The 72,089-nt window shown below is 42.1% G+C and overlaps 1 pseudogene; it reads left to right on the top strand.

Moving 5' to 3' along the window:
- Window positions 1-21,636: 21,636 nt before the first annotated feature.
- On the top strand, window positions 21,637-63,002 carry LOC140727632 (NXPE family member 3-like; annotated as a pseudogene).
- Window positions 63,003-72,089: the final 9,087 nt, after the last annotated feature.

Here is a 72,089-nt window from a genome sequence, read left to right as displayed (position 1 = left end):
GTTCCACAGTGATAGGATAACCGGGAAAAATGACCTCACTGCAATACCTGTGAGCGGACAGCTGGGAACATAAACACGGTTAGTGGGATATTGAGTAGGGGCCGCCTCACTCTGTTGAGCAGCTTGCACCATGGCTTCAATGTCCCATTGCACTGCTCCCACGAGACAGTGAGCAGGGAGGATGACATCGGGTACCTCAGGGGTCTCAGAGGAGGGAAATCTTCGGGAGAGGCCACCAGGTTTTCCATTCTTGGAACCAGGGCGGAAGGCCAGGCTAAGATTGAATCTTCAGGAAAATAGGGACCAACGAGCTTGATGAAAGTTGAGACACTTGGCCGTACAGATATATTACAGATTCTTGTGATCGGTCCAGATTAAGAATGGCAGTTTTGCTCCCTCCAGCCAATGCCTCCGTTCCTCCAGAGGTAGCTTCACAGCCAGCAGCTCCAGTTTTCCGACATCGTAATTCCGCTCCGTGGAGGTGAGGCAGTGAGAGAAGAAGGCGCAGGGGTGCACTTTCTCATCCTTGGCTGAGCGCTGAGAGAGAACGGCTCCTACGCCAACGTCAGACACATCCACCTCCACAATGAACTGCTGGTCGGTGTCGGGTTGAACCAGGATGGGGGCAGAGGAGAGACATTCCTTCAGGTCAGTGAATGCTTTTTCAGCAGCAGGGGACCAGGAGAATCTGACAGCCGATGAGGTAAGAGCAGTGAGTGGTGCAGCCAGTGTACTGTAATTTCTGATGAAGCGGCGATAGAAGTCAGTGAAGCCCAAGAAGCATTGCAGCTCCCAATGAGTTGAGCGTTGTGGCCATTTGACCACCACCTTGACCTTTTGTAGGTCCATCTGAATGGAACAGCCTGAAATCACATACCCCAGGAAGGGGACTACATTGCGATAAACTCACGTTTCTCTGCCTTCACAAAGAGCTGGTTCTCCAGAAGGCACTGGAGAACTCTGCAGACATGACCTGCATGTTCAGCCAGGGACTTAGAAAAAAAAATCAAAATGTTGTCAAGATACACGAAAACAAATTGGTTTAGCATGTCCCTGAGAATGTCATTTACCAGGGCTTGGAAGACAATGGGGGCATGACATGACCAGATTCTCATAATGGCCTGAGATGGTGTTGAAGGCCATCTTCCACTCGCCCCTTTCGCAGATGCCGTCAAGATGGTAGGCATTACGGAGATCAAGCTCGGTGAAAACTGAGGCTCCTTGTAGTATGGTAGTTCAAATGCCGAGGTCATGAGTGGAAGAGGGTAACAAGTCTTAACAGTGACTTCATTCAGTCCCCCATAATCAATGCATAGAAACATAGAAAATAGGTGCAGGAGTAGGCCATTCGGCCCTTTGGGCCTGCACCGCCATTCAGTATGATCATGGCTGATCATCCAACTCAGAACCCTGTACCTGCTTTCTCTCCATACCCCCGATCCCTTTAACCACAAGGGCCATTTCTAACTTCCTCTTAAATATAGCCAATGAACTGGCCTCAACTGTTTCCTGTGGCAGAGAATTCCACAGATTCACCACTCTCTGTGTGAAGAAGTTTTTCCTCATCTCGGTCCTAAAAGTTTATCCTTAAACTGTGACCCCTCATTCTGGACTTCCCCAACATCGGAAACAATCTTCCTGCATCTAGCCTGTCCAATACCTTTAGAATTTTATACATTTCAATAAGATCTCCCCTCAATCTTCTAAATGCCAGTGAGTATAATCCTAGTCGATCCAGTCTTTCTTCATATGAAAGTCCTGCCATCCCAGGAATCAATCTGGTGAACCTTCTCTGTACTCCCTCTATGGCAAGAATGTCTTTCCTCAGATTAGGGGACCAAAACTGCACACAATATTCTAGGTGCGGTCTCACCAAGGCCTTGTACAACTGCAGTAGAACCTCCCTGCTCCTGTACTCAAATCCTCTTGCTATGAATGCCAACATACCATTTGCCTTTTTCACCGCCTGCTGTACCTGCATGCCCACCTCCAATGACTGGTGTACAATGACACCCAGGTCTTGTTGCATCTCCCCTTTTCCTAATCGGCAAACATTCAGATAATAATCTGTTTTCCTGTTCTTGCAACCAAAGCGGATAACCTCACATTTATCCACATTAAATTGCATCTGCCATGAATTTGCCCACTCACCAGACCTATCCAAGTCACCCTGCATCCTCTTAGCATCCTCCTCACAGCTAACACCACGCCCAGCTTCGTGCATGGATGCAAGGAACCGTCCTTCTTTTCAACAAAGAAAAAAGTGGCACCCCCAGCGGAGGAAGATGGCCAGATGATGCCTGCAGCCAAAGACTCTTGAATATACTTATTCATGGCTTCTGTTTCAGGTACGGACAGGGAGTACAGGCAGCCCCTTGGGGGAGATGTGCCAGGCAAGAGGTCAATGGCACAATCATATGGACGATGAGGCAGTAGGGAAGTGGCCCGGGACTTCCTGAACACAGCCTTGGGGTTCATGTATTCAGGAAGGATGGCACTAAGGTCCGGAAATTCCTCAGGGGGATCTGGGCTTGGATCCAAGGGGATCTGAGCATGGCAGAGCACTGGGAGTGACAGAATGGGCTCCAGCTTACAATCTTGCAACTGAGCCAGTCAACATGGGGTGGTGTCTGACTAACCAGGGATGGCCCAGGACAATGGAAGCTTGAGGAGAGACAATAACTTAAAGGGTTAACTGTTCATGATGGTTGCCAGATAAGCTGAGACTCACCAGGGCCATGACATGGGTGATGATAGCAAGTCTCTGACCGTTCAAGGCATTGGCCATTAATGGTAACTGGAGAGCAGACGTGGGTAATCGCCACTGGGCAGCCAAGCCAGAATCGATAAAAAACCCCTCTGCACCAGAATTGACCAAGACGGAGACTGCTTGCTGTTGGACACCCCACTCCAGAGAAGCAGGTATGAGAGTGATTGGTGTCAAAGAGGGCAGGACAGGGGTCACGCTCACCAGTACTCCTCATCTTACTGGTGAGCGCTTGGCTCTTACTGGGCGGGTGACGATGAAGTGGTCTGGTTGACCACAGTACAGACAGGAGCAGATGCTGATTCTCCTTTGTCTTTCAGCCGGTGTCAGGCAGGTACAGTCAACCTTCATAGCCTCGGGCTCTGGAACAGGAATTGTAGATGGAGGCAAACAGTAGGGCAATGTAGGCTGATGAGGAGCTTGGATCTCACCCAGTGCCCTCAGGGTCCCTCTGGAACCCCTCCCTCTGCGGCGCTGCTGAAGGCAAACATCAATATGGATGGCTAAATCCACCAGGGCTTCAAAGGTGGCAGGAAGGCCCTGGGTGACCAGCTCATCTTTGATGTCTTTGGAGAAGCCATTCAGGAAGGTGTCGTACTGTATCTCTGAGTTCCAGCCGCTGGAGGTGGCTAGGGTCCGGAACTCTATGGTGTAATCTGACACAGATCTGCGCCCCTGGTGCACGTGCAGCATTTCACAGGCAGCCTCTCTCTCATGTTTAGACTGATCAAACACTTCTCATCTCCTCAAAAAATAATTGAAAACTACTGCAGAAAGGGGAGCCTGCCTCCCAGACGGCTGTTCCCCATTCTCTTGCCCGACTGGATGGTTGGGTGATGACGTAGGTTACCTTGGCTTCATCAGTCAGAAATGTTGTTGGTTGTAATTCCAAAAGGAGGGTGCACTGGGAAAGAAAAGAGTGGCAGGTTCCAGGCTCACCTGAGTACTTTTCTGGAGGAGGGGCTCTTGGACGAGAGGAGTAAGCGAGAATGCGGAGAGCGGGGCAGAAGATGCAGTTGCAGAAAGTTGGTGGGTGCTCTGAGACAGCTGGCGCGACTGTGACAGGGCCACAGGATTGGCTACATTGGCAGGAAGTGACTCCACTGCCCTGAATACAGAGTCCAGCTGGTTCTGGTGTCTCCCCAGCATCACTCCATGTTGTTCCAGGGCAGCTCTCAGACAACCGGGGTCTCCTGGATCCATTCTGGCCAGATTGTACTGTCAGGGCGCTGGAGCAGTGTGGTGAACTACATACACATGTCTGGACACGCCCCCTGATGACTGCTCCTGTGGCTCCTCCCACAGACCCCTGTATAAAGGTGATGGAGGTCTGAGCCCGGCCTCTCAGTCTCCAGGATGTAGTATGGTGGTCACTCACTGCTCGTACCTTCTTCCAGTCAATAAAAGCCGTTATCTCGCTTTTACGTCTCAGAGTGAGTTATTGATGGTGCATCAATTTTATTGACTGGAAGTTTTAAAACATGGAAACCGTTTTACGTCCGGAAAGATTGGATTTGGACCCCCAAAACCCTGAAGCGGCTCTTGCCTTTGAACTCTGGCTTGCATGTTTCCAATCATACTTGGAGGAGGTTCGTGCAACTGACCCCGCTGTTATGCACAAAAACCCCAAAAGTTTATTCATTTATCAGGGACCTGTCGACCTACGAAGGGGCACTGGACGCCCTCAAAAGACAGTACCTGTGGCCGGTGAATGCCGTCTACACAAGACATCGTTTAGCTACGCGCCGACAGCGGCCTGCGGAGTCGTGCGCCCAGTTTCTCTGAGCTCTGCAGACACTCGTGCGGACTTGTGACTGCAAAACACTCACAGCGGAACAGCATGCGGAACTCTTGGTACGAGACGCCTTTGTGACAGGAATTAGGTCAGTGTACGTGCGCCAGCGGCTGCTAGAAAATGCCAATCTTACCTTACGCTCGGCGATCGAGACGGCCGACACGCTGGAGGCTGCTCTGCAAAACGCTGACGCTGTCCAGCCGCGCGATTCCCCGCCGGTTCCGTGGACACCTCAGACCCCGCTGCCGCCGGTTCACGTGAGCGAATTCGCCAACGCCGCTGCCAGTCGCGGTTCCACAAACACCCCAAACCCGACCACGGCGGCGGCCAGGCAAAAGCTTGAGCTGTGTTACTTCTGTGGACTCAAAATGCACCCCCGAAAATGCTGCCAGGCTCGAGAAGCGACCTGTTCCAGCTGCGGGAAAAAGGGACATTTCGCCAGGGTAAGTCTAAACCGCGAGCGGGGTCGAGCAGCGCGGCGTGTGAGAGGTGGGGGCCGCCATCTTGCATGCCCGGATGTTGGCGGCCATCTTTGTCGGAGTCACCGAGCCCCGCCCACGACCCTCCAGTGTTTACCGGGCACCAAGACGGCAGTTCAACTCTGGCCACCGTAACCCTCGACCAAAGTGCCCCACACCAGCTTGCAAGGTCAATGATGGACATCCTGGTGGAGGGCCACAGGACTAGCTGCCTGTTTGACATGGGCAGCACTGAGAGTTTTATTGACCCGGACACGGTGCAACGCTGTGGACTCGTGACATGGCCGGTAAGCCAGAGGATCACCTTGGCTTCTGGGTCGCATTCCACAGACATCTGGGTGGGTTGTGTAGCGACATTGGTGGTGCAGGGCACAGAATATCGGAACTTTGCGCTACTGGTCATGCCTCTACTGTGCGCACCTGTGCTATTGGGGCTCGACTTCCAGAGCCACCTAAAAAGTGTGACTATGCAATATGATGGGCCCCTCCCACCACTCACTGTCAGGAATCCTCAATTTGGTGGGACTTCGCCATATACCCCGTTACTTCACACACACACACACCGAACCACACGTCCCGCCCAGCACCATGCCGACAGCTGCGCTACCGACACCACTTGCAGCCTCTCCACCCTCAAGATCCCTCCCCCATCGCTGTTCGCCAACCTGACCCCCGACTGTAAACCGGTGGCAACTAAAAGCAGGAGGTACAGCGCGGGAGACAGGGCCTTCATTCAGTCAGAGGTGCAGCGGCTGCTCAGGGAGGGGATCATTGAGCCGAGCACAAGCCCTTGGAGGGCCCAGGTGGTTGTTGTTCAGACTGGGCAGAAAAATAGGATGGTCGTGGACTATAGTCAAACCATCAATAGGTTCACGCAGCTTGATGTGTACCCCCTACCCCGCATCGCGGATATGGTCAACCAGTTAGCTCAGTACAAGTGTACTCGACAATAGATCTGAAATCCGCTTATCACCAGCTCCCCATCCGCCCAGAGGACCGCCCCTACACCGCCTTCGAGGCGGGCGGCAGGCTCTATCACTTCCTGCGCGTCCCATTTGGTGTCACAAATGGTGTCTCGGTCTTCCAGAGGGAAATGGACTGGATGGTGGACCAGTACCAACTGAAGGCCACATTTCCCTATCTGGATAATATCACAATCTGTGGTCGCGACTGGTCGGATCACGACGCCAACCTCCAACGATTTTTCCAAGTGGCCGAAGCTCTGAACCTTACTTATAACAGGGACAAGTGTGTGTTCGGAACCACCCGACTCGCTATCCTTGGGTTTGTCGTGGAGAACGGGGTCATTGGCCCTGATCCCGACCGTATGCGCCCCCTGTTAGAACTCCGTCTTCCCACCTCTCTCAAAGCCCTCAGACAGTGCCTGGGTTTTTTTTTCCTATTACACCCAATGGGTCCCCCATTACACAGACAAGGCCCGCCCCCTGGTCAAGTCTACCACATTTCCCCTCTCTGCTGAGGCCTGCGCAGCCCTTCAGCTGCATTAAAAGGGACATTGCCAAAGCAACGATGCATGCAGTGGACAAGACCATTCCCTTCCAAGTAGAGATTGACGCCTCCAATTTCGCGCTTGCCGCTACCCTTAATCAGGAAGGCAGGCCAGTAGCATTCTTTTCTCGTACTCTTCAAGGCTCTGAAATTCAGCACTCCGCGGTGGAGAAAGAAGCCCAGGCCATAGTGGAAGCTATTAGGCCCTGGAGGCACTATCTCGCCGGCAAAAGGTTCACCTTGCTGACCGACCAGCGCTCGGTTGCATTCATATTCAGCAACCAACAGCGGGGCAAAATCAAAAATGATAAAATTTTGTGGTGGTGAATAGAACTCTCCACCTACAACTATGATATCCTGTACCGGCCTGGCAGACTCAATGAGCCCCCTGATGCCCTATCCCGGGGAACGTGTGCTAGTGCACAGTTCGACCAGCTATACGCCCTTCATGCACAACTTTGCCATCTGGGGGTCACCCGATTTTACCATTTCGTGAAAGCCCGGAACTTGCCGTACTCCCTGGAGGACATCAGGACGATGACCAGGGACTGCCAAATCTGCGCTGAGCGCAAACCGCACTTCTACCGTCCTGAAACGGCACAACTTGTCAAGGCCACCTGCCCTTTTGAGCGACTGAGTGTTGACTTTAAGGGCCCCCTTCCCTCCACTGACCGCAATGTCTATTTTCTCAATATTATCGACGAGTACTCGCAGTTCCCCTTTGCCATTCCCTGCCCCGACACCACTACCACGTCCGTCATAAAAGCCCTGCGCCAGCTCTTCACTCTGTTCGGATATCCCTGCTATATCCACAGTGATAGAGGGTCCTCCTTTATGAGTGACAAGCTGCGCCGGTACCTGCTGGCTAGGGGCATTGCTACTAGTCGGACTACGAGTTATAATCCCCGGGGAATGGACAGGTGGAGAGGGAGAATGGCACCGTGTGGAAGGCCACACTTTTAGCCCTTAAGTCAAAGGGGCTTGCAGGTCTCTCGATGGCAGGAGGTCCTCCCTGAGGCACTCCACTCCATCCGCTCCCTGTTATGTACGTCCACCAATGCCACCCCTCACGAACGCCTATTCTCTTTTCCCAGGAAGTCTGTCACTGGGACCACCCTACCAGTTTGGCTGACGTCCCCAGGGCCAGTGCTGCTCCGGAAACATGTGAGGAGCAATAAATACTCCCCGCTAGTCGAGAGTGTTCACCTTCTACATACGAACCCCCAGTGTGCCTACGTGGTCTTACCTGATGGGCGGGAGGACACGGTCTCTGTCCACGACGTGACGCCCGCAGGAGCAGCAGACCACTACCCCGAACACTCCACGGTAACTATGAACCCTGTTCCCGAGGTGACACCGTGCTCACTAAGCCCTACACTGACCCCTCACGACACTCATATACCGGGAGTCTCGTACGAGTATATTCCAGGCGCCTCGCACACGCGTGAGGGATCACTGACGCCTAGTGGGCTGACACCTCCAGTTAGGCCGGAACCAGCACAACCTCCGTCTCCGGTGCAAGCACCACCGGCACCTGTGCAATCACCACCACCAGCACCTGTGCAATCACCACCACCGGCACCTGTGCAATCACCACCACCAGCACCTGTGCAATCACCACCACCGGCACCTGTGCAATCACCACCACCAGCACCTGTGCAATCACCACCTCCGGCACATGTGCAATCACCACCACCGGCACCTGTGCAATCACCACCACCAGCACCTGTGCAATCACAGCCAGCACCTGTGCAATCACCACCACCGGCAGCTGTGCAATCACCACCACCGGCTCCTGTGCAATCACAGCCAGCACCTGTACAATCACCACCACCAGCACCTGTGCAATCACAGCCGGTGCTACGTAGATCGCAGCGACAGATTCAACCACCCGATAGACTTAACCTGTAAATATACTTGTAAGGAACTTCGCCCCATGGGGACTCTTTTTAAAACAAAGGGGGGGGTGAATGTGGTGAACTACATATACCTGTCTGGACACGCCCCCTGATGACTGCTCCTGTGGCTCCTCCCACAGACCCCTGTATAAAGGTGATGGAGGTCTGAGCCCGGCCTCTCAGTCTCCAGGATGTAGTATGGTGGTCACTCACTGCTCGTTCCTTCTTCCAGTCAATAAAAGCCGATACCTCGCTTTTACGTCTCAGAGTGAGTTATTGATGGTGCATCAAGCAGGGATCCAATCGCAGACCCAGTACTGTGCACACTGTGATATTAATTAAGTAACAAATCCCGAGGTATAAACAAAGTCAGTGTCAAAGTCAAGCAAAGATCAAAACATCCAGAGAAATCCAAAAACCAGAATCGGGAAACAGGCAGAGTTGATATTCATAAAGGGAGAATACAGATACAAATGCTGGGAAGGCTCAGGAAAATTCACTGGCACAATCTGGTGACAAACAGGTGAAAACACAGGACTGAAATACACTGAGCAATAAACAGAGAGGCAGATGATAGGTGGAGCACAATGAGACACAGGTGGCAGCAATACAGGTAATAATGGGAAACAGACGAGAGATGGAGTACTCAGTAATACAGGGGCCAGAGTAGAGCAGGAGCACGTGGCAATATAAAACCACAGACTTATAACCGGGGGAAACACACAATAAGACAGATTTCAACTGGAGGTACTGACACTTTGGCTAGATGCTCTCTCATGCCTCTGTAATTCCTTTCACTCCTTTGTAAAACTGATACATCTGACTAGCTTCTCCCTCTCAAATTACAGAGTGAATCCTATCATATTATGATCACTGTCTTCTAGGGGTTCTTTTACCTTAAGCTCAATAATCAAATCTGTTTCATTACCCAACAACAAATCCAGAATTGCATTTAACATAAGAACATAAGAAATTGGAGCAGGAGTAGGCCATCTTGCCTGTCGAGCCTGCTCTGCCATTTAATAAGATCATGGCTGATCTGCCCATGGACTCATCTCCACTTTCCTTTTCCACATAACCCTTAATTCTCCTACAATGCAAAAATCTATCCAAACCTGTCTGAAATATAGTGACTGAGGTAGCCTCCACTGCTTCAGTGGGCAGAGAATTCCACAGATTCACCACTCTCGGGGAAAAGCAGTTCCTCCTCATCTCTGTCCTAAATCTACTCCCCCTAACCATGAGGTTATGTCCCCTAGTTCTAGTCTCACCTACCAGTGGAAACAACTTTCCAGTCTCCATCTCATCTAGCCCTTTCATAATTTTGTGTGTTTGTATATAATTCTTCTGAATTCCAGCATGTACAGTCAATCTCTCCTGGTAGTCTAATCCCCTCATCTCTGGATTCAACCTGACAAACCTCCTCTGTACCACCTCCAAAGCCAGTATATCCTTCCTCAAGTAAGGAGACCAGAACTACATGCAGTACTAGTGGGCTCAACCACAAGCTTCTCTAAAAAGCCGTAACACAAATATTCTACAAATTCCCTCTCTTCGGATCCAGCACCAATCTGATTTTCCCAATCTCCTATAAGTGGAGAGGACAGGATCAGCATATGTAGAAACCTTGTGGGTAGAGTTAGAAAACTGCAGGAGTAAAAAGACCTTGATGGGAGGTGTATACAGGCCTCCGAAGGGTAGCCAAAATGTGAGATACAATTTACAATGAGAGATAGAAAATGCATGTAAAAAGGGCAATGTTACGATAGTCATGGGGGATTTCCACTTATAGGAGATTGGGAAAATCACATTGGTGCTAGATCCCTAGAGAGGGAATTTGAAGAATATTGTACCTTTATTTCCAAAGCAGTATACTTACTATTGAGGGGAAAACTGATCTTGGTGAGCTTCGCCTATCATAATATCTCCATTGTCTCATAAATACACTTTGTCATGAATAGAGAAATCAGTTGTGCATCTTCCCATGCTTCACCACAATGCAAATGAAAAGCAAGTAAAAAGAAAGAGTAATCCAGCTAGATTAATTGTTATTTCTCTGCTGAGAGCTGAAACTTTGCTGATATTAGGCACTAATGTGTCAGTAGAATCATTCTGTTGGATAGCTCCATTCCTTCTTATTTTAGTATATAATAGTGATATTTCAGACTGTTAGTCCTTGACAGGGGAAAACATTGTTAGTGTAACTAGTCATGAAAACAAACAGATGGGAGATAAAACCATTCCAATCCTCCTGAAATTAAATTAAAGTGGTTATCTGATAGTGCAGTAATTTGCAAGCTAACACCATACATCCCACCTGATACCAAGGACAGGATCTATCAGTCCTTCTCATACTGTGCACGACTTTCACACTATAATCTTGATTTGTTAAGCAAAACTATAAAACTCTAGAATAAAGCCTCTTCCACCATTCAATCATGGCTGATATATTATTCCTTCAAGATCATTCTCCTGCCTTCTTCTTATAACCTTTGAGAGCCTTACTAATCAAGAACCTATTAACCTCTGCTCTAAGTACACCCAATGACTTGGCCACCACAGCCATCTGTGTTAATGAATTCCACAGAGTGACCACACTCTGGCTAAAGAAATTCCCCCTATCTGTCTTCCAAAGGGAATTCCTTCTATTGCGAGGCTGTGCTCTCGGGTTCCAGACTGTCATATTAATGGAGTGCCACGGTAGCATAGCAGTTAGGGTGATGCAAGTACCGCTCAGAGCATTGGAGTTCAAAGTTCAATATCAACATCGTCTGTAAGGAGTCTGTACAAATCCGCACCCCCCACCCCCCCACGGGATACATGGTTTTTCTCCAGATGTTCCAGTTTCCTCCCACAGTCCAAAGATGGTAGCAAGTTAATCGGTTAATTGATCATTGTAAATTGTCCTATGATTAGGCTAGGATTAAATCAGGGACTGCTGGGTGACACGGCTGGGAAGGCCGGAAGGGTCTATTCTGTGCTGTATCTCAGTAAATAAATAAACAGACAAATAGACTTTTCTAGGCCTTTCAATATGCATTAGGTTTCAATGAGATGCCCCACCACCCCCAGTCTTCTAAATTCCAATGAATTCAGGCCGAGAGCTAGAAAATGTTCCTCATATATTGTGATGGGGGTTATTGGGGGATAAGCATTCATTATCCATAAAATGCTGAACAAAAAAGGATAATTTAAGCCCTGGCCAAAGTAGGTATCTACAAGTACCCTCACTGCAGGAAGGTTATGTTGTATCAACCTACTCTTCAATAACTAGTTTAAATCCCTGCCTAATCTCTACAACAAGGTCTAGCTGCCAATACCCACTATTTCAGGCACAATGGAATGGTGAAGCAGACTCGATGGGCTCTATGACCTAATTTTGCTCCTATGTCTCATGGTCCTGTGGTGTTAGATGATATACAGACTCATTTCAAAGTCAAAGTTGAGTTAATTGTCATAAGCACACATACATGGATACAATGAAAAACTTACTTGCAGCAACATCACAGGCATGTAGCATCAGATAGCAGCATTCACAAGAAAAAATATAAATTAGACATAACTTATGCATATTTTTACAAGAAAGAACACCATTAGAGCAAAAAAAAAGTGAAACGCACTTTACTGCAAAGTGATTGAAGTGCTCACAGTATTGCTAAACTGTAGTGATTAGAGATGAATGGTTACACAAGTTTAGCTGTGTGATATTGTTTCTCTCAAACTTTTGCCTACTGATTATATATACATTTATACCTTACTCTTCATTTCCTTACTTCTTACTTTTCACCATGCCAAGACAAACTTCCTGGTACTTGGGTTCTCACTCAAAGTCAGGAAAACCAAACAGCAGATTATTGACTGCAAGAGGAAGAATCTAGATGTCCATGAGCTGGTCCCTTTTAGGGTATCAGAGGTGGAGAGGGTCAGTAACTTTAAATTCCTTGGTGTTACCATTTCTGAGAATTTGTCCTGGAACCAGCATATACACGCCATTACAAAGAAGGCACAGCAGCGCTTCTACTTTCTTAGAAGTTTGCATTGATTTAGCATGTTATCTAAAACCTTGACAAACCTCTACAGTGCAGAGTATCCTTACTGATTGTATCATAACCCGATATGGAATTATCAATGCCCAAGAACGGAAAAGCCTACAAAAAGTGATTGATACAGCCCAGTCCATCACAGGAAAGTGCCCCCCTCCCCATTGTCCACATTTCTATGAGGAACACTGCACAAGAAAGCAGCATCCATCATCAAGGATCCACAGCACCCCAACCATGCTTTCTTCTCGCTGCTGCTATCAAGAAGGAGGAACAGGGGCCTAAGGTCACACAAAACCAAGCTCAGTAACAGCAATTACCATCAACCATCAGACTCCTAAACCAGCATGGATAACTTCACTTTCCTCAGTACTAAACTGGTTCCACAAACTACGGACTTGCTTTGAATGTCTCTACAACTCAAATTCTCAGTATTACTTATTAATGTATTTATTTATTCCTTTTTGTATTTGCACTATTGTCTTCTTTTGCACATTAGTATTTAGTCAATCTTTGATTTTGTGTAGTTTTTATTGTTTCTATTGTATTTTGTTCTGCTGAGAATGCCCACAAGAAAATTAATCTTGGGTTAGTACATGGTGACACATATGTACTTTGATAATAGATTTACTTTAAACTTTGATCTTTGAAGGTTTGATACTCTCTTTCTTGCAGAGTTTGTCTAGAACACGTTGAATGGATTTTCTACTGTAGGTGTCAATGCAGAAGTAGCTTCCACGTTACTTACTTGGGCCTAGCAATCAGCTTGGGCTTCCCTGTTAATTAATTCCTGCTCAAGCAAGCAGCACAGAAGCTCAGAATTAATCTGCCTTGTTCTGATCATCAGCAACATAACAGCAAAGAGATCCAAAAAAGATGGTGCTTTTTATTGAAGAATTAACATTGATAATTTTGTATAAAATAAAGGAGAATGGAAATGAAATAATTGCATGACTACAGGAAAGGAAGTTCTGATAGTGGCACTTTTTAAATATGGACAGGAACAGATAAGGGCTTAGAGGATTGGTGTAATTCCAGTGCAAAGAAGACGTAAGCAATGCTGTGTTTCATTCTGATGAATAACATGGGTCAAGAGGGAAAGTTTTCAACGGTCCTCTCGGTGGTTATCATGAAATAATGTTCATAAATCTTCTAAGGGGTCCTGATGCGGGGTCTCGGACTTCACTGTTTTCCATAGATGCTGCCTGGCCTGCTGAGTTCCACCAGCATTTTGTGTGTGCTAACTGAAAGAGAGTAAGTTTTGTTTGGAACTGGAACTGAACAAGGTGGATATAGATGCTTTTGGGTTACTATTGCAATGCAGCATAGGAAGAGACAAACCAGTGAATAAACAACTGGAGCCATTCAATGTGGCCGTGACTTGGCAACTGAAAGGTCCAATTATACAGGATGAAAAGGAGAGATGTCCAAAGCTCCTTGAGCATCATTTGTAGGTTCATGATATGTGCACACAGAAACTCAAGCAATGCGCAGTATATAGGGAAATATGAAGAGACACAGAATTGCTGGAAATGTAGGTTCCCAACAAATATCAGGAACACGAGAAAATCTGCAGATGCTGGAAATTGAAGCAACACGCACACAAAATGCTGGAGGAGCTCAGCAGGCCAGGCAGTGTCTATGGAAAAGAGTACAGTCAACGGTTTGGGTCGAGACCTGTCATCAGGAAATCAATATTCCATGTGATGATCATGATTGTCTCTCCATATCTGAAGTATCAGATGGGAAAGAGGAGGCTTAGAGGATGGTATAGATAGATCGGCCAGTTGAGTGGAGTAACAACAACCTTCTACTTAAAGTCAGCTAGATAGGATAATGATTTTGCATTAGGATAATGATTTTATATTACTTCATTCATCACACTGGAACCACATATCTCCGTTGTTGACTCGAATTGATCATTTCTCTTTTGTCACTACCTACCGCTCTCTGCATTTTATTTGAACAACTAATTCTGCTACAACCTGTAAGTACTTTGGTGTAGTGCATGGTTGGAAGACATTCTGAGTAAATAGACTATTAAATTGTCTCTGTTACTTAATAACTATACAGTAATTTGTATTTGGCTCACTGATAACTTTCTTTTACTGGAATGTTGTCTGGATTAGAGGCTATGAGCTACTAGGAGAAGATGTGGACAGTCAGAATCTTTTTTTTTCCGAAGTAGAAATGTGAAATATTAGAAAATATGCACTTAAGGTGGCGGGGGGGAAATGGTTTGAAGGAGAAATGCAGGTCAACCCTTTGCTTTACAGAGAATGGTGAGTGTCTGGGAAAGGCTGCCAAGAGCGACAATAGACAATAGGTGCAGGAGTAGGCCATTTGGCCCTTTGAGCCAGCACTGACATTCAATGTGATCATGGTTGATCATCCACAATCAGTACCCCGTTCCTGCCTTCTCCCCATATCCTTTGACTCCACTATCTTTAAGAGCTCCATCTAACTCTTTCTTGAAAGCATCCAGAGAATTGGCCTCCACTGCCTTCTGAGGCAGAGCATTCCATAGATCCACAACTCTCTGGGTGAAAAAGTTTTTCCTCAACTCTGTTCTAAATGGCCTACCCCTTATTCTTAAACTGTGGCCTTTGGTTCTGGACTCCCCCAACATCCGGAACGTGTTTCCTGCCTCTAGCATATCCAATCCCTTAATAATCTTATATGTTTCAATCAGGTCCCCTCTCATCCTTCTAAATTCCAGTGTATACAAGCCCAGTCGCTCCAATCTTTCAACATATGACAGTCCCACCATCCTGGGAATTAACCTCGTGAACCTACGCTGCACTCCCTCAATAGCAAGAGTGTCCTTCCTCAAATTTGGAGACCAAAACTGAACACAATGCTCCAGGTGTGGAGGTGAAAGTAGATACAATAATGGTATTCAAGAGGATTTGAGATAGACACATGAACATTTAAATAATGGAGGAAAGTGGATATGCTTAGGCAGAAGAGACGTAGTTTAATTTTGCTTCATAGATGATGCAGATATTGTGGGCTGAATGGCCTGTTCCTTTACTGTACTGTTCTATGTTCTATTTTAAAACTAAGAAAAACTGATTGTAGACTTCAGGGAAAGGAAGTCAGGCGAACACGCACCATTCTTCTTTGAGGGGTCACAGTTTTCAAGTTCCTGAGTATCAACACCTCAAAGAATCTATCCTGGGCTCAACCTACTGTTGCAATCTATTTTGCTAATGGCTCCAAGGTTGAGTTGAGTGATTGGCCATACCCCATGTCCCAGTGATCAACTACAGGAAGGCCAGAGCTGTTTGCATATGCAGGGAATTCAAAGTGAGTATCAGCCCTGTGCTGTGTACTGTGCAGTACCCCTGCCACAAACAGAAGACATTTTTGCCTCTTTGGCAGATGGGGAGAGGTTTTCAAACATTGACTTGTCACAAGCCTATCTGAAAATGGAGATTGAAGAGTCAAGCAGGAAGTTCCTCACAATTAACGCTCACAAGGAACTGTTCCAGTATAATTGTCTTGTCTTTGGTGTCACATCAACTCCAGAAATTTGGCAAAGAGCAATGGATCAAGTGCTTCAAGATATCCCAGGAACATCATTGTGACTGGCAAGAATAATGAAGAGCACCTTCAGAACCTTGCTAAAGAACTTAACAAGCTGAGTGAGCATGGTCTGTGTGCAAAGAGAGAGAAATGTGAGTTTTTCAAGAATGAAATCTCAATATTGTGGACATATCATTGACAAGCATGAGAAGAGTCACAAGAGAAGATTGAAGCAGTGCTACAGACACCAAAACCAGAAAATAAGTCACAACTCAGGTCATACTTGGGTCTTGTAAACTACTACCACCGGTTTCTCCCAAACATTGCTACAGTGCTGCACCCATTGAATGCACTGTAAAGACAGGAGCAAAGTGGGAATGGTCAGAAAGATGTGAAAGAGCATTCAAGGAAACAAAGATACAAATAACATCAGATGAACTGCTTGCCCATTATGACCCATCTCTGCCCATTAGACTGGCGTGTGATGTGTCCCCTTATGACACTGGTGCTGTTTTGTCACACACTATGATGGATGGATCTGAACATGTGATTACAATTGCTTCAAGATCACTAATGAACGCAGAACACAACTATACACAGATCGTCTGAGAGGCCCTTAGTCTAGTATGGGGAATAAAGAAGTTCCACCACTCCCTCTACAGACAAAAGTTTACACTAGTGACAGATCACCAGCCCCTTGAGTCCATTTTCAATCCCAGGAAGGGAATCCCAGTGATGTCTGCTACCCAGTTACAACATTGGGCACTATCCCCTGGGGCTCCCTCTTATGACATAGAGCTCAAGGGTCCCAGACAACACAGAAACACTGACAGCTTGTCACGTCTTTCACTGTTGGAAACTAAAGAAGAAAAGTCTTCATTCTGTGACCCAGGAGAGATGTTTCACGCAGCACTAGTGGACCAGTTGCTGATATCTAATTTGAGATACAAAGAAAAACAAGGAATAACTCGACATTGTTAAAAGTCTATGACATCACCATGATGCAAGGATGGCCAACTCCTGGTAATCCTGCATTTCCAGAGCTGTCAGTGAGATGAGACCAACTGTCTATGTGTCAAAGAACCCTGACATGTGGATCTCATATTGTGGTTCCCTCTAAACTGAATACCAGAGTGTTAGAGAATTTGCATGAAGGATACCTGAATACAGTCAAGATGTGAAGCTCACCCGGAGCTACGTGTGGTGGCCAGAAATAGATAAATAGATTAAAGACTTGACCAGAAGCTCATCAGGATGCCACAAAGTTCAAAGTTCAAAGGCATTATTACACTTATGGGAGTGGCTGTCTTCACCATGACAAGAGTACATATTGACTTTGCTGGACACCATTTGTCCATGTTTCCAATGGATGCTCATTCAAAGTGGCCTGAAGTCATACCAATGAAGTCAACAACACCAGAAAAAACTGTTTCTGTTCTGAGGACTATCCTCTCCAGAGATGGCTTACCACAACAAATAGTGGGTGACAAAAGACCACAATATACATCAGGACAGTTCAGACTATTCATGAAGGAAAAATGGCATCAAACATTACAAGTCAGCTCCTCACCACCGAGCAATGAATGGGTTAGCTGAAAGGTTTGCCCAAACATTCAAGAAGTCCATTAAAGCAATGGACATGGAGGACATTTCTCTACAGCACAAAGGTGGACAACCAACAGATTGCCATCATTAAGGACTTCTGCAAATACTATTTCCCTTATCTTATTTGCCAGAGTTGTTGTTAGAACAAATGGATTAATTTTCTTCATGTGTCCTTGCGCCTTCTCATTAAACCTAATTATGACAACACCTCCTCTCTGAACTTGTTCATCTTCCTCACTTTCAGAACTCTCTCCACTGTCATTTCTTATTCTTTTATTCCCTTTGTCTCGATTTTCATTCATCCCCTCACTATCTCCTCAATCCCTTTATTTCTCCCTTCAGAATAATCCATTTCTCCTCAGCTGCCTACCTCTGATCCCAAATCCCTATCCCGCTTCTTCCCCTCAACAAATTCCCAGCCACAGCCGGACCGAGAGCTTTCGCAGCCCGAGGCTGAATCTTGAAGCTATTTATGAAGCCAGCCCAAACAAGAATCAGGTGCCTCTACAGAAACTGGGGAAACCCTGAAAACCTGGAATAAGGAGCGTAGACCGATCCGTGAACCGGAATGCGGAATTCACGGACCGGACCATGACAATAGCCGTACCCTTGACGGGAGCAGGTGCAGTTGTTGTTTTATGCACACAGTACAATCTTTGAATGTAAACTGACATCTCGGGCGGAAACGTCGGCTGTTTAAAAGTTTGAAAATACATTTACTATCAAAGTATGTATAAAGAAGACAACCCCGAGGTTTCTCCTCCCACGGAACAAAAAAAACACCATGGAACCCGTTCAAGAAAACATCAAACACCCAACTCGCGAAATAAAACACATTGTGCAATCGGCAAAAGTGAGTGAAGAACACATAAAATATTAAACATGAAACCCGGAGTCTAGTAGTATTCAGAGCCATCGGTCCACTGCTGATGGCAGAGCTGTTCTTCAAAGTGCCCCAGATCACATTAATCTTCCTGATCAAATCACTCAAAAACAGCAAAAAGAAACTAGAATCCAGGAATGTTTGCAGCATTAATCTCAAAGTTGCCCAAAACAAGTCCACAGCCTCGCTGTTCAATCCTTGCGACGTGGATCCCAAGGCTCGTGCACTTTCCTCTGACAGCAGCTAGTGAGCGGGAGAGGAAGGCCGTGAAACCCTAGCAGACAGTACCGACCACCCGTCCATCCTCTGCTCTCGTCCTCGTTGACTTCAGCCTTGCTCAATGTCTCAGTTGGAGCGAAGCAATGGAGTTAGTTGAATGTGGGCTCACGCCAGGCTGAGTAGCAGAATCATAACCCTCGACCCACAGGTTCATAATGAGTTAGCTATTACCATGAATCCAACCTTCCAGTAACATACTATAACTCTGCAATATGTGGGGAATAGTGATGAGAAGGAGAAGGTAATTCAAATAAATAAATACGCCCAGGGTAAATATGATTAGGGTAAACACAACACAAAAGTTTGAATGTCTCTTTAAGGGAAAATGAGACTATCATTTGTATGAGCACTGAAAATTCACCGTTCACCAGGAAGCAATAGCTTAACTCACAGCAATATAAACTTAAATTAGAATTGTATGGACAGAATAATTTAACTGTAACAAACAAGATAAAGAAAGGGGTCCATTACACACATATAGTGTGCACATAATTATTGGAGCTCATGGTTGTGTAATTAATCAAATTTGCTTCACTTTATTTGCTCACGGTACCGATCAATTCTGGCCGAAAACACAGTCCAAGTGAAACGTCAATTAATATCCAGACCATTGTCTGCACGATGATTTTCCAGCAGCAGTATCTATCCTTCCAGAAGGTTCTGTGAGCATTTCAGTATGTTCTTCACTCATGTTTGTCGTCCCTCTCCCTCTTCTTCGAGCTCCTTCCAGAAAATGGCTACCCCAGATCCTTCTAGAATGTTCTGGGCATCCTTTTAGCCAAACGCTAACATGACAAATCTTGTCAGCTAAGACAACAAGCCTAATTTGTCAATCAACTGAATTACTCAATTAGAAAAAAAACATACAGCACAATACAGGCCCTTCAGCCCACAAAGCTGATGTGATTTAATTAAAGAAACACATTGCATTTTGATAAAATCTGCAGAAAATAAAGTACCCAACAGTATATTTCTATTAATAAAACAAAGCATGGTCTTAAACCAGGGATATACACGTATTTGAAAGCAGTAAAAAAAAGTCGTTTGATGAACTGGCTGCAGAACGTCGCCATTGGTCGCGTTCTTCACTGGCACCATCTTGAAGGAATAATTTTGGTACTTTATTGTCGCCAAACAATTGATACTAGAGCATACAATCATCACAGCGATGTCTGATTCTGTGCTTCGTGATCCCTGGAGTACAAATCAATAGAAAATATAATAAAAATTTAAATTATAAAATCATAAATTAAAAAAAGGGAAAGTAAGGTAGTGCAAAAAAAACGAGAGACATGTCCGGATATTTGGAAGGTATGGCCCAGATCCGTTCAGCAGTCTTATCACAGTTGGAAGGAAGCTGTTCCCAAATCTGGCTGTACAAGTATTCAAGCTCCTGAACCTTCTCCCGGAGGGAAGAGGGACAAAAAGTGTGTTGGCTGGGTGGGTTGTGTCCTTGATTATCCTGGCAGCACTGTTCCGACAGCATGCGGTGTAAAGTGAGTCCAAGGATGGAAGATTGGTTTGTGTGATGTGCTGGGCTATGTTCATGATCTTCTGCAGCTTCTTCCGGTCTTGGACAGGACAACTTCCATACCAGATTGTGATGCACCCTCGAAGAATGCTTTCTAAGGTGCATCTATGAAAATTAATGAGGGTTTTAGGGGACAGGCCAAATTTCTTCAGCTTTCTCAGGAAGTAAAGGTGCAGGTGGGCCTTCTTGGCAGTGAACTCTGCTTGGCTAGACCAAATCAGGTCATTTGTGATATTAACCCCGATGAACTTAAAGCTTTTGACCTGTTCCACCTGCGCACAACCATTGTAGATGGGTTGTGCGATCCGCTACTCCTTCTGAAGTCAACAACCAATTCCTTCGTCTTGCTGATGTTGAGGGATAGGTTATTGTCTTCGCACTATGCCACCAGGTTCTTAATTTCCTCTGTATTCAAACTCATCATTACCCAAGATACGGCCTACAATTGTGGTGTCATCAGCAAAATCATATATTAAGTTCGATGGAGGTTTGGCTACACAATCATGGGTGTACAGTGAGTACAGCAGGGGGCTGAGTACACAGCCTTGTGGGGCACCGGTGCTCAGAGTGATTGTAGAGGAGAGCTTGTCCCCTATTTTTACAGCCTGGGTCCTGTCTGTGAGGAAGTTGAAGATCCAGCTGCAGATCTGGGTGCTAAGACCCAGGTTCCGGAGTTCAGGAATCAGTTTATTTGGAATGATGGTATTAAAGGCAGAGCTGTAGTCAATGAAAAGGAGCCTTACATATGCGTCTTTATCCTCCAGGTGTTCCAAGGAGGAATGTAGTGCCAGAGAGATGGCATCTGCAGTTGTCCTGTTGCTCCCATAGGCGAATTGCAAAGCAGCAGGTTGACCGGTAGGCTATGGTTGATAAAGGAGTTTATTCCTTCCATAGATGCTGCCCGACTTGCCCAGTTCCTCCAGCATTTTGTGCGTGTTTCTGGCATTTCCAGTATCTCAAGTGTTTTAAATTTATTCGCTGTTTTTCCGACTGCCTTTTGTGGAGTCCAGAATTTGCTCACAGTCGTTCAAGGCACAATGTCACTAGACGCTGCCCATTGACAACAAATAACAAAAGCCGTTTCACCGAATAATTTTACAATCCCATGAAGGGTTACTGTTGCTTTAAAATTCGGCTATTATCATATTATTGCAACACGGTACGAAGTCTGAGACCATTATAAACTGCCAGAGTATTTCAGATATGACAAATTATGTACTAAATTATAAACTAAATTACTGGAGTCAATTTGTTCTTTGTGAACTCAGTGAATTTCATCATCTGTAGATTATCTGGAGATGTTCTCGGGATTGTCACTGAACTCGCCTGTTTGGTGACAATAGACTCGTTACAGGGAGTGGTCGATAATGTTGCAAACTTTGGCCGTTGAAGAGCCGAGGAGATTATTACTATTTTCCTGATGGTTCGATCGTTGCCAACTTTACGAGAGGAGCGAAGTGTAATCCGGCGACGGCACCCTATTTTATAGTCCGAGGGAAATAATTACAAATCGCAGGTAATTCAACATCGATTCTTATTCCTTTATTCTAACATTTTTGTAATGTATCCGAAAGAAAAGTCCTAATGAAAGCTGCCGGTTTAATCTCTCAGCAGCAAACTGATGTAGGAGAGGATAATAAAAATATATTTCAGATACTTTTGAATCTCCGGGTAGATCATAGTTTGTTTTTTTTTTGCATGACGCCAAATGTCGAATGAAAATTGAAGATCCGTTGGGAATCTTTCTTGGGTCTCTTGTGCTCGGGGACTGTACCTTTACATTTTGTAACACACGAATAAACTGCAAAGCTCGACAGAAGCAACAGCTCCCGCGGAAACATGAAGTACATGTTCTGTGGCCATAGTTTCTACGGAAACTTATAGTTACAGCACAATACTACATACAAGACATTTTGTTAAAAAGTCATTCAAATTGTAATTTATACAGCGCTTCTTTTAGTGTTTATGTATCCAGGGAGAAATAGAGGAAAAAGTGGGGACTATCCTTTTTTTTCGCGTCAAGTCTGATTTGAATTGCTGTCTTTCGACACTGCCAGCTAGTCCTCGGAATATATTAACGAACGAAAATGTTTCGCAATTCTTCGCAGCTCAGGGTATCGAGGGAATAGCACATCTATTTTGCAACAAAAACATGCCGGATCTGCGGAGAGAAATGGCAGTCGACGATTCGGGTGTCCATTTTCCTCCACAGATGCTACCCCACCCTCAAATTTACTTGGTTCATCTGTGACACATCTCTCTTCTTTCCTGATCTTTTGTTCTCCTTCTCCAGAGACAGACTATCTATGGACATCCTTTACAAATTCACGGACTCTCACAGTTATCTTGACTATACCTCTTCCCTCCCTGTCACCTGAAAAATTGCTGATCCCTTTTCTCAGTAACTCTGCCTCCTGTTCTAGAATATCAAGGAGTTGTCGCTTATCAGAAAATGGGGCTTCCCTTCCATCACTCCATTATCAACGCTGCCCTCACCCATATCTCTTTGATATCACCTGTGTCTGACTCCATCCATTCCACAACTTGTCATAACAAGGATAGGGTTTCCCTTGTCCTCACATACAGTAACACCCCACATGCCTCCATATCCAGCACATCATTCTCTGCAAATTCTACAATATCTAATAGGATCCTACTACCAGGCACAACTCTGTCTCCTACCCCATTACCCCCTCCCCTACTTCCCACAGAAAACACTGTCTGTATGAATTCCTTGTCTACTTGTTGCTCTCCATTGACCTCCATCCCGGCACTTATCCCTGCAACCATGACAAAAACTACACTTGCCCCTACACCTCTTCCCTGACTACCATTTAGAGCCCATCTAGGTGAGGCAACTCTTCACCTTTGAATTTGTTGTGGTCACTTATTGTATCGGGTGTAACCTCCTCTACACCGGCGAGACCTAACACAGATTGGGAGACTGCTTCAACAAGCACATTTGTTCTGTCCTGCCCAAATCCCAGTGACCACCCATTTGAATTTGACACTGCTATTTCCATTCCAGCATGTTGGCCTACGAACTCCTGCCATGATGTGGCCAAACGAAGCTGCAGGAGCTACAACTCAAACTCCAGGGTAAACAACAACATCGATTTCTCAAACTTCACCATGATTCCCCGGTTTTTATTCCCCTCTTTTATTTCCCTTATTCTGGTAGCCCTTTCACCTCATCTGTTTTCCCTAATCCTCATGAACTGCCGAAGACTTCCCTCCAGTTGTCCACCCCCCTCCCTTACTCCACTGTCCTCTCCTATCAAGCTTCTTCCTCAACCCTCTGCATCTTCCACCTATCACTGCCCAGCTTTTCACTTAATTCCCCTCACTGGTCTCACCCATCGCCTACCAGATTGTACTCCTCCCCTTCCCACTAACTTCCTAATCTGGATTCTCTCCGCTTCCTCTCCAGTCCTGATGGCCGATCTCAGCCCATTCCTCTCCATACTGTAGCTGGTGCCTGACTTGCTGTGTTGCTTCCGCATTTTATGTGTGCCAGTGTCTCTTCATGTTTTTCTGTTACGAAGCCACACCTCCTCCTAACCCCCTTCTTTTCCCAATTTCTATGCAGGTCCACAGTAGCAAACTAGTCTCTACCACCACAGTCACCCCACTGAAAAATAATTAGCTCACTTTATCATCCCATTCCCACAGTTCCAGCAAGGAAGAAAGCCTATCCCTCTACCCACTTATGAATTGTGAGATATTTGAAGATATAAACATATTCATCGTTAAAAACAAATCCCCACCATCATGTCCCACTGCTGTACCATTGCCTTTTGAAGACTCTCCTTTACTTTACTGTCACCAAAGAATTGATACTAGAGCATACAATCATCACAGCGATATTTGATTCTGTGCTTTGCACTCCCTGGAGTACAAATCAAAGTAAATATAATAAAAAATGTAATTATAAATCATAATTAGAAAATAGAAAAGGGAAAGTAAGGTAGTCAAGTCAGGTCCGGATATTTGGAAAGTACGGCCCAGATCCGGGTCAGGATCCTTTCAGCAGTCTTATCACAGTTGGAAAGAAGCTGTTCCCAAATCTGGCCGTATGAATCTTCAAGCTCTTGAACCTTCTCCCGGAGGGAAGAGGGACAAAAAGTGTGTTGGCTGAGTGGGTCAAGTGCGGTGTAAAGTGAGTCCAAGGATGGAAGATTGGTTTGTGTGATGTGCTGGGCTATGTTCACGATCTTCTACAGCTTCTTCCGGTCTTGGACAGAACAACTTCCATACCAGGTTGTGATGCACCCTAGAAGAATGCTTTCCACGGTGCATCTATAAAAATTAGTGAGGGTTTTAGGGGACAGGCCAAATTTTTCAGCTGCCAAATTTTTTCAGCTATATTCTTTCCTCATATATTGTGTTTGCTTTTATCCATACTACCTTGGTTGATGGAAAATTAGCAGAATTACCATGGACATTCCTTTAGATGGTAACCAGATTCCAGTCCTCCAGAAGAACCTTATTTGGATCTATGGAAAATATGGTCAAAGTTTTCTCTTTGAATGGAGTGGAATGGAAGAAAGCGGCATCCATCATCAGGTTCCTCCACCATCAAGACTATGCACTTTTCTTATTATTACCATCGAGCAGGAGGTACAGGACCCTCGGGTCCCACACCACCAGGTTCAGAAACAGTTATTGGCCTACAACCATCAGGCTCCTGAACCACTGTGGATAACTTCATTCACCTCAATGCTGAACTGATTTGACCACCTACAGACTCACTTTCAAGGACACTATACATCATGTTCTCAGTATTATAGTTTTGTATTTGCACAATTTGTCTTCTTTTGCCCATTGGTTGTTGTCAGTCTTTGTTTATGTATAGTTTTCCATAAATTCTAATGTATTTCTTTGTTTTCCTTTAAATGCCTGCAAGAAAATGAATCACAAGGTAGTATATGGGGGCATGCATGTACTTTGATAATAAATTTACTTTGACATCAAAGCTGTCAGGATAAAATTGTTTGTCTTAAATTTATTTGAATCATTTAAATTTCAGATTTGCTGAAAAGAAGTTTTAAACAGACCAATGGGCAAGGGAGCACATCAACCTTCCAATATGAATGACCAATGTAAAATCAAAGTGCCTCTTTATTTCAATTCCAAGCAGCTCCTTTACATGTTTCTGGTATCGCTGACACTGCTTGTGGTAATTATAAACTTACAGCTCATCAAGGTGTGTAAAATGGTATTCTGAAAAATCGATCAAGTAAACTGAGCATGAAGAAACAATATTTAAAAGCTTTTCTTTTTAACACCAGATCCAAGAGGAAAGGATCAGATTGTTCATAGTTCTGTTGTAGCCATTTTGACCAGGAGCTGTGTTTCTCCCTGTTCACCTTGGTGGTTTATGAGAGCAGGGAGAGGGCCCAGATGCACTTTTGGAGATGTATGAGAATGTCATGTCCTTTTACTGCATTCCTTTTTAATTACATTTCAAATGTAGGCATGACACCACCACTTCAATGTCGCATTGGGATCTGGGTAGTGAGGATACGTCTTCCTGCTGAGTGTTAAAGTATTAGTGGGAAGCAGGCATTTTGATTCATGGTCCCCATGTCCTTTGGTTTAGCAACTAAGAGCAAGTGAGCTAATTTTATTGTACTAAGATTATCCAGTTTTAAATCTCTTAAATAACACAATTTCATTCTGATATCCTCCTCTATTACATGACTTCAATGTTGAAGAACAGAGGTAGTGGTAGCATTTCAGCACATAGATTCAGTCTGCCAGTTTGCCTTCTGTTGTCTACATTTCTGCTATTATTACTCACAGGGATTAAGTATTTGGTGTTCTTAGATATTTCAGACTGGGAATAAGTTGCTCAAATTATTGTTCAGGAAACACTTTGAATAGTTAAGTTTACAAATGATGTAGGAAAACTAATTTTGATGAACAGCTCAGTAGATACCCTGTGGTTTCTGATACTTTGACTAAATTATTTCCCACTGTGTAACCTTGACTATACTTTCAGGTCACTTGACCAGTAACGTGGTGTCATGATAAAGTCCCACCCTGTTGTTTTTTACTTTTGCCATACAACAGAAGTTATTGGGCAGTGATCAGGTATAGAAGCACTGTGTAGATTGTTTTCTTTTCTCTCATCAACTCTGGAATTCTGTAATACCTTTACCCAGACAGGAACTCACTCTGGGGCACCTTCAGTCTGATATGTTTTCAGAAGTACCACGTTACTTGAGATGGGTGTTTCTTATGGATGCTGCAATCCTCAAAGGAAGGCACAACTTCAGTAACCCTGTTCTTCTCTGGTCTCAATGTAACTTCATCGAGAAGACAGTGGGATTCATAGCTCTGGATAGTCTCTCTGAATTCCCTTGTGGTTGGCAGATAAATCTTCTAGGAACATCTCAGATGCCAACATAAGATATTCAATACTGAATTATTTTTCTTTCCACAGTCAGATATACATTCACTTTCTCAATCAGACTCCCAATGGAGCAGGTATCCACCTCTAAAGAATTATTCCACAATACAGCAAGACATGGAAGTGCTGAAGCCTGATTGGACACACAAGCTGTTGCAGTACGGCTACCAGAGTCACAGCTTTACCCCTGAGGAAAGATCAGAAGGTGCAGCTGTATTGAAAATGATTGAGTGGCCAAAGCCCTCGAACTCCAGTGTACCTTTCCGGAAAAGCAGCAACCCATCACTTACACATTTTGTTATTTTGAATTCTGGAAAGACTTTCTATGTTGGAGATCAGCTACAGGTGATAGTGCGTATGTACGATTTTGAAGGAAATCCGAAGCAATACGGGGGTGACTATCTCCAAGCCCGGATCCATACTCCAGAGTTGAAAGCCGATTCAGCAGGAATGGTTATAGATCACCAAAATGGAACTTATCACATCAATTTTACTTTATTCTGGCCAGGAAAAGTCCACGTGTCTGTTTCACTGGTTCATCCTAGTGAAGGAATCCAGGTACTTTGGAGACTTCGTGAAGAACAGCCATTTAGAGTGTTTTTGTAAAGTACCTTCAAATATGGGGCTATTTCAGAGACTACAATATGCAATGCATTTTCACCTCAGACTAAACCACTTTGTAACTTTACTGACCTCAGGACTGGAGAGCCTTGGTTCTGTTACAAACCAAAAAAGCTTCTCTGCTCTTCTCGTGTCAACTATGACAGAGCAGGATATGTAAAACTGAATTTGAAGGGGGAAGATATTAAATTTTTCCAAAGGTATGCTATTTATTTCCTTTCAATTATAACTTAGTTTCTTGATTTAGCAAAACTGTAGCAAGATTGCTATGCTGACAATTTTTCTTTTTGGTCATGTATAATCTGGATCAGTGGATAAATGTGCTGAAAATGGCAAATGTAATTTAATGCAGACAAGTACAAGTTGTTGCACTTTGGTAGGACCATCTAGGGTAAGTCTTGCACAGAGAAGGGTAGAGCACTGAGGTGTACAGTAGAACAAAGGGATCTGGGAATACAGGTCAATAGTTCTTTGGAAGTGCTGTCATAGGTTGATGAGGCTGTAAGGTAAACTTTTGGTACATTGGTCTTCATAAATCGTAGTATTGAGTACAAAGTATTGATGCTATGTTAAAGTTGTATAAGATGTTGGTGAGGCCTAATTTGGAGTACATTTGCAGTTTTGGTCACCTACCTATAGGAAAGATGTAAATAAGATTGAAAGAGTACAGAGAAAATTTACAAGATGGTGCCGAGTTTAGAGGATCTGAGTTATATGGAAAGATTGAATAGCTTAGCACTTTATTTCTTGGAACGTTTGGAAATTTGATGGGGATATATAAAATTATAAGGGGTATAGTTAGGATAAATGCTAGCAGGCTTTTTTCACTGAAGTTGGGTGGGATAATAACTAGAGATCATGGGTTAAGAGTGAAAGGTAAAAATTTAAGGGGACCTTCTCTCAGAAGGTCATGAGAATGTGGAACAAGTTGTCAGTGCAAGTATTGCATGCAAGCTCGATTTCAACGTTTAAGAGAAGCTTGGATAGATACATGGAAGGTAGAGGTATGGAGGACTGTGGTCCCAGTGCAGGTCAATGGACGTAGACAGTTTAAATGGCTCAGCATAGGCCAGATGGGCCAAAGGGCCTGTTTCTGTGCTGTACTTTTCTATGACTGACTAATTGATTCTCAAAGATCTAACCTAGATGAAAGCCTGCATCTCCAAGTCACCACCCAGCTAACAGGAGTCACCTGCTACACATTTCCAACTCATCACCTGCAGCCTATTTAAACCCAACTCTCATCCACAGTCCTTATTCACCCATCGAATCAGCCAGTCACAACCAGCTGCTTCTAGTCACTGTAACCTTGTTGCCTTGTTGTGTTAAGTATGGGTTCTCTCTTGTTTTGTGGCCCCTCATAGCTTGTTATTTTGCAGGAAAAGTTATCGCCCACTGCTAGGTCATCTCTGCTGCTTTGCATTTGGGTCAAGACTCCTGTATGTTTCCTGACAGATGAGTGAACCAGTGATTGACCTGCAGAGCTTGCTATCCTAAAGAAAGTAGTCTGTCGACAGGCACACACAATCCTGAAGCAGCAGGAAGCTATTAACTCTATAAGTCTCCATTTCAGTACAGCAATCCCACGACACTCAACCTCCTCCCTGATTCCGGTGCCTGAACGCTTCAACTGATCCCCAGTGCCAAGCTGCGACTTCCTGTACCAGCTGGCCTTGCATTTCAAGCTCCGGCCATCTCTGTATGTTACAGACTGAGCCAAGACTGCCCTTGTGTTTCTCTCATGATTAGGTGAGCTCTGGCCTGCACTGCTGTGAATTGGGACAATAAATCGTAATATGCTGCACACACTTTAGGTGTGCTGAATTCAATCTTATACATGGTCACAGCCTGTCCTGAGGCTTTGTAAATATTCTCATTTTCTCCAACAAATTGACCTTCAACATCGCAAATTTGTTTAATTTCTCTTAGTCTTGGCTTCAAGGACACTGCTTCCAGCTGGACTCATGTTGTTTTCCAAGTGTGCAAACCAGACAAAAAACAACATCAAATTCAATTCAGCTTTTCAACAATGGAAGCAATTCAATTCTTCATCTATTCAACTGAACCAAGTGATCGAACTCTTCATACAAACACCACTACACAGCTTACAACTTTATTTAGTCCAACTGGACAGGCAACACTGGCCATTTGAAACAGTGTTTCAAATCCAAACACACAGCATATATCAACAAAAGGTCATTACTTGCCATGAGCTGTTCCAGGCTGCAGTGATCCTAACTTCTTGGATACATTTGAATGCTGATGCTTATTTGGTATAACTGTTGAAAACTATTTTTCTGTTAGAAATGAATCAGAAAACCTAAACCAAAACTAAAACAAAAATAATTGCCACTACTTCTGACCACTAGGGATTTGTTATACTTGCATGACCTGCTCCCAGTTACAATAGTGAAATCCTTCATTCAATCCTTAATTCGCAATTAGCAAACATAATTTTAAAAAGATGAGACTTAAGCATACCCGAGTGTAAGTTAAGCATAATTAAGCATTATTCAGCATTATTCAGCATTATCACAACGATATTGGGTGATCAGCAAAAGATATAGATCCACCAGTCCCAAGCTACAAACTGCCGCAAAACAGGCAAGGATACTGAACTTATTCACCCCACTCACATGACCAGTTACCATAATAAACATAGTAAATGTGCAACACAGAATTCAATGCAGTTAGGGGATTGATACATGGCTCCTACAATGGGCACATCTTTGCCTTCTGCCGTAAAGTGCCTGACCCACTTGAGTGCTCAGTCATTATTTTGATAAAGCCTCCAGTGATGTCACCTTTGAGGAATTCATTGGTAAATGCAGGACAAAATACACCCTGTAACACAGCCAAAGACCTTTAGAAAGTGCTTGACCAGTAAGTCTTGAAAATATCTAGTCAGGAAAGGGTGGAGAGCATAAACATGGATTGCACATGGAAGTGGCTGGTAGCCTCACTCGGAAGTGTTTATTAGTGTAATCTACCTAGGTCAAATTAACATTCTGCACCTAAAGTGTACCACAACCACAGTCCTTAGATCATGGGTGATAGAGTTTCCGTTGCCACTAGGCAATTAAACTTTTATGATTTTAAATAGGGTGTACTAGACTTCTGAAATTCTTGAAAAGATGCAGGGTAATAAGTTTTGTATGCTCTGACTGTAAGGGCCAGTGTTTAATATCTCAGCTCAGAACAATCATGCATGAGCTTACTTCCTTCCCTAACTTCTACAGTCACTCAGATTTTTTGAACCTCACAAGGAACATGCACACACCAAATGTGACAGAGCAAAATACAAATAATCATTGTCTGAATGGATTGTACTGGTTTAAGATGGCAGAACTCTAGAGCAGGCAATGTTATTTCAGATTGTTTCTTGTCAGCTGTATAGACTTATTTACAATCAGGCGAAAAGACAAATCAAAACTTGCAAAATGCTAGAAGAACTCAGCAGGTCAGGCAGCATCTATGGAAGTAAATAAGCAGTCGAAATTTCGAGCAGAGAGTTCAAAGTTCAATTCAGAGCAAAAGCTGGCTACTCGCCCTTTGAGCCTGCTGTATATTTGAAAAAGATCACCGAAAGCCGTTGATGAGAAAATCAAGATTTGAATAGCTCAGACTCAGCAGAAAGCAGCTGATTGGGCAATCGAGGTCAGGTGACCAAGCAGTTTGAAAAGCTCAAACAAATAAATAGAGGGTTACCTCAAGTGGGGCGGCCTGTGGAATGCAGCCAGTGAGTGAGTGGGCCAGTGAAGGAGTGGAGATTTGAGGCTTTGACTCGAGAGGCTTTGACGAGAAGAGGCGGAGGACAAGCTTGTTCCCAGTTGGTCTTTACAATGCCTCCTGAGACGGTGATGTGCCTGTACTGTGAGATGTGGAAGTCCTGGGGGAACTCCCCTCTCCCGCAGAGTCATATCTGCCAGAAGTGCTTGCGGCTGGGCAATCTGGAAGACCGTGTGAGGAATCTGGAGCAGCAGCTGGATGACCTTCGACTCATAAGGGAGAATGAGGCAGTCATAGATGAGAGCTACAGGGAGGTAGTCACACCTAGGCTGCTGGAAGCAGGTCATTGGGTGACAGTCCGAGGGGGGATAGCAAAGGTGACTAGACAGCTCGTGTAGAGCACCCCTGTAGACATTCCCCTGAATAATAAGTCTACCGTCCTGGATACTGTTGGTGGGGACAACCGACCAGGTGTGAGCCACGGTGGCAGGGCTCTGGCACTGAGTCTGACCCTGTGGTGCAGAAGGATGGGACGGAGAAGGGGAGAGCTGTCGTCATTGGATACTCTATAGTCAGTGGAGCAGACAGGAGATATTGTGGATGTGAGAAGGACACCCGCATGGTTTGTTGCCTCCCGGGTGCCAGGGTCCGGGATGTCTCTGACGGGGTGCATGACATCCTGGTACGAGAGGGAAAGCTACCAGAAGTCGTGATACATGTTGGTACAAACAACATAGTCAGGAAGAGGGATGAGGTCCTGAAGTGTGAGTTTCGGGAATTAGGCAGAAGTCTGAAGAACAGGACTTCAAGGGTGGTGTTCTCAGGATTGCTGCCAGTACTACGTGATAGTGATGGTAAGAATTGGAGGAGATGGCAGTTGATTGCGTGGCTGAGGAGTTGGTGCAGGGGGCAGGGTTTTAGATTTTTGGATCATTGGGATCTCTTCTAAGGAAGGTGGGACCTGTATAGATTTGATGGGTTGCACCTGAACTCGAGGGGGAGCATTTTCCTTGCTGGTAGGTTTGCTAGCATGGTTCAGGAGGGTTTAAACTAATTTGCAAGGGGATGGGACGTGGAGCGATAGAGCAGTGAAAGAAGTGCATGGAGTAAAGCCAGATCTAACATATAGAGAGGCTTTGAGGAAAGAGCAGCAGAATAAAGGGTATAAAGGTAGTAAGGTAGAAGGGCTAAAGTGCGTGTACTTCAATGCAAGAAGCATCAGGAACAAACGTGATGAACTGAGAGCTTGGATACATTCATGGAATTATGATGTAGTGGCCAGTACAGAGACTTGACTGGCACCAGGGCAGGAATGGATTCTCAATATTCCTGGATTTCAGTGCTTTAAAAGGGATAGAGAGGGGAGAAAAGGGGGAGGAGGGGTGGCATTACTGGTCAGGGATACTATTACAGCTGCAGAAAGGGTGGGTCATGTAGCAGGATCCTCTCGAGTCAGAATGGGTGGAAGTCAGGAATAGGAAGGGAGCAGTTACTCTACTGGGGGTATTCTATAGGCCCCCTGGTAACAGCAGAGATACCAAGGAGCAGATTGGGAGACAGATTTTGGAAAGGTGCAAAAATAACAGGGTTGTTATCATGGGTGACTTTAACTTCCTTAATATTGATTGGCACTTGATTAGTTCCAAGGGTTTAGATGGGTCAGAGTTCGTTAGGTGTGTCCAGGGTGGATTCCTGTCACAGTACGTTGACAGGCCGACTCGGGGGAATGCCAAACTAGATTTAGTATTAGGTAACGAACCAGGTCAGGTCACAGATCTGTCAGTGGGTGAGCATCTGGGGGACAGTGATCACCACTCCCTGACCTTTAGCATTATCATGGAAAAGGATAGAATCAGAGAGGACTGGAAAATTTTTAATTTGGGAAGGGCAAATTATGAGGCTATAAGGCTAGAACTTGCGGGTGTGAACTGGGATGATGTTTTTGCAAGGAAATGTATTATGGACATGTGGTCGAGGTTTAAGGATCTCTTGCAGGATGTTAGGGATAAATTAGTCCCAGTGAGGAAGATAAAGAATGGTAGGGTGAAGGAACCATGGGTGACAAGTGAAGTGGAAAATCTAGTCAGGTGGAAGAAGGCAGCATACATTAGGATTAGGAAGCAAGGATCAGATGGGTCTATTGAGGAATATAGGGTAGAAAGAAAGGAGCTTAAGAAGGGGGCATGAGAAGGCCTTGTCTGGTAGGGTAAAGGAAAACCCCAAGGCATTCTTCAATTATGTGAAGAACAAAAGGATGACAGGAGTGAAGGTAGGACCGATTAGAGATAAAATTGGGAAGATGTGGCTGGAGGCTGTGGAAGTGAGCGAGGTCCTCAATGAATACTTCTCTTCTGTATTCACCACTGAGAGGGAACTTGATGATGGTGAGGACATTATGAGTGAGGTTGATGTTCTGGAGCATGTTGATATTAAGGGAGAGGAGGTGTTGGAGTTGTTAAAATACATTAGGACGGATAAGTTCCCGGGGCCTGACTGAATATTCCCCAGACTGCTCCACGAGGCAAGGGAAGAGATTGCTAAATCTCTGGCTAGGATCTTTATGTCCTCGTTGTCCACGGGAATGGTACCGGAGGATTGGAGAGAGGAGAATGTTGTCCCCTTGTTCAAAAAAGTTAGTAGGGATAGTCCAGGTAATGATAGACCAGTGAGCCTCATGTCTGTGGTGGGAAAGCTGTGGGAAAAGATTCTTAGAGATAGGATCTATGGGCATTTAGAGAATTATGGTCTGATCAGGGACAGTTAGCCTGGCTTTGTGAAGGGCAGATCATGCCTAACAAGCCTGATAGAGTTCTTTGAGGAGGTGACCAGGCATATAGATGAGGGTAGTGCAGTGGATGTGATCTACATGGAGTTTAGTAAGGCATTTGACAAGGTTCCACACGGTAGGCTTATTCAGAAAGTCAGAAGGCATGGGATCCAGGGAAGTTTGGCCAGGTGGATTCAGCATTGGCTTGCCTGCAGAAGGCAGAGGGTCGTGGTGGAGTGAGTATGTTCAGATTGGAGGGTTGTGACCAGTGGTGTCCCACAAGGATCTGTTCTGGGACCTCTACTTCTTGTGATTTTTATTAACGACCTGGATGAGGGAGTAGAAGGGTGGGTTGGCCAGTTTGCAGTCGACATAAAGGTTGGTGGTGTTGTACATAGTGTAGAGGATTATCATAGATTGCAGAGAGACATTGGTAGGATGCAGAAGTGGGCTGAGAAGTGGCAGATGGAGTTCAACCCGGAGAAGTGTGAGGTGGTACACTTTGGAAGGACGAACTCCAAGGCAGAGTACAAAGTAAATGGTAGGATACTTGGTAGTGTGGAGGAGCAGAAGGATCTGGGGGTACATGTCCACAGATCCCTGAAAGTTGCCTCACAGGTAGATAGGGTAGTTAAGAAAGCTTATGGGGTGTTAGCTTTCATAAGTCGAGGGATAGAGTTTAAGAGAAGCGATGTAATGATGCAGCTCTATAAAACTCTAGTTAGGCCACACTTGGAGTACTGTGTCCAGTTCTGGTTGCCTCACTATAGGAAGGATGTGGAAGCATTGAAAAGGGTACAGAGGAGATTTACCAGGATGCTGCCTGGTTTAGAGAGTATGGATTATGATCAGAGATTAAGGGAGCTAGGGCTTTACTCTTTGGAGAGAAGGAGGATGAGAGGAGACATGATAGAGCTGTACAAGATATTAAGAGGAATAGACAGAGTGGACATTGTTTTGGAACCTTTAGCTATTGCCATTCGTGAATCACCTAATATTTTGGGTATTACCCGTGGGGAAGGGACATATAAGTTATCATTATATGCTGATGATTTGTTACTATACATATCTGACCCTGAGAGATCTATTCCTGCTATTTTGTCCTTGCTTGCTCAGTTTAGTAGCTTTTCTGGTTACAAACTGAATTTTAATAAGAGTGAATTATTTCCATTAAATATGCAAGTTCCAATTTATAAACACTTGCCATTTAAAGTTGTCACAGATCATTTGACTTATTTAGGTATTAAAATTACCAAGAAACATAAGGATTTATTTAAAGTTAATTTTTTTCCTTTAATTGACCAAATTAAGCAACTTGTTCCCAGGTGGTCCCCATTATCTTTGTCATTGGTTGGTCGAATTAATGCTATTAAGATGATAGTGTTACCCAAAATTTTATATTTATTCCAAGCATTACCAATTTTTATTCCTAAATCTTTTTTTGATATTATTGTTATTGACTCTAAAATATCTTCGTATCTGTGGCAGAATAAAAATCCTAGACTAAGCAAAAAATATTTACAGAAGCCTAAGATGGAGGGTGGTTTGGCTTTGCCAAACCAGAGATTTTACTATTGGGCAGTCAATATTCGATATTTAATATTTTGGACACAAGAATCGATTATAGCATCTTGCCCACAATGGGTAAATTTGGAATGTAAATCTGTACAAGACTTTTCGTTGTTTTCAAATTTAGGATCTTCACTTCCTTTTTCTTTATCTAAATTGAATAAACAAATAACTAATCCCATAGTTAAACATACGTTGCAAATATGGTTTCAATTTCGTAAATTTTTGGCTTGAATAAGTTTATCTTATCAAGCCCTATTATATCTAACTTTTTTTTTCGGCCCTCTTTTATGGATCAAGCCTTTGTATTATGGAAAACAAAAGGTATAACATGTTTTCGTGATCTATTTTTAGATAATAGTTTTATGTCCTTTGAACAGCTATCTAATAAATATAATTTACCTAAAACTCAATTTTTTAGATATATGCAAGTTAGAAATTTCTTGAATAATATGTTACAGTCTTTTCCGAAATTATGTCCAATGGACATTACGGAAAAATTTTTAGCTCTGAATCCTTGCCAGAAGGGTTTAGTAGCCACCATTTATAATATGATCATGAAAATACAGCCAGAAGTATTAGAAAAAATTAAGAAGGAATGGGAAAAAGAACCTCATTGTCTTATACCCAGTGAGCAGTGGGAGAAAATTTTACAATTAGTCAATTCCTCTTCTATTTGTGAGATGGTACAATATTCTATATTGTATTATATAATAACACAATATTCTATTTGTGAGATGGAGAAGTGTGAGGTGGTACACTTTGGTAGGACAAACTCCAAGGCAGATTACAAAGTAAATGGCAGGATACTTGGTAGTGTGGAGGAGCAGAAGGATCTGCGGGTACATGTCCACAGATCCCTGAAAGTTGCCTCACAGGTAGATAGGGTAGTTAAGAAAGCTTATGGGGTGTTAGCTTTCATAAGTCGAGGGATAGAGTTTAAGAGATGCGATGTAATGATGCAGCTCCATAAAACTCTAGTTAGGCCACACTTGAGTCTCAAGATGGCGCTCATGGAGTAAACCGCATCTAGGCTTTGCTCCAAACCTTTTACGTTTTTTTTAACCTACAAACACCCCTTAAACTTATTTTAAAGGGGTCTAAACATATAGATTTTTTTTAAAAAACTATCTGAATTACTCTCAACTCGCTGAAATGTCTAAAGCAAAAGAACCGAAACAGACGAGAGAACCGTTAACTTTAGAAGTTGTTGTGAAGTTTATAGACGCTAGATTTGATGAATTGGAGAAAAAATTACTTGGAAGATTCTCAGAGTATGACAATCGTTTGAGATCACTCGAAGATAAGTTCCTGACCCTTTCACGGGAATCAAATGAACAACATGCAAGCATTTTGGTTCTTGAAGAAGCTGCTCGTAAGAAGGATCGTATAATTGAAAAAATGCAAGAAGAGCAAACTTCGACGATCCAACAGATAGATCGCTATAAAGCTAAAATTACTGATTTGGAAAATCGTTCTCGAAGACAAAATCTTCGGTTAATTGGAATCCCGGAAAAATTTGAAAGCGGTGATCTGACCGTTTTCTTCTCCAAATTTCTAGTGGATGTCCTGGGCGAAGAAGTCCTGGATAACCCCCCATTAATCGATCGGGCACACAGAGTATCCAGATATCGGGCAGATTCAAGTCTGAAACCACGGCACATAATTCTCAGGATCCATTATCCTCACATCAAAGAACGACTGATTCGTGCGGCTCGTAAAAAAGGTATGATAACTTATCAAAATTTTAATTTTCGCATTCTGGAGGACTATAGCCCCGAAGTACTACGGGCTAGGCTGGCTTTCAGATCGGTTATGTCGGATTTTCACCAGAAAGGCTACAAGCAAGCGTTGCTGTTTCCAGCACACCTGAGAGTCACCCTTCAAGATGGATCTTTTCGGCTGTTTAAATCGCCAGCGGATGCTCAAGGTTTCCTGGAACAATGACATTTGATCGGGCTGATCAATGTAATCTAGCCTATAGATTTGGATCTGCTATAGATTGACGTTTGGGTTCTTTTTTGATACGGTTCATATGTATTTCTTATATATGATTAAAGCTCTCTTTTTTCTACCGGGTTTATTCCGATTTCATATTTTTATATATTACTAACCGATTAATGTTGAAGATGACCTATTAGGGTTATTTTTTTTTCTTCTTTTTTTTAATCGATATACGCTCTTTTTTTACATTTTTAACATTTGAATATTAAGATTTGGAAGAATAAAATGGCGTTTCTTCTTCCCGACAGACTCCAGTGTCTGTAGCGTCATAACTGTTTTGATCTGTTCGAAAGTGTTAAACCTTCATTTATTGTTTTAATTTTTAACCCTTTTGATAATATACATTTATAACACTAATTTTATATTTTAATTTTTCCTATATCAACCCTTTTTTTTATAATGTGGGTTGTTTGTATTTTTTTTAACTTTGTTACGTCTGAGTTGCCGTCTTGAGACAAGGGGGTAATTTTAGTATTAGATCGCTCGCTTGCCTCTGTTTGGCTTTTTTCCTGGGGTTTTGAGGGTGGTGGGAGGGAGATTTTTCTTTTTTTTCTTTTTTCTGCTTGCTTTTTGCTTAGTTTTACTTCATGGGCTTATATGAAACTACTAAAATGGCTGCGGTGCTGTGACTTCCGGCTTCCCTTTGAACTTATTTCCCCCTTCCGAGTTCATGAGTTCACTTTTCTTTTAAACCTATATGTTAACTGTAATATGTATTGTCAATATGGATAAGACTATTAACTTTGTTTCTTGGAATACTAATGGTTTAAATCATCCGATTAAACGGAAAAAAGTATTCAAAGTATTCCATAGAATGAATGCGAATGTTATTTTTGTACAAGAGACTCATGTTAGGAAGGTGGATAGTCAGAGGTTGTTTAGGTTTTGGAAGGGCCAACAGTATCACTCAAATTCGCAAGCCAAAGTGAGAGGTGTTTCTATTTTTATAGACTCATCAACTGCTTTTATACATTATGAAACAATTTCAGACCCGCAAGGTAGATTTTTGCTTATTACTGGGTTGCTTTTTAATCAAAAAGTTGTTTTAGTTAATGTTTATGCTCCAAATACTGACTGTCCTGAATTTTTTAAATGTTTATTTACATCCTTTCCTAATCTGAATCAATACAGATTGATAATGGGCGGGGATTTTAATTGTTGTTTAAACCCTTTGATGGATAGATCCAAACCCATTCAAACTTTTCCGAACAAATCGGCTTCTCTTATTAATTCTTTTATGATTGATTCAGCTATCTGTGAAATCTGGCGTTTTCTACACCCTAATGATAAAGAGTTCTCATACTTTTCCCATGTGCATCATAATTACTCAAGGATTGACTACTTTTTCATTGATCAGCACTTCCTTACAGATGTCATGGATTGCAAATACGACTCTATTGTTATATCTGATCATGCACCTTTGAAGTTATCTATTAAGGTGACGGATTCACATATTAGTACTAAAAGTTGGAGGTTTAATTCTGTTTTACTGCAGGACTCTGACTTTATTAACTTTATTAAACAGCAAATTGATTTGTTTTTCTCAATAAATTCCACAGCAGACATCTCTAGTGGAACTCTCTGGGATACTTTTAAGGCATATATTCGTGGACAGATTATTTCATATTCTGCCGGAGTTAGGAAACGAACTAATTCTAAAATATCAACATTAGTTGATAAAATTAAGGCAATTGATAAGATTTATGCATTGACCCCTAGTAAAGAACTTTATAAAGAAAGGGTGGAACTTCAAATGGAGCATAGTTTATTATTAACCTCTTCGATTGAAAGTCAGTTAATTAAATCGAAAGCTCAATTTTATACATATGGAGATAAGTCTGGTAAATTACTAGCTAACCAATTGAAAATTGTTTCGGATAAGCGACAAATTACTAAGATTCGTAAACAAGATGGTACTCTGACGATTGATCACAAAGAGATAAATACAGCCTTTCAAGATTTTTATAATTCTTTATATCAATCAGAATGTACTAAAGACTCTTCTATAATGAGTGAATTTTTAAGGAAATTGAATATTCCAAAAGTAACTGCTGAGGATAGTGTATTTTTGGATACACCTATTACGGAGTCTGAAATAGAAAAGGCCATTTTCTTAATGAACTCGGGTAAAGCTTCGGGCCCAGATGGTTTTTCTGCAGAATTTTTTAAATCCTTTTCTTCTATACTTTCTCCTTGGCTTTGTAAAATTTTTAAAGATGCATTAAGTATAGGTAAACTACCACAATCTTTTTATGAAGCTTCTATTTCTTTAATTCTTAAAAAAGATAAAGATCCCACTGAATGTGCATCTTATCGGCCTATATCTTTGCTGAATATGGATTTTAAGATTTTTAGTAAAATCTTGGCTATTAGATTAGAAAATATATTGCCTCGGATTATTTCTGAGGATCAGACTGGATTTATTAAAAATCGTTATTCATCTTTTAATATTAGAAAATTAATTAATATTGCTTATACTTCTTCATCTAAAATCCCAGAATGTGTCATCTCCTTAGATGCCGAAAAAGCATTTGATAGAGTCGAATGGTCATATTTATTTAATACTTTGCAACATTTTAATTTTAGTTCAAAATTTATATCATGGATTAAATTAATATATCAGAAACCTTTAGCTTCTGTTTTCACTAATAATCAAAGATCCCCTTTTTTTCAGCTATTTCGGGGTACAAGGCAAGGTTGTCCTTTAAGCCCTTTATTATTTGACATTGCTTTGGAACCCTTGGCTATAGCTATTCGTGAATCACCCAATATTTTAGGTATTACCCGTGGGGAGACGATGTATAAGGTATCATTATATGCAGATGATTTGTTATTATATATATCTGATCCTGAAAGATCTATTCCTGCTATTTCTTCTTTGCTTGCTCAATTTAGTAACTTCTCTGGGTATAAATTGAATTTTAATAAGAGTGAACTTTTTCCATTAAATATGCATACTCCAATTTATAATCGGGTACCATATAGAATTGTTACAGACTATTTTACTTATTTAGGTATTAAAATTACTAAAAAACATAAAGATTTATTTAAAACTAATTTTTTGCCTTTAATAGATCAAATTAAGCAACTTGCTAATAGGTGGTCTCCACTATCTATGTCTTTGGTAGGTAGAATTAATGCCATTAAGATGATGATACTACCTAAATTTTTATACCTATTTCAAGCATTACCAATTTTTATTCCTAAATCTTTTTTTGATACAGTTGATTCTAAAATATCGTCGTATTTGTGGCAGAACAAAAATCCTAGGTTAGCTAAAAAATATTTACAGAAGCCTAAGAAGGAGGGCGGTTTGGCTCTACCAAACTTAAGATTTTACTATTGGGCAGTTAATATACGGTATTTGATATTTTGGACACAAGAATCGACTACAGTTGCTGGCCCACAATGGGTAAATTTGGAATGTAAATCTGTGCAAGATTTCTCATTGATTTCAATCTTAGGATCTTCACTTCCCTTTTCGTTATTTAAAATGAATAAACAGATAACTAATCCTATAGTCAAGTATACATTACGAATCTGGTTTCAATTTCGTAAATTTTTTGGTTTGAATAAGTTTATACTGTCAAGTCCTATAACAGCTAATTACTTTTTTCGACCATCTTCCATAGATCAAGCCTTTTATTTATGGAAAACAAAAGGTATAACATGTTTTCGTGATCTGATTTTGGATGATAACATTATGTCCTTCGAACAATTATCTAATAAATATAATTTATCTAAAACCCATTTTTTTAGATATCTACAAGTTAGAAATTTTTTATATAATGAACTAAAGTCTTTTTCGAAAGAATGTCCATTGGACATTACAGAAAGAATTTTAGCTCTTAATCCTTGTCAAAAGGGTCTTGTTGCTATCATTTATAATATGATTATGAATCTACAACCAGATATATCTGAAAAAATTAAGAAGGAATGGCAGGAAGAACTGCATTGCCCCATTTCTACTGAGCAATGGGAAAAAATTTTATTATTGGTAAACTCATCCTCTATATGTGCTAAACATACTCTAATACAATTTAAGGTCGTACACAGAGCTCATATGTCTAAAGATAAACTTGCTCGATTTTACTCGTATGTTAATCCAACCTGTGATAGATGTCATTCTGATATAGCTTCGTTGACTCATATGTTTTGGTCCTGTCCTTGCTTACAAAACTATTGGAAAGATATTTTTAATATTATTTCAAGAGTTTTAAATATTAATCTCCAACCACATCCTTTTACTGCAATTTTTGGCCTACCAATGATAGATAATAAGTGTTTATCCGCTTCATTCCAACGAATGATTGCATTTATTACACTAATGGCTAGAAGATCCATTTTACTGAATTGGAAAGAAGCCAATCCTCCAACAGTATTTCAGTGGTTTTCCCAAACTATTTCCTGTTTAAGTTTAGAAAAAATTAGAAGTGTGGTTTTCGATTCTTCAGTTAAATTTGAGGAAACTTGGAGACCATTTATTCAGCATTTTCATATGAATTAAACGGTCTGATCCTGAACCTTATTGTCACTATCCTGAATTGTGTGGATGGAGGTTGGGAGTCATAGGCACTACTGTATATATATAACATTATGCGATTGCCCATGTTGGTTAGTTTTTTTCTATTTAGTTGTTTTTTTTTGTTTTTTTTTTGGGGGGGGGTTTCTCTTAATCATTTATATTATTATATGAGTTTGAGAGATTCTATGTATGGATCAATATATATTTGAATGTTTATCAATCTACTATGTACTCTCAAATGTCTTGTAACAATATTTTTCTTCTGTTTTTTTTTAAAAACTAATAAAAAGATTTGAAAAGAAAAGAAAGGCCACACTTGGAGTACTGTGTCCAGTTCTGGTCGCCTCACTATAGGAAGGAGGATGTGGAAGCGTTGGAAAGGGTACAGAGGAGATTTACCAGGATGCTGCCTGGTTTAGAGAGTATGGATTATGATCAGAGATTAAGGGAGCTAGGGCTTTACTCTTTGGAGAGAAGGAGGATGAGAGGAGACATGATAGAGGTGTACAAGATATTAAGAGGAATAGACAGAGTGGACAGCCAGCGCCTCTTCCCCAAGGCACCACTGCTCAGTACAAGAGGACATGGCTTTAAGGTAAGGGGAGGGAAGTTCAAGGGGGATATTAGAGGAAGGTTTTTCACTCAGAGAGTGGTTGGTGCGTGGAATGCACCGTCTGAGTCAGTGGTGGAGGCAGATACACTAGTGAAATTTAAGAGACTACTAGACAGGTATATGGAGGAATTTAAAGTGGGGTTTATATGCGAGGCAGGGTTTGAGGGTCAGCACAAGACTGTGGGCCGAAGGGCCTGTAATGTGCTGTACTATTCTATGTTCTATATAATTGTAATCTCAGCACCAAATTCCTGTTCACTCCCTGTACTTGTACAAAAACTCCCAGATCGCACTGTACCTCAGAGTCCTGTAATCTCTCAGCGTTTTGTTTATTTTTCTGCCAAAATGGACAACTTCATATTTTCTCAATTGTACCACATTGCTACATCTCTTTGTAGTCTTTGTGTGTCTTTTCACAGGTTACATTCCTGCCAAATTTAGCAATCATTATTTCAGACCCTTCATCAGCATCCAAAATGTAGAAAATTGATGACCAGTATCTTGCCAACTAGGAAAATATCTATTTATGTTAAATCTTGGTTTCCTGTGAGCCAGCTAATCTTCTATCTGTTGTAATATGTTCACTCTGGACTTTTGAGCTTTTCTTTATCTTTGACTACGAAGGAGGTAATCGATAAATTTACTTTCTAACTTGATTGACTATCAGCAATTCATCCAGCTGGAAGTCTGAAGGGCAGCATCTGTTGCTGATTATTGTCGTCTTCAATTGTATGTAATGTTGTTCATAGAGGGAGTGAGCATGATTATACTGCATTTGTGAATTGCATACAGTAAATAGTAAGTGCAAACAGTAACAGAGAACACAAGGGAACAACCTTAGAAAATGATTAAGTGAAATTGCAGGAACAAAATTGATAAAACATCATGCAGGTAATTGTACATTAGAAATAAGTATTGAAAGAGGTTAAAGTTACGGAATGTGGTACAATTATAGAAATCCACAGGAAAAGCCAGACCCTTGCTTATACAGTGGATTTAGTTATATAGTTAATTCGCTGAAGTTTCTACTGCAGTTGTACAAGACCTTGGTGAGACCGCACCTAGAATATTGTGTGCAGTTTTGGTCCCCTAATCTGAGGAAAGACATTCTTGCCATAGAGGGAGTACAGAGAAGGTTCACCAGATTGACTCCTGGGATGGCAGGACTTTCATATGAAGAAAGACTTGATCGACCAGGCTTATATTCACTGGAATTTAGAAGATTGAGGGGGGATCTTATTGAAACGTATAAAATTCTAAAGGGATTGGACAGGCTAGATGCAGGAAGATTGTTTCTGATGTTGGGGAAGTCCAGAATGAGAGGTCACAGTTTAAGGATAAAGGGGAAGCCTTTTAGGACCGAGATGAGGAAAAACTTCTTCACACAGAGAGAGGTGAATCTGTGGAATTCTCTAACACGGGAAACAGTTGAGGCCGGTTCATTGGCTATATTTAAGAGGAAGTTAGATATGGTCCTTGTGGCTAAAGGGATCAGGGGGTATGGAGAGAAAGCAGGTACAGGGTTCTGAGTTGGATGATCAGCCATGATCAAACTGAATGGTGGTGCAGACTCGAAGGGCCGAATGGCCTACTCCTGCACCTATTTTCTATGTTTTCTATGTTTCTATGTTTCATGGAAATATTTGAAAAGTTATAACTGAGTAGCAATTATACATTTAAAAAATATATAGAACAAGTTAGAAAGCTACCAACACTATTACATAATGAAACTGTATACTGTATCAGTTCCAAACAATTATTGACAGAGGAATTCTTCCAGTGTATGCTGCTGTGTTCTTTTGATTGACTGTAAATGAACAAAATCAGCACAGATACCTAGTGTGGATAGTGGATTGCCTTTCTGCATCTTGGCAAGGATCTTAATTTTTTTTTAAAAAGCAGAAGTATCAAAAATCACTGCTTTTAGAATTGGTATACATCAGCACAAATGCATAACATAACACAAGCATTCGCAACTGATGCTATTTAAAAACTGTTCACACTAAGCATGGTGTAACAGTGAACAAGTGCACACAACTGACACTAGTTGGAACCTGTTCAGCAACAATTTCCTGTCCCAGTTAAGTGGCAAAGTGTCCCAAATAAACAAAGGGAATCCCAGCTATCTTCTTGGTTAATTTTTGTTCTTTAAGAGCTGTCCCAAATAAGGGGCTGCCCCATTTAACTGTCGGCCCATTAACTGGACTTAGAATCTAAAAGTGGCAGGTCACATTGAGAAAAATGGTCAATGGACAAAGATAATCCTAGGCATAAAAATAAAAGAAGTTCAACTAATATTTTCATAAATTATGATTTTGGCCTCAACTGAAGAACCAAGTCCGGAGACTTCCGGTAGCTGTAATGGAGTAGGATGCACTAGCTACGTGCTCCGAAATTATTTGCTTACTTTGCTGTTTAAACCTATCTCGGTGAGAGCACCATGAGTAGAAAGCAGTCAGAAAAAGAGACTACTTTAGAGACTTTGACTGAAATGATTCAACAAATGTCAGAGAAACTCGAAAAATTGGATAAACTGGATGACTTGGAATCCAAGTTTGATTTGGAATCCAAGAATTCCTTCGACCTGGTTAAATCTGAACTGAAATCGCTTAATTGGAAAATTGGAAGTATACAGCAGACTGTGAATGACCACGAAATTCGTATTAAGCTACAGGAAGAATCTCTGCCAGTGTTGCAGAAGGATATCGAAGGTTTCAAGAGAATTTCTAAGGAACAACTTAAAAAATACGATGCGTTACTGAAGAAACTTACAGACTTGGAGACCAGGACCCGAAGGTGCAATATCAGAATTCTTGGATTTCCTGAAAAACTGGAGGATAATCAACCTATCGATTTTTGTACTCAAATGCTGAAAGATTTATTCCCTGATATATTATCGGAACTACCAAAATTTGAGCGCGTTCACCGAGATACCCCCCCCCCCCAATTGAGACCCTGCCAAACCTCGCTCTATTATCATTCGCTTATATGACTATCAGATTAAAGAACAGATCCTTCGTGAATCAAGGAAGAAACGTATATTACAATTTCGTGATCAACAGTTTCAGATCGTTCAAGATTATCCACCGGAAGTTCTAGGAGCTGGACAGGCTTTTAAAGAGGTCATGTCTGATCTTTTTAAGCTTGGCTGTCGCCTTTCTCTCAGAGATCCATGTAAATTCAAGGTTACTACTTCTGATAATAAGGTCTCTTGGTTTACGAAGCCAAGAAACTTTTACAAAGTCTCCATCCTTAAATTCAACTTTGAGTTGTTTTATGTTAAATGTTTTAATTTCAGGTGTTCAATCAAGTATTTGGCGTTTTGTTGATAACAAGGTTTCTTGGTTTTACGAAGTCTTAATCATTTGTTTGACTAAGTAACTGGCGCCTTGTTATCTTTCAAACTATGCAAAATATGCAGGCAGACAGCATCCATTTTCTCTTTAGCTGCTTTTCGCAGCTCTTTTTAAACAATACGTTCTCTCAGTGTTATGTTGGAAGCTATCTAAACCGCTTCCCTTTTTAATTATCTTCTATTTGTTTCTTTGCTTTTTTTTGCACCCGCGAGTATATGTTGTTTTACTTATTGATTTTCCATATTTGATTTTCTTTATCTGTCTTTGCTTTTTTACCGAGACTAATACTTATATTTCCCCATGGTTTTTTTTAAATCGTAATTAGCAAACTTATTTACTTTGATTTTTTTTTTGTATATATATATTTACAATCGTTTATTCAGCGCAGCTATACATATATATTTTCTGGAGCCACCGGAGTTTTGGGTTGGGAACGTTAGAACTATTCTTCAACCTCTCTTGGCTGATTTCTCTCTTTGTGGGGGAGGGAGGGGGGGAAATGGGTTCTTCTATAAAGCTGATTGGATGTTTTTACTGTTTTACTTATTCACTATCTACATGTCTGTGATTACCTTTTATACATTACTAAAGGATTCTTGATGGATTTTTTATTAATATACTCAGTTTTAATGTGAAACGTCTAAATAACTCTGTTAAACGAAATAAGATTTTTTCTTATATCCGGAAACTTAAAACTCATATAATCTTTCTCCAAGAAAACTATATTCGTAAAGATGATATTTCACGTTCTTTCAAAGGATGGAAGTGTATACATTTTCACTCACCCTCTCAATCTAGATCAAGAGGCGTCTCTATCCTGTTTGATCAGAATTTATCCTTTATTCAACATAATGTAATTTCTGATACAAATGGGCACTTTGTTATTGTTTCGGGTAGTCTTGGGAATAAACTAATCGTATTTGCGAATGTATACGCTCCAAATACAAATGACTCCTTGTTCTTTGAACGTCTTTTCTCTTTTCTGCCTGATTTGAATCGGTATTCCTTAGTGATGGGTGGAGATTTTAATTTTGATTAAAATTGACCCTATATTAGACCGCTCTTCAAGTAAAACCTGTCACTAATAAATCAGTCTTACTTTTTAAATCTTTTTTATCTCAATGTGGTATTCTTGATGTGTGGCGTTTTTTACACCCCCAAGAAAAGGAATATTCATATTTCTCTCAGGTTCATCATATGTATTCTTGGATTGATTATTTTTTTATAGATAGAAACTTGCTTCCACTGGTACGATCCTGTGATTATAATGTTACGTATTCAGGCAACAATAAATATATATGAGTTAGGCAAGGGTTTTTATAACAAATAACACGTTTATTAAACACTGAAAACAAACCCCCCCAAAAGTAAACAAACATTAGCTTAACCAGAGTTCAGCTGCTGTGCGGCAGATTCACAGTTCTTAATAGTGTTGCAGTTCAAACAGTTCTTAAAGCGGTATTGAAAAAAAACAGTTCTTTAAAGCGGTATGCCGAAAGTTCAAAAGCTCACAGTCCATTTAAAAGGAGAGACTTTTTAAAGCGATTTAAATTCTCTTCCACGTCGTTGTCCTTCGATTCCCGGCGTTGAACTTTCCCACGAAGAATTTTATGAAATATAACGGCTTAAAGGCACTGACCTTCCTTCCACACTATTCTCAATCTCCCGCTATTCCAGCGGAGATTAACACGAGAACAGCCAACGAAATCCTTCCGAATGAGGATCACACAAGGTCGAACTTTCCACCGTCGAAAATCGATTCTCCTCGATCTTTATCTTCCAAATTCTTATCTTCACTCTCCACCAGCAAAGAAACCGCTGGCAATGACCTTTCAAACTTTAGGCATTATATAAAACTTCATTTTTCAACTAAACTGCATCATCACATTAAATCACGCAGTGACATAAAGTCATCTTGGCAAATCCCGCCACGAACTGCCCCACCTGACAGGGTGGGTCTTCCTTTTATACCCGGTAAAAAAAACCTGTCACATGACCTCTACTGGCAGGAAAATGACATCACTCCACCATCACAAGACCATTACCTCAAGTCCGGTATAACTTCAACCCCAGTCACGTGACAAGGGTACCACTGTCACGTGTCACGGGTACGTAACAATAAGGAGATTGCTTTGTCTGATCATGCACCTGTGCTTCTGGCTTTAAGATTACCTGCTTACTCTGTACCAAATAGAAGTTGGCATTTTAACTTATCATTGTTATCTGATAAAAATTTTCTAAAGTTTTTGGAAAACCATATTACTTTTTTCTTTAAAGAAAATTTTAAAGGAGATACTGCTGGTAATATAGTCTGGGATACTTTTAAAGCATATATTTGTGGAGAAATTATCTCTTACTCTACCTATATAAAGAAAAAAGCTGACAAAGAAAGGTCTGACCTAGCAGCAATATTAAAAGATCTTGATCGAAACTATGCCCTATCTCTAGATCCAAGTATATATAATAAGCGTATTGAAATCCAATCCAAGTTCTGCTGACTTACCCAATTGAACGACAGCTGTTGAGAGATAAAACTCAATTTTACATTCACGGGGATAGAACTGGTAGTTTATTAGCCAATCGCTTAAAATCTTTTACAGTTAATTGTCAAATCACAGAAATTTTTAAAGATAATGGAACTAAGACATCTGACCATTCTAAAATTAACAACGTATTTAAAGACTTTTACCTTAAGTTGTATCAGTCTGACTCTTCTTCAGATGATACCTATATGAATGCTTTTTTCAGTAATATCAACATTCCTACATTGTCTGCTGATAGTCTAACATAGTTAGATCAGCCTGTTTCCAATGAAGAAGTGGCTGAGGCTATACGTGCTTTACATTCTGGTAAGACCCCAGGACCTGAAGGCTTTCCTGGGGAGTTTTATGAAACTTTCACTATGTTATTTACACCTTATTTATCCTCTGTTTTATCAGAGTCCTTTAAATCAAGTAAACTCCCTCCTCTCACATGGTGGATTGGATAGTGGACTACTTGACAGATAGACCTCAGTATGTGCGGTTGGGAGACTGTAGGTCTGACACGGTGGTCAGCAGCACAGGGGCGCCGCAGGGAACCGTACTCTCTCCGGTCCTGTTCACCCTGTACACATCAGACTTCCAATATAACTCAGAGTTCTGCCATGTGCAGAAGTTCGCTGATGACACGGCCATAGTGGGGTGTGTCAGGAATGGACAGGAGGAGGAGTATAGGAAACTGATACAGGACTTTGTGATATGGTGCAACTCAAACTACCTGCGTCTCAATATCACCAAGACCAAGGAGATGGTGGTGGACTTTAGGAGATCTAGGCCTCATATGGAGCCAGTGATCATTAATGGAGAATGTGTGGAGCAGGTTAAGACCTACAAGTATCTGGGAGTACAGTTAGACGAGAAGCTAGACTGGACTGCCAACACAGATGCCTTGTGCAGGAAGGCACAGAGTCGACTGTACTTCCTAAGAAGGTTGGCGTCATTCAATGTCTGTAGTGAGATGCTGAAGATGTTCTATAGGTCAGTTGTGGAGAGTGCCCTCTTCTTTGTGGTGGCGTGTTGGGGAGGAAGCATTAAGAAGAGGGACGCCTCACGTCTTAATAAGCTGGTAAGGAAGGCGGGCTCTGTCGTGGGCAAAGTACTGGAGAGTTTAACATTGGTAGCTGAGCGAAGGGCGCTGAGTAGGCTATAGTCAATTATGGATAACTCTGAACATCCTCTACATAGCACCATCCAGAGACAGAGAAGCAGTTTCAGCGACAGGTTACTATTGATGCAATGCTCCTCAGACAGGATGAAGAGGTCAATACTCCCCAATGCCATTAGGCTTTACAATTCTACCGCCAGGACTTAAGAACTTTTTTAAAAGCTATTATTAATGCTTTTTGAGATAGTGATTTAGATGCATATCATATTTTTACTGAGTTAAGTATTGTATGTAATTAGTTTTGCTACAAGTGTATGGGACATTGGAAAAAAGTTGAATTTCCCCATGGGAATGAATAAAGTATCTATCTATCTATCTATCTTTTTATGAAGCTTTTATTTCTCTTATTCTTAAAAAAAAATAAAAATCCAGCTGAATGTTCTTCATATAGACCGATTTCTTTATTAAATGTTGATGCAAAAATTTTAGCCAAAATCTTTGCTCGAAGACTTGAAAATATTCTACCATCTATTATATCACATGACCAGACAGGATTTATTAAAAATCGTTACTCACATTTTAATATACGTCGGTTATTGAATGTGATATATTCACCATCCAAAAAAATATCAGAGTGTATATTATCCTTAAATGCAGAAAAAGCCTTTGATAGAATTGAGTGGAATTATCTTTTTAAGACCTTAGAAAAGTTTAATTTTGGGCCTAATTTTATTTGTTGGGTTAAATTAATCTACTTGTGTCCTACCGCTCAGGTTTTTACTAACTCCCAAATTTCTAAGCCCTTTAAATTACAGCAGGGAAGAAGACAAGGATGTCCTCTTAGTCCTTTACTTTTTGCTTTAGCTATAGAACCCTTAGCAATAGCACTTCGAGAAGCTAAGGACATTTCTGGTATACTAAGGGAAGGTATGTCTCATAAAATTTCATTATACGCTGATGATATTTTACTTTTTATCTCTAACACTGAAACTTCTTTACCTTTGGTTCTTTCTTTAATCTCCCAGTTTAGTTCTTTTTCAGGATATAAGCTGAATCTACGTAAAAGTGAGCTATTTCCTTTAAATGACCTAATGTCATCAAATGCCAAATTTCCGTTCAAAGTTGTTACAAGTCAATTTACATATTTAGGTGTAACAATTACTAAAAACTTCAAGAATTTATTCAAAGAAAACTTAAACCCCTTATTGAATTATGTGAAAAAGACGCTTTCTAAATGGTCCCCTCTTTCTTTATCCCTAATTGGCCGAATTAATTCAATTAAAATGAAGATTCTTCCAAAATTTTTATATCTTTTTCAGGCCTTCCCTATTTTTATTCCTAAGGCGTACTTTGATTCTTTAGATTCAATTTTAACCTCTTATATTTGGAATAATTAACAAGCTCATTTAAGTAAAGTTTACTTACAAAGAAATAAAGAGACGGGTGGACTAGCCCTACCCAATTTTAGGTTTTACTATTGGGCTGCCAATATAAGGAATATTACTTTCTGATCCTATTATATTTATCGTAAAGATTGCCCATCATGGGTCTCCTTAGAAGTTAATTCTGTAAAAAATTCCTCTATTGTCTCTCTTCTTGGATCATACTCTTCTTTTTCAGTAAATAAAACAACAGATAACATAATTGTTAAGCAAACTTTAAGGATCTGGTCTCAATTTAGAAAATCTTTTGGTTTAGCGAATTTTTCATTATCATCTCCCATTCTCGTTAATTATTTTTTTATCCCTTCCATGACTGATAAAGTCTTTAAAGATTGGGATGAATTAGGTATTAAGTGTTTTGGGGACCTGTTTATCTCAGGATCTCTTGCTTCTTTCGACCAATTGTCAAATAAATTTGCACTCCCAAAATCACATTTTTACAGATACCTTCAAATTAGAGATTTTCTATGTTTCCAATTAGCTACTTTTCCTAAAGGTCCTGATAAAAATTTACTGGACGATCTTTTAAATTTAAAACCTTTTGTTAATGTTTCTATTACCGGTATCTATAACTTGTTGATTGATTCTAGACAAGACTTTTTAGATAAAATTAAAAAAGCTTGGGAGGATGACCTAAATTGTCAGATTTCTGATGATAGATGGAATAAAATTCTTAAACAGGTTAATAAATACATCTTTCTGTGCTCGTCCTTCTCTCCTACAATTTAAAGTGGTTCATAGAGCTTACATTTCTAAACAGAAGCTCTCCAGTTTTTACCTGAATGTTTCTCCACTTTGTAATAAATGCAATGCTGCTGATGCCTCTTTAATTCATATGTTTTGGTTTTGCCCTACAATTGAAAAGTTTTGGTGGAAAGTATTTCATACCTTCTCTCAACATTTAGGGTCCAATTTGACCCAAATCCCCTTACTGTCTTGTTTGGTATTGTTGCAAATGAAGATATAACTTTAAATACTTCTAACCTACAGGTTTTAGTTTTTACCTCTCTTTTAGCAAGAAGAGCAATCTTGCTTAAATGGAAGGAGTCTACTCCTCCTACACATCTTCAATGGCTATGTGATATTATGTCGTATATATATTTAAATTTAGAAAAGATCCGCTGCTAAGTCTTAAATTTGAAACAATCTTTTTATGATATTTGGGGACCTTTCCCAAATTACTTTTCCAATTTATAAAGTTTAACAGTGCACAGACTTTTATGTATATTTTTATCTTCTATTCTTAACTGAATATGTTTTTTTTCTAATTATCCATTGTCATCCATCAGCTTTTTTCTTTGGTAGTTGGTAGGGGGTTGACTTTTTTTTATATATAAAAAAATTTCTTTTATGATATATGACCTATCTTTAAATTTTTGATTACAGTGTGATATACCTTTATGTGTTATGTTATAACATTCTGATCAATTTTATTACAATATATGAATGTACACAAGCTATATTGAGATATATCTATGTGTTGCACTCCGTAAATCTTTTTTTTCTTCTGAATAAAAATATTGTAAAAAGAAAAAGAATTGAAGAACCGAGTCCAATTCTGGGCTCAAGGGTTTGCTGCTTCAAAGCCATGTGAGCCTCATTAGGTACCCAGAGAGACAGTGACAGGAGAGAGTGCAGCTAGGAATTAGTAGAGATGATAGAAAAATAAGCATTTTACAGATTAAATGAGAAGAAAAGTTTGCCTTTGTTAAGGAATTGGCAATGGAATGTGAAGGCTCAAAACAACTGGCAAAAAGGCCACAAATACATTGAGAAAAATATTGACTTGCAGAATGGCTTTAATGCACTGCCTAAATGAGTAATGGTACAAAAATGTCAAAAGGAATTTGGATATACAGTATCATTAAAGTGAGAATATTGCTGGGCTGGTGGCTAAAGCATAGATAGGGAATTTACTGAATAAGTCTTTCAATGAGCCCGTATAGATATAGCTCGTTTTGATAATAGTAGTAGTGAGGTTGGGGATGGCATTAAACAGGAAATTAGAAATGTGTGCAATAAAGGAACAGCAGTTATAATGGGTGACTTCAATCTACACATAGATTGGATGAACCAAATTGGTAAGGGTGCTGAGGAAGAGGATTTCTTGGAATGTATGCAGGATGGTTTTCTGAACCAACATGTCGAGGAACCAACTAGACAGCAGGCCATTCTAAATTGGCTATTGAGCAATGAGGAAGGGTTAGTTAGCAATCTTGTCCTGTGAGGCCCCTTGGGTAAGAGTGACCATAATATGGTGGAATTCTTCATTAAGATGGAGAGTGACATAGTTTATTCAGAAACAAAGGTTCTGAACTTAAAGAAGGGTTACTTTGAAGGTATGAGACGTGTATTAGCTAAGATAGACTGGCAAATGATACTTAAAGGGTTGACAGTGGATATGCAATGGCAAGCATTTAAAGATCACATGGATGAACTACAACAAGTGTTCATCCCAGTTTGGCAAAAGAATAAACCAGGGAAGGTAGTGCACCCGTGGCTGACAAGCGAAATTAGGGATAGTATCAATGCCAAGGGAAAAACATACAAATTAGCCAGAAAAAGCTGCACACCTGAGGACTGGGAGAAATTCAGAGTCCAGCAGAGGAGGACAAAGGGCTTAATTAGGAAAGGGAAAAAAGATTATGAGAGAAAGCTGGCAGGGAACATAAAAACTGACTGTAAAAGCTTTTATAGATATGTGAAAAGAAAAAGATTGGTTAAGACAAATGTAGGTCCTTTACAGTCAGAAACAGGTGAATTGATCATGGGGAACAAGGACATGGCAGACCAATTGAATAACTACTTTGGTTCTGTCTTCACTAAGGAGGACATAAATAATCTTCCAGAAATAGTAGGGAATTGAGGGTCTAGTGAGATGGAGGAACTGAGGGAAATACATGTTAGTAGAGAAGTGGTATTAGGTAAATTGAAGGGATTAAAGGCAGATAAATCCCTAGGGCCAGATGGTCTGCATCCCAGAGTGCTTAAGGAAGTAACCCAAGAAATAGTGGATGCATTAGTGATAATTTTTCAAAACTCTTTAGATTCTGGATTAGTTCCTGAGGATTGGAGGGTGGCTAATGTAACCCCACTTTTTAAAAAAGGAGGGAGAGAGAAACCGGGGAATTATTAGCCTGACATCGGTGGTGGGGAAAATGCTAGAGTTGGTTATCAAAGAAGAGATAACAGCACATTTGAAAAGAGGTGAAATCATTGGACAATGTCAGCATGGATTTGTGAAAGGAAAATCACGTCTGACGAATCTTACAGAATTTTTTGAGGATGTAACTAGTAGAGTGGATAGGGGAGAACCAGTGGATGTGGTATATTTGGATTTTCAAAAGGCTTTTGACAAGGTCCCACACAGGAGATTAGTGTGCAAACTTAAAGCACATGGTATTGGGGGAATGGTATTCATGTGGATACAGAATTGGTTGGCAAACAGGAAGCAAAGAGTGGGAATAAATGGGACCTTTTCAGATTGGCAGGCGGTGACTAGTGGGGTGCCGCAAGGCTCAGAGCTGGGACCTCAGTTGTTTACAAAATATATTAATGATTTAGACGAGGGAATTAAATGCAGCATCTCCAAGTTTGTGGATTACACGAAGCTGGGCGGCAGTGTTAGCTGTGAGGAGGATGCTAAGAGGATGCAGGGTGACTTGGATAGGTTAGGTGAGTGGACAAATTCATGGCAGATGCAATTTAATGTGGATAAATGTGAGGTTATCCACTTTGGTTGCAAGAACAGGAAAACAGATTGTTATCTGAATGGTGGCCGATTAGGAAAAGGGGAGGTGCAACAAGACCTGGGTGTCATTGTACACCAGTCATTGAAAGTGGGCATGCAGGTACAGCAGGCAGTGAAAAAGGCAAATGGTATGTTGGCATTCATAGCAAGAGCATTCAAGTACAGGAGCAGGGAGGTTCTACTGCAGTTGTACAAGGCCTTGGTGAGACCACAGCTGGAGTATTGTCTGCAGTTTTGGTCCCCTAATCTGAGGAAAGACATTCTTGCCATAGAGGGAGTACAAAGAAGGTTCACCAGATTGATTCCTGGGATGGCAGGACTTTCACATGAAGAAACAGTGGATCAACTAGGCTTATACTAGCTGGAATTTAGAAGATTGAGTGGGGATCTTATTGAGATGTACAAAACTGTAAAGGGATTGGACAGGCTAGATGCAGGAAGATTGTTTCCAATGTTGGGGGAGTCCAGAACGAGGGGTCACAGTTTAAGGATAAAGGGGAAGCCATTTTGGACCGAGATGAGGAAAAACTTCTTCACACAGAGAGTGGTGAATCTGTGGAATTCTCTGCCACAGGAAACAGTTGAGGCCAGTTCATTGGCTATATTTAAGAGGGAGTTAGATATGGCCTTTGTGGCTAAAGGGATCGGGGGTATGGAGAGAAAGCAGGTACAGGGTTCTGAGTTGGATGATCAGACATGATCATACTGAATGGTGGTGCAGGCTCAAAGGGCCGAACAGCCTACTCCTGCTCCTATTTTCTATGTTTCTATGATAACAAGAACCCACACCTGTGGCATTCTAGTGTGAAGACATTTTGTAACTGCACTGGGTTCATGGTGAAAACTCGCTTGCCTAAAGATTGGAACTCACCATCTTTTGGTGTGCTGAATTTGTGCCATCTACAACACTGACATTTACCTGGATCTCCTGATAAGTTCATGAAATTAGACAATTGCTGTTAAAAGCAACACGATGTGAACCATGAGACCTGTGTTGTTCGTTATGGGGGATGTACAAGAAACCCTCAGTGACCTTGTTAGTGTCACTGCAGCTCAAAGTAAGAGAATAGTCGAACATGTTTTTGAGCTATATCTAGTAAGCATTCTCTTTATGTATTGATGCAATGACTTATTCTTTAAAATATTTCCATTTACAGTAAAGTCAATCTCAAGGAGCCTTTACTTCCCAGTAGCAGAGATTATGTAACTGTAAAACCTTCACCTCAGGCACGTAAGATTATTTTTATTCATTACTATTAAGTTAATAGTTTGGTAAGAACTACAAGTCCTCAGCCATTCCAAACAAAATATAAATATCCATGTAGTTATTTCCTGAATTCTATTAGCATTTTATGTTCAGCTTGATTAAAACATTTAAAAATTATCCAGCCAAATATATTCATGAATTCACATAGGATTTAAAATTTCCATTCTATACAATCCATTCAGTGACATGAATTATATTAAAGACATGGTTATTAGGGTGTATTTTAAGAATTTTAATTAGTATTATTATTTATGATAGATTGGTTTGATTTCTCATTGGAATTCAGGATGTAACATTATGCTCTGTGTATTTAGAGCCAGATTTCCCCAACCTTTGTTGCAGCTACAAAGAGGGTGAGAGATGGATGGATGTAGACCATCTCTGTGCTCTACAGCAAGCTTGAAGGTCACTTCTAGTGACTTGACCTGATCACTTTGACAAAATCAAGCATTCTGCAAATCCAAATATTGGATTCAAGAGAAAGGAAATATCAGTTTGGAGGCTACCCAGACAGAATATGAGGAAATGCTCCTGCACCCTGTGTTGGGTTCCTCATGGCAGTCATGTCAGAATGGGAACGGGAGTCCAAACTGAAGTGGATAGCTGCCTTTTGTGGTGGACAGAGCAAAGAGATGTAATGGTCCCCCAATTTATGTCGGGTCTCACCGACATAGAGGAGGCTGCACCAGGAGCACCTGTTACCATAGATAATCCCTGACATTAGAAACATAGAAAACCTACAGCACAATACAGGCCCTTCAGCCCACAAAGTTGTGCCAAACATGTCCCTACTTCAGAAATTACTAGGCTTACCTACAGCCCTCTATTTTACTAAGCTCCATGTATCTATCTAAAAGCCTCTTAAAAGACCTTATCATATCTGCCTCCACCACCATTGCCTGCAGCGCATTCCATGCACTCACCACTCTCTGAGTAAAAAACTTACCCCTGACATTCCCTCTGTACCTACTCTGCAGCACCTTAAACCTGTGTCCTCTAGTGGCAACCATTTCAGTCCTGGGAAAAAGCCTCTGACTATCCATACGTTCAATGCCTCTCATCATCTTGTACAACTCTATCAGGTCACCTCTCATCCTCCGTCGCTCCAAAGAGAAAAGGCTGAGTTCACCCAAACTATTCTCATAAGGCATGCTCCACAATCCAGGCAACATCCTTGTAAATCTCCTCTGCACCCTTTCTATGGCATCCACATCCTTCCTGTAGTGAGGCAACCAGAACTGAACACAGTACTCTAAGAGGGGTCTGACTAGGGTCCTATATAGCTGCAACATTACCTCTCAGCTCCTAAACTCAGTCCCATGATTGATGAAGGCCAATGCACCATATGCCTTCTTAACCACAGATTCAACCTGTGCACCTGCTTTGAGCGTTCTATGGACTTGGACCCCAAGATCCCTCTGATCCTCCACACTGCCAAGAGTCTTACCATTAATACTATATTCTGCCATCATATTTGGCCTACCAAAATGAACCACTTCACACTTATCTGGGTTGAACTCCATCTGCTACTTCTCAGCCCAGTTTTGCATCCTATCATTGTCCAGCTGTAACCTCTGACAGCCCTCCACACTATCCACAACACCACCAACTTTTGTGTCATCAGCAAACTTGCTAACCCATCCCTCCACTTCCTCATCCAGGTCATTTATAAAAATCACAAAGAGTAAGGGTCTCAGAACAGATCCCTGAGGCACTCCACTGGTGACTGACCTCCATGCAGAATATGACCCATCTACAACCACTCTTTGCCTTCTGTGGGCAAGCCAGTTCTGGATCCACAAATTAATGTCCCCTTAGATCCCATGCCTCCTTACTTTCTCAATAAGCCTTGCATGGGGTACCTTATCAAATGCCTTGCTGAAATCCATATACACAACATCTACTGCTCTTCCTTAATCAATATGCTTAGTCACATCCTCAAAAAATTCAATCAGGCTTGTAAGGCATGACCTGCCCTTGACAAAGCTATGATGACTACTCCTCATCATATTATACCTCTCCAAATGGTCATAAATCCTGTCTCTCAGAATGTTCTCCATCAACTGACCAACCACTGAGATAAGACTCACTGGTCTATAATTTCCTGGGTTATCTCTACTCCCTTTCTTGAATAAAGGAACAACATCCACAAACCTCCAATCCTCTGGAACCTCTCCCGTCCCCATTGATGATGCAAAGATCATCACCTGAGGCTCGGAAATCTCCTCCCTCGCCTCCCACAGTAGGCCTGGGGTACATTTTGTCCAGTCCCGGCGACTTATCCAACTTGCTGCTTTCCAAAAGCTCCAGCACGTCCTCTTTCTTAATACCTATGTGCTCAAACTTTTCAGTCTGCTGCAAGTCATCACTACAATCACTAAGATCCTTTTCCATAGTGAATCTTAAAGTAAAGTATTCATTATGTACCTCTGCTGTTCACTCCAGTTCCATACACACTTTCCCACTGTCACAATTGATAGGTCCTATTCTCTCACATCTTATCTTCTTGCTCTTCACATACTAGTAGAATGCCTTGGGGGACATTATTGAAGGGTGAAGTGTCATCTCACCTGGATGGATTCTTTAGAGCCTTGGTGGTGAGGGAAAAGGTACGGGGCAGGTTTGACATTTGTCATGTAAGCACCAGAAGAGGGACGTGTGGGGAGGGGTTGAGTGAACAAGGAACTCATACAAAGGACAATCACTGCAGAAAGTGGGCGGGGATGGAGGGAGAGTTGTGCATGATGGAGGATCTGTTGGAGATGTCAGAAGTTACAGAGAATGGTGTTCTGGATACAGAGTCTTATGGGGTGTTAGGCAGGGACAAGGGGATCCCTATCTCTGTTATGACTAGCCGGAAGAGGTAAGAGCAGATGTGTGGAAATGGGAGAATGTGTGAATGTAGCATTGATAGTGGTGGAAGGGAAGACCATTTTCTGAAAAAAAGGCAAATCTTGATGTCCTAGAATGGAAAGCCTCATCTGAGAGCAGATGTGGAGGAGTCAGAGGAACTGGGAGAGAAGAACAGTATTTTTACAAGTAATAGGGTGGAAAGAGGTACAGTCAAGATAAATGTGAGTGTCAGTGGTTTGTATAATAGATAATTTGTCTCCAGAAATGGAAACTGAGAGATCAAAAAAGAGGGAAGAGGATTCAGAGATGGACATGTAAGGACAGCGTGGACGTTGGAGGCAAATTTGATGAAATTGATGAGATCAGCACCATTGCAGTCATCAATGTAGTGCAGATTGAGTTAGGGAACATTGCTGGTGTAGACTTGGAACATGGACTGGTCCAGGTAGCTGACAAAAAGGCAGGCATAGCTGGCTTAGAGAAAGTGAGAGGAGCCAAAAGAGAGATTGGTGAGGGTAAGTGCCAGTTCCTCCAAATGGAGGAGCGCGGTGGTGGAGGGAAACTGATTAGGTCTGTTTTTCAGAAGGAAGCAGTGAGCTTAGGGGCCTTCCTAATAGGGAATGGAAGTGAATGGGGACTGGACAGCTTTTGTGAAAATAATATGGTCAGCGACATGGAACTGATCAAGATCATGTGAAGTGTCACAGATGTAGGTGGGAGGGACTGAACCAAGGGAAACAAAATGGAATCAATGTATGTGGACACAAGTTCAATGGGGTTGGAGTAGACAAAGTCAAAGCGCTTATCAGGGCAGTTAGGTTTATGAATCTTGAATAGGAGGTAGACATGGGCAATGTGGGATATGGGAGCTATGATGGCAGTAGATGGGAGATCTCCAGTGGTGAGGGGAGAGTGAAGGGCAGTACATTCAGAGGGGATGAGGTTTGAGTAAGTGAATGGAGTTGTAAAGTCAAGACGGATGATGTCACGTACACAGTTAGAGATGGAAATCAAGTGTGCCTAAGGCCAAAGTGAAATGCCTAAGAGGAGGAAGTGGGTTGAAGAAGGAGAAAGGGGTGGGGAATCCTTGCCCAAGAAGTCGGCCCAGAGATGTAAGTGATGGAAGAAGAGCTTGGTGTCATCACCAGGTCTTCACCAACATCTCAAGTGAAAGGTGGGTGAGCAATAAATACTACCTGCACAGAGAATCCCACCACCAGTAAATGAATAAAACCAAACTTCGTGGTAATTGCTAAATAAACTTCTTGGAAGATGTCGCTGCCATTGAAACTGTGACTAACCAATTATGGTTGCATTACTAGTCCAATGTATATTACACCACAATGTCTGTACTTCTGTTCACTTTATTCTTAGCTGCAGTTCCTCGTGAATGTGTCCGGGGAAAACCAATGATATCACCATCTGGCTTTTATTACAAGAACCAGTGGATGTCATCAAGCTGCAAAATCCGTCGTTTTGACACTGCTGTAAACACTATTGACTGTCTCCGAGGGAAGAAGATGTATCTGATTGGAGATTCCACAATGCACCAATGGTTTATGTACTTGACTCGATTTCTTCCAGGTTAATCTGTCTATCTTATTTTGGTGGATAGTAGATTGAATTCATATGTTATATTTGAGATTGGTCTCTGATATGGTAGATTATATAGGAAATGCTAGAGATACAGGCCATTCAGCCCATCAGTCCACTGTGGTGATAATACTCATACATGTGTCCTCTCACAAAAATCCATCAACAGAAACTTCTGCACCCTTCACCCTCATTTGTTTGTCCAGTCCCTCATTCAACGCATCTTCTACCTTTTTGAATCACTCCCCATTCTAATTTTTCACGACTCTGTTGGCAAAGAAGTTCCTTCTGAATTCCCTTTGAAATATCATGTGACGATCTGAGCAGAGTCTCAGAGAGGCAGCCCTTAAGGTCCCTTAAGAGGCACCCAGGGCATGACCTTTTCCTCACTGCTACCATCAAGAAGCGGGTACAGAAGCCTGAAGGCACACTCTCAGCTATTCAGGAACAGCTTCTTTCCCTCTGCCACCCAATTCCGAAATGGACATTGAACCCTTGAACACTACCTCGCTTTTTTAATATATGTTATTTCTGTTTTTTGTGATAAGTAGCTGAGAAGAGGTATAAGGCCAGAGTGGGGAAAAGAGCAAGGGGGAGGAGGAAGGATTTTTTTTTAACCAGGAGGAGATATCAATATTCATGCCATCAGGTTGGAGGCTACCCAGATGGAATGTAAGATGTTGCACCTCCATTCTGAGAATGGCTTCATCTTGGCAACGTGTCCAAATGGGAATGGGAATCGAATTAAAATGTTTGGCCATTGTAAGTTCCACTTTTGGCAGATGGAGTGGAGATGCTCGACAATGTGTCCCCAGTTTACGACTGATCTCACCAATGTAGAGGGGATCAAACTGGGAGCATTGCACACAACAGACAACCACAGTAGATTTGAAAGTGAAGTGTTGCCTCACCTGGAAGGACTGTTTGGGGTGCCAAATGAAGGAGAGGGAGGAGGTGAGTGGGCAGGTGTAGCACTTAGGCTGCTTACAGGGATAAGTGACAAGAGGGTGATTAGTGGGGAGAGATGAATGGACAAGGGGACCTTGGAGGGAGTGATCCCTGAGGAAAGTAGTGCGGAGGGGGTGGGGAAGACGTAATGATATATTTAGTAGTAGGATCCGTTTAGAGATGCCAAAAGCTGTGGAGGATGATGTGTTGAATCTGAAGCCTCATGGGGTGGTAGGTAAAGGCAAGAGGAATTCTATCACTGGTAAGGCAGTGGGAAGATGGAGGCAGTGCAGATGTTCAGAAAATGGAGGAGATATTGGTGAGGGCAGCATCAATAGTGGAGGAAGGGAAGCCTCGTTCTTTGAAGAAGGCGAACATCTCTGATGTCCTGGAGAGAAAAGGTGCATCCTGGGAACAGATGTGGTGGATGCAAAGGAATTAAGAAAAGGTCATAGCATTTCTTTTTTTTTACAAGAGATAGGGTGGGAAGAGGTATGGTGAAGACTGCTGTTGTATTTGGTAGGTTGATAAAAGATGTCACTTCATAGTTTGTCTCCAGAAATGGAGACAAAGAGATCGAGGAAGGGGAGGGAGCTGTCATTATTATATGTCTCTTACTACCAAAGGCAAGGAAACCAATGCCAGGTTAGTATCTCTTAGCTCCTTAATTACATTGACAAGGTGTTAAGTCATTTATTCGATCTGGTGCTGTAAGCCTGAAAATCAAGTGTGTTGTCCATTTACATGTGTATACATTTTACTAAATGATGGCCAAGCAAGTTACATTTATTTTATTCCTTTTAGGTCTGAAAGTATTTGACCTTGGCTCTTCTGGAAATGCTGGCCCTCTCCTTGCCGTAGACAAGGAGCACAACATCATGGTGGAATTTCGTGTCCATGGACCCCCAATCCAATTCTACAATATTTGGAGCCAGCTATTGCGGTACACTTCAAATAAAATAGATGAAGTTAGAGGAGGGAAAGATACTGTCATAGCAATTACCTTATGTGTCCATTTTGCCTCTTATCCAATAGAAGTGTACATTCGGAGGCTGCAGTACATCCGGAGGTCAATCCTACAGCTTTTGGGCAGGAGTCCAGATACATTAGTGGTAATAAAGACGGCTAATGTACGGGCCCTTACACCATCCTTCAGTCTACGCCAGAGTGATTGGTTTTCCTATCAGCTTGATTTAGTATTGAGGAGGATATTTACAGGCATGAATGTAGCATTTGTAGATGCGTGGGAAATGACCATAGCCCACTACCTGCCCCATAACATACACCCTCCACAAATTATTATAAAGAATGAAATGGATGTATTTCTTTCATATGTCTGCCCGTCTGAAAAAGGTTGATGGACATTTGAAGAATATATCAATGTTTGCTTTAAGATAAATCATCTTTGGATTTTCCACAGATAGGGAGTATGTACTGGATACAATCAAACTGTTTTGGTATGTGTAAATAATCCTATGTTCTTTTTTGTTCCAGTATTAGTGGGAATTCTGTATATAACTCAATACATTATGCAGGCATTGTTTCCATTGACTATCCACTTATCATCAAATAAAAATGGTTTGCTGTGCATTCCCAACGTTTTCTGTTTTAATTTCAGATTTCTGACTCAGCAATTATTTGGTTTTCACACGTTCTAATGAACTAGTTTGCTAGTGCTACTAGGGAGGATTCAGAGTAGACTGACAGAGTGGTGGAAAACAGAGTAGCAGGACAGAGGGATTGAAAGGAAGAGAGATGGCTAGACATGCAAGATCAGACAGGAACAAGGTTATAGACTCAATAGGACAGACTGATTGAAATGTTTGTGTTTTAATGCTAAGAGTATTATGACTGAGGGTGATGAACTTAGAGTTTAGATCAGTATATGGAACTATTTTGTTTTAGCCATTAAAGAAACTTAGTTGAGTGAGGGATAAGAATGGATATGTAAAGTTCCAGTGTTTTGATGTTTTATAAAAGAAGATAAAAGCAGATGGGTGAGGTGACAGTTGTGCAATTAATGAGGGACAATATCACAGCTGCACTCGTACCGGAGGGCTCATCCACTGAGTCTAAATGAACAGAATAAGAAAGATGCAATCACACTACTAGATTATATTACCTACCTTCGAATAGTCATCAGGACATTGAGGATCAAATATGCAGGCAGATTAGGGAAAGATGTGAAACAACAGGGTTGTTGTAGTGTGCGACCTCATATAGGCTGGGATATCTTTAGTGTAAGAGGTTTAGACAGGGCTGAATGTATTAGGTGCATCCAGGAAGCCCCAACAAGAGAAGAGGTCAAAGCAGATCTGGTGTTGGATCATAGAAGCGACAGGGTGAAGCACGGATCATCGAAGCCTGATGAGGTGATGGACCTTAAGTGGGAGAGCAGTTACCAGTTACAAAACTCCTTAAGCTTTAAGATAGCATAGATAAGTACAGACGTTGTGAGACTAGGGAGTTAATTGGAGCAGGGGAAAGTTACAAGGGGATTAGGCAGGAACTCAGGAATTAATTGGGAACAGCTGTTTTTGGGCAAGTTCCCATCTGACATGTGCAGAGTGTTTAAAGACCACCTGTAGAGTACAGGACAAGTGCATATGTTCCAGTAAGAAGGATGGCAAGGTAAGGGAACCTTGGATCTTGAGAGAGGTGTTGAAGTTTGTTAAGTAGAAAAAGGAAATGTTTAAGGCTTAGGAAGCTAAAATCAAATGGTACCCTTGAGGATTATAAAGAAGCCAGAAGAGAACTAAAGAAGGGAATTAGGAGAGCCGGGAGGGGCCATGAAAAGCACTTGGCAAGTAGGTTTAAAGAGAATTCCAGGGCATTTTATGCATTCTGTACAATCAAGAGCAAGAGGATATCTAAGAAGCAGGCAGGACCACTCAAGGATAAAGGTTGGAACATATTCTTGGAGGCACAGCATATGTGTGAGTTCCTATTTTCCATCAGGATGTGGAGGATAGGGAGATCAATGTAGCATGTGTTTATTTTCTAGAACTTTGAGATGAAGGAGGTAGTTTTGGGTCTTGTAAAGAAAATCAAGATGGATAATCATCCCAGGTTTGTTAGGATATAGAAACATAGAAAACCTACAGCACAATACAGGCCATTCAGCCCACAAAACTGTACCGAATATGTCCTTACCCTAGAACTACCTAGGCTTACCTATAGCCCTCTATTTTTCTAAGCTCCATGTACCCATCCAGGAGTCTCTTAAAAGACCCTGTTGTGTCCGCCTCCACCACTGCCACCAGCAGCCCATTCCATGCACTTACCACTGTCTGTGTAGAAAACTTACACCTGACATCTCCTCTTGATGCACCATCAATAACTCACTCTGACACGTAAAAGCGAGGTATCGGCTTTTATTGACTGGAAGAAGGAACGAGCAGTGAGTGACCACCATACTACATCCTGGAGACTGAGAGGCCGGGCTCAGACCTCCATCACCTTTATACAGGGGTCTGTGGGAGGAGCCACAGGAGCAGTCAGCAGGGGGGCGTGTCCAGACAGGTATATGTAGTTCACCACATTCACCCCCCCCCCCTTTGTTTTAAAAGAGAGTCCCCATGGGGCGAAGTTTCTTACAAGTATATTTACAGGTTAAGTCTATCAGGTGGTCGAATCTGTCGCTGCGATCTACGTAGCACCGGCTGTGATTGCACAGGTGCTGGTGGTGGTGATTGCACAGGTGCTGGTGGTGGTGATTGCACAGGTGCCGGTGGTGCTTGCACTAGAGACGGAGGTTGTGCTGGTTCCAGCCTAACTGAAGATGTCAGCCCACTAGGCGTCAGTGATCCCTCACGCGTGTGCGAGGCGCCTGGAATATACGCGTACGAGACTCCCGGTATATGAGTGTCGTGAGGGGTCAGTGTAGGGCTTAGTGAGCACGGTGTCACCTCGGGTACAGGGTTCATAGTTACTGTGGAGTGTTCGGGGTAGTGGTCTGCTGCTCCTGCGGGCGCCAGGTCGCGGACGGAGATCGTGTCCTCCCGCCCATCAGGTAAGACCACGTAGGCAAACTGGGGGTTCGTATGTAGAAGGTGAACCCTCTCGACCAGCGGGGAGTATTTATTGCTCCTCACATGTTTCCGGAGCAGCACTGGCCCTGGGGACGTCAGCCAAACTGGTAGGGTGGTCCCAGTGGCAGACTTCCTGGGAAAAGAGAATAGGCGTTCGTGAGGGGTGGCATTGGTGGACGTACATAACAGGGAGCGGATAGAGTGGAGTGCCTCAGGGAGGACCTCCTGCCATCGAGAGACTGGCAACCCTTTTGACTTAAGGGCTAAAAGTGTGGCCTTCCACACTGTGGCATTCTCCCTCTCCACCTGTCCATTTCCCCGGGGATTATAACTCGTGGTCTGACTAGTAGCAATGCCCCTAGCTAGCAGGTACCGGCGCAGCTCGTCACTCATAAAGGAGGACCCTCTATCACTGTGGATATAGCAGGGATATCCAAACAGAGTGAAGAGCTGGCGCAGGGCTTTTATGACGGACATGGTAGTGGTGTCGGGGCAGGGAATGGCAAAGGGGAACTGCGAGTACTCATCGATAATATTGAGAAAATAGACATTGCAGTCAGTGGAGGGAAGGGGCCCCTTAAAGTCAACACTCAGTCGCTCAAGAGGGCGGGTGGCCTTGACAAGTTGCGCCGTTTCAGGACGGTAGAAGTGCGGTTTGCACTCAGCGCAGATTTGGCAGTCTCTGGTCATCATCCTGATGTCCTCCAGGGAGTACGGCAGGTTCCGGGCTTTCACGAAATGGTAAAATCGGGTGACCCCTGGATGGCAAAGTTGTGCATGAAGGGCGTATAGCTGGTTGAGCTGCGCGCTAGCACACGTTCCCCGGGATAGGGCATCAGGGGGCTCATTGAGTCTGCCAGGCCGGTACAGGATATCATAGTTGTAGGTGGAGAGTTCTATTCTCCACCTCAAAATTTTATCAGTTTTGATTTTGCCCCACTGTTGGTTGCTAAACATGAATGCAACTGAGCGCTGGTAGGTCAGCAAGGTGAACCTTTTGCTGGCGAGATAGTGGCTCCAGTGCCTAATAGCTTCCACTATGGCCTGGGCTTCTTTCTCCACAGCGGAGTGCCAAATTTCAGGGCCCTGAAGGGTACGAGAGAAGAACGCTACCGGCCTTCCTGCCTGATTGAGGGTAGCAGCCAGCGCGAAATCGGAGGCATCACTCTCTACTTGGAAGGGAATGGTCTCGTCCACCACATGCATCGTTGCTTTGGCAATGTCCCCTTTAATGCGGCTGAAGGCCGCACGGGCCTCAGCAGAGAGGGGAAATGCGGTGGACTTGACCAGGGGGCGGGCCTTGTCTGCGTAGTCAGGGACCCATTGGGCGTAATAGGAAAAGAAGCCCAGGCACCGTTTGAGGGCTCTGAGGGTGGTGGGAAGAGGGAGTTCCAACAGGGGGTGCATACAGTCGGGGTCAGAGCCAATGACCCCGTTCTCCACGACATACCCAAGGATAGCAAGTCGGGTGGTTCCAAACACACACTTGTCCCTGTTATAGGTGAGGTTAAAAGCTTTGGCCGCTTGGAAAAATCGTTGGAGGTTGGTGTCGTGATCCTGCCAGTCGTGACCACAGATGGTGATGTTATCCAAATATGGGAACGTGGCCTTCAGTTGGCACTGGTCTACCATCCGGTCCATTTCCCTCTGGAAGACAGACACCATTCGTGACACCGAAGGGGAGGCGCAGGAAGTGATAGAGCCTGCTGCCCGCCTCGAAGGTGGTGTAGGGGCAGTCCTCCGGGCGGATGGGGAGCTGGTGGTAAGCGGATTTCAGGTCTATGGTCGAGTACACCTTGTACTGAGCTATCTGATTGACCATATCGGCGATGCGGGGTAGGGGGTACGCGTCAAGCTGCGTGAATCTATTGATGGTCTGGCTATAGTCCACGACCATCCTATTCTTCTGCCCGGTCCGAACAACAACCACCTGGGCCCTCCAAGGGCTTGTGCTTGGCTCAATGATCCCCTCCCTGAGCAGCCGCTGCACCTCCGACTTAATGAAGGCCCTGTCCCCCACACTGTACCTCCAGCTTTTAGTTGCCACAGGTTTACAGTCGGGGGTTAGGTTGGCGAACAGCGGTGGGTGAGGGATCTTGAGGGTGGAGAGGCTGCAAGTGGTGTCAGTAGCGCGGCCATTGGCATGGTGTTGGGTGGGATGTGCGGGTGTTTGTGTGTGTGGTCAGTAGCGGGGTATATGACGAAGTCCCACAAAACAGGATTTCTGACAGTGATTGGTGGGAGGGGCCCATCATACTCCATTGTCACACTTTTCAGGCAGCTCTGGAAGTTAAGCCCCGATAGCACAGGGGCACACAGTTGAGGCATGACCAGTAACGCAAAGTTCCGATATTCTGTGCCCTGCACCACCAATGTCGCTACACAACCCCCCCCCCCCCCCCGGGTGCCTGTGGAATGCGTTCCAGAAGCCATGGTGACCCCCTGGCTTACCGGCTGTGTCACGAGTCCGCAGTGTTGCACTGTGTCCGGGTGAATAAAACTCTCAGTGCTGCCCGCGTCAAACAGGCAGCTAGTCCTGTGCCCCTCCACCAGGATGTCCATTGTTACGTACCCATGACACGTGACAGTGGTACCCTTGTCACGTGACTGGGGTTGAAGTTATACTGGACATGAGGTAATGGTCTTGTGATGGTGGAGTGACGTCATTTTCCCGCCAGTAGAGGTCATGTGACAGGTTTTTTTTACAGGGTATAAAAGGAAGACCCACCCTGTCAGGTGGGGCAGTTCGTGGCAGGATTTGCCAAGCTGACTTCATGTCCCTGCGTGATTTAATGTGATGACGCAGTTTAGTTAAAAATGAAGTTTTATATAATGCCTAAAGTTTAAAAAGGTCATTGCCAGTAGTTTCTTTGCTGGTGGAGAGTGAAGATAAAAGTTTGGAAGATAAAAATCGAGGAGAATCGATTTTCGACAGTGGATTGGTCTCGACCTTATTTGATCCTCATTCGGAAGGATTTCGTTGACTGTTCTCGTGGTAATCTCCGCTGGGATAGCGGGAGATTGAGAATAGTGTGGAAGGAAGGTCAGTACCTTTAAGCCGTTATATTCCATAAAATTCTTCGTGGGAAAGTTCGACGCCGAGGGAATCGAAGGACAACGACGTGGAAGAGAATTTAAATTGCCTTAAGCTCTCCTTTTAAAAGGACTGTGAGCTTTTGAACTTTCGGCATACCGCTTTAAAGAACTGTTTTTTTTCAATACCGCTTTAAAGAACTGTTTTTTCCAATACCGCTTTAAGGACTGTTTGGACTGTAACACTATTAAGAACTGTTTACGCTGTCGCACAGCAGCTGTTTTCCGGTTACGTTTGAGTTTGTTTACTTTTGAGGGGGTTTGTTTTCAGTGTTTAATAAACGTGTTATTTGTTATAAAAACCCTTCACTAACTCATATATATTTATTGTTGCCTGAATATGTAACATAATTATGGGGGCTACGTCCGGAATTGGATCGTTTGAGTTTAAAATGCTTGTTGAATTTTGAGTCGGTGTTTTGGTAACGGGGAATACTCGATTCTTTTGTTTGATTAGCTTGTGAGTGGTATTCGGCAACGATGAATATTGATGAGTTTCTGGATTCGCCAGCCGCGGATTTGTTAGCGAAGGCGAAAAAAACTGAAGTATCTGAGATTGCTAATAGATTGCAACTTAAAGGTATTTTGGCGACTACATCAAAAGCTGTAATACAGAGAAAAATCGCATCACATTTTGTGGCTTCGGGTGATTTTGATGAATCGATTTTAGAATCGTTTCCAATAAGTAATCTGGAGATGCAGTTGCAAGTCGAACAAATGATGTTAGAGCGGTGTAAATTGGAAGCTGAACAAAAGCAGAGAGATTTTGAATATGCAATGGCGAAATTAAGGTCTGGGAATCAGTCTTCTGATTCTAAAAAACCGTTTGTTGCTAGTCAAGAAATTAAATTGTTCCCTCCATTTAGTGAAACAGAAGTGGAAAGATATTTTCAACATTTTGAAACTATTGCTCGGATGTCAGACTGGCCGAAAGATAAATGGTCAGTGTTGCTACAGAGTGTGATTAAAGGCAAAGCACAGCAAGTTTACATAGCTTTAACTGCTGCGCAAGCATTAGATTATGATATTGTGAAAACGAATATTCTCAAAGCGTATGAATTGGTCCCAGAAGCGTATAGGGAAAGATTCAGAAGTTTGAAAAAGTCTGTGGAAAAGACTTATGTGGAATTTGCCTATGATAAAGCTATGTGTTTTGAGAGATGGGTTTCTTCTAAAAATGTAAATGAGGACTATGAGACTTTGAGAGAGCTGATTTTAATGGAGGAATTTAAAAGAAGCATTCCTGTTGAAGTAAGGACCTACTTAAATGAGAGGGATACTGATAAATTGCAGGACTGTGCTAGATTAGCTGATGAGTATGTTTTAATCCATAAGAATAAATTTCCTCAGGGTAGAATTTTTAAGAGGAAAAATAATATGGAGACTCAAGGTAAATCAGAAATTAAATCAGAGGTTAATGAGAGAGGTAAGGAGGAAGGAAAACCTGTGAAGGAAAGACAGTTTGGTCTTATTTGTAACTATTGTAAGAAGCCTGGCCATGTAATAGCTAACTGTTTCAAATTGAAAAAGAAAGAGAAGGAAGCAGTTCCAGATGCTTGTGTGCAACATACTGAAGCACCTGTAAAGTTACAGGGTTTGGTAAACACAAATGAGGATTTGTTAGAGTCTGACCAAGTTAGAAAGGGATATGATCATTTTATAACTGAAGGGTTTGTATCCTTGAAAGAAGGATCTACTCTGGTGCCAATAAAAATCCTTAGGGATACTGGAGCTTCTCAATCACTGATGTTAGATAGTGTGTTGAAGTTTAATGAAGAGAGTGATACTGGTGAGGTAAATTATATAAGAGGTGTTGGAAGTGATTTTATGCCTGTACATTTACATGAAGTAAATTTAAAGTCAGGGTTAGTTACAGGATTTGTTAAAGTAGGATTACAGCATAGCTTACCTGTGAAGGGTATTTCTTTATTGTTAGGTAATGACTTGGCAGGTGGACAAGTTTTTCCTGAAGTGCATTTGACAATGGAGTCAGAGGAACCAGAGGTGAATTCTAACACAGATTCTTCCTGTGTTGTGACTAGAGCTATGGCTAAAAAAATTGATGTGCAGAATGAGGTTGTTACTCATGACTGTTCAACTCAGGATTCGAGTTTTGATGATGTGTCAGAGACTTTCTTACCTTCGTTGTTTGAACAAGATTCTGGGAGTAAGTCTGACTATGAAGATTTATCTCTGTCTCGGAAGGAGATGATAGCAGAGCAGAATAGAGATCCTGAGATTATAAAATTAAGGGAACAAGCTTTACTAGGTAGTGAAATTGAGAAGGTATCAGTAGGATATTACTTGGAAAAAGGAGTGTTGATGAGGAAGTGGAGGTCGCCTACAATTCCTGCAAGTGAGGAATGGAATGTTGTTTACCAGGTAGTTGTTCCTAAAGTTTATCGGAAGGAGATTTTGACTTTAGCTCATAGTGTGCCTTTAGGTGGACATCAAGGGGTAAGGAAAACTGTGGACAAGATTTTAAAACATTTTTACTGGCCTGGTCTAAGAAAAGATGTGGCGATGTTTTGTAAGACATGCCATACTTGTCAAATTGTGGGTAAACAAAATCAGGTTACACCAGTAGCTCCATTACAACCTATTCCAGCATTCGGTGAACCGTTTTCTAAAGTTATTGTAGATTGTGTTGGTCCATTACCAAAAACAAAAACTGGTTATCAGTATTTGTTGACTATCATGTGTACTTCATCTAGGTTTCCAGAGGCAGTACCACTTAGGAATATAAAAGCTAAAACTGTGACGAAGGCTCTTATAAAATTCTTTACTTATTTTGGATTGCCTAAGGAAATACAAACTGATCAAGGCAGTAATTTTATGTCTGGATTGTTTCAACAGATAGTTTATAAATTGGGAGCTAAGCAAATCACTTCGTCTGCATACCATCCAGAATCACAAGGTGCCTTGGAGAGGTTTCATTCTACCCTCAAGAATATGATTAGGACATATTGTGTGGAAAATGAAAGTGACTGGGATGAGAGTATAAACTTACTTTTATTTGCAGTAAGGGAATCGGTACAGGAATCTTTAGGTTTTAGTCCATTTGAACTTGAGTTTGGGCATAGAGTTAGAGGACCTTTAGCTTTATTGAAGGAACAGTGGATTAGTAAGGAAGTGCATACTAATTTGTTGGACTATGTTTTGAAATTTAAGGACAGGTTACATAAAGCTTGTAGTTTAGCCAAGGAAAATTTAAAGTTGGCTCAGGGGAAAATGAAAACTTGGTATGATAAGGAAGCTAGGATGAGGATGTTTAAGCCTGGAGATAAGGTGTTGGTTCTTTTCCCAGTGCAGACAAATCCTTTACAAGCTAGATTTCATGGTCCTTATGAAATTGTGTCTAGAATCAATGATGTGGATTATATAATAAAAACTCCAGATCGTAGAAGGTCAACACAACTTTGCCACATAAATATGATTAAACCATATTTTGAGAAACAATCTGATACTGTGACTGTTGTGGTTAGTGAGAATGAGTTTGATTTAACTGGGAACATGATGGATGATTCATCTGACTTTCATTCTAAATCTAACA

Source organism: Hemitrygon akajei, chromosome 5 (assembly GCF_048418815.1).
Source record: "Hemitrygon akajei chromosome 5, sHemAka1.3, whole genome shotgun sequence".
NCBI classification, from domain to species: Eukaryota; Metazoa; Chordata; class Chondrichthyes; order Myliobatiformes; family Dasyatidae; genus Hemitrygon; species Hemitrygon akajei.
The sequence above is the reverse complement of the archived record's forward strand: the minus strand, read 5'-3'. Positions and strand labels throughout refer to the sequence as shown.